Source organism: Haemaphysalis longicornis, unplaced genomic scaffold, assembly GCF_048455015.1.
Source record: "Haemaphysalis longicornis isolate Haplotype H1 unplaced genomic scaffold, Haemaphysalis longicornis Haplotype H1 scaffold_74, whole genome shotgun sequence".
In the NCBI taxonomy this organism is placed as follows: domain Eukaryota; kingdom Metazoa; phylum Arthropoda; class Arachnida; order Ixodida; family Ixodidae; genus Haemaphysalis; species Haemaphysalis longicornis.
In genome coordinates, this window is record NW_027526431.1 from 336,849 (window position 1) to 408,937 (window position 72,089).

The window sequence follows — 72,089 nt, forward strand, 5'->3', positions numbered from 1 at the left end:
CAGGCTAGTGTGGAATTAAATAGCTTTTAATTCCACAATCAGTATTATCTTAAGCGACCCTGAATCACGCCTCCACCGCCGTCCGTCCGTCCGCACCACATACCCACTTAGGGCGATTGGCCAAGAAGAGTTTTTAAGTGCGAAAGCGACCCCACCACATACCCACTTAGGGCGATTGGCCAAGAAGAGTTCCTTCGCATCACCCGTGCATTCGCACTTCCCCATGCTCCCCTTCGGGGAAATGCGGGTGAATTTTTTTCTTGCTGCTACTTCATCACCATCATGTGCCCTCCAACGGTGCAAAGTTGGCATTCCTGCAGTGCGTTCTCGTGTACGGTTGCCACCAGTGAGGCAAAGCTAGCTTCTCTTTAGAAGGCGTTGTTTTTCTGAGCGTCTGGGCGGCATCCATTTTGTCTTTTATGATTTATATTAGCTAGCGCTGTGGAAGCTCCTGAAACACTGTCACAAGGCTTCGCAGCATGGGAATACAGCTTCTTTACTACCACCAACACCGCGTTCCGATTAGCCTAGCGGTATTTTGTGCTGTTATTCTTGGGACAGTGTTTCCACTCAATGCCGAATTTTCATGCTTGCAGCTGCTCTGACATCCACAGCAATGTAGTTTTTACGCGGAGGACAAAGGCAGAACACTGGGACAGGGCTGGTAGTTTGCCAGTAGGTCAAAATACTAATAGTTTTTTCTCCAGGTCAAGGAGATTACTGTCACCTTCAACCCTAATTTTCTCGCTAGCTTGAAATTGTGAAAGCTTGCGCTCCAGTCGTGGAAAGGTGGCGTTGAAGCACTAAGTGTATGATCATGGCTGATAAGGGCCGTAAACTTGGCACGCTCCAGGAGCAATTGTGTTTATTGTCACAACGTATGTGATAAAGCAAAAGCCCAGATGCCCTAACATCACTGAAATCTTGCTGCACAGATTGCCACTTTGTCCGGAGCAGCGTAGCTGAGAAACCGTGGGGTTCTTCCAGTTCTGCACTCAGATTCCCACAGTCGCGAATTGGCGAAAATATCACAAGCTTAGAGTGACATATTACGGGCGAGTGCTCAACAAGTCATTCCGTTTCAAATTTCCTGGCCGTGAGCGATAGGCGTTTGGAGTTCCTGAAAATTATTTCTCTGGGTACCCAAAGCAAGCCTCAAGGTGAATATACGTTTTTGTTTTATAGATCTTGTGTGACCAAAGGAGCAATGACGTTGTGCAAATTCTATCAAATTCCGACATAACTTAGCTAATCCCCTCGGTGAACGTCTACCTTTTAGTCTCCTGCTGAGTTCAAACAGGAGATGGCTAGGCAAGAAGAAAATTTTTTTCCCATAACAAGCAACTCGTGAACTCCGCTTTGAGGGTAGAATCGTTTACTCCTTCGGAACACATGAATGGGTTTGCAGGCGTAGTACAGGAGCGGATTTAGATACAGTAAACGTGTGATACATAAACGCTTTTGGCAGTGAACCCACGCGGCCACGAAGGTGTGTTGTTTTACTTGTAACAGCTGGAGGCAATCTACCTGCCAACTGCTTCTCTTATTGACTACACAGGCTACGTCGTCTCAAAAATATCTCTGCCCTTCCACACAAAATTTCGCCCATATCAGCAAAAACTGAGTGTGGTATTATTTATAAAAAGTGCTATTTACATATATGCATACACAGACATGTATGTAAATGTATAGATACATATGCATGCATGTGCATTTGTGCGTGCGCGCGTGTATCCTAATAGCTTTATGAATACAGCGGTCGCTCAGTAACTGCAGAATGGGATTCCACCAGTTTACCAAATTAAAAAAAGCATAGCGAAGCACCTTAGGGCCTTTTAAATAAAGATGAGCTCTCCTAGAATTGTTATAAAGAAAATAAATTAGAGACATCGTGTCTAGAGAGGCAATCAAACACCCGACCTTCGCAGATTACGTGTCAGACCCTTCAGTAATTCGACTCTCCAGGTGGCTGCAGCTTCTAACATATTTATGTCTACCGTAGAGTTCGGAATGAACGTCTCAACCCGAAACATTGCCCAGCACCGTTTAGGGCGAAATGTTCAATTTACTGAAAGTCACAAAAGGTCGCCCACCCCTAAAATTGGTGGCTTTACCACCGATGAGTGAACAAAGCAAACGCGAATACTCTATTCTTGCGTTGACGCGGTCACTGTTTTGTGCTTTCTGCACTTGACCCGAAAGTCAACCCTTCTCGCATGTTTCATCAACTCCGCAATTTTGGTTGGCGTTGGGGCCAGCTTTTGCACTTTTTAGCGCCTTACCCGAAAGTTCGCCCATGCGAGATTGCTCATTTGGTACCTGTGGTGTTTGGGTGGGCGTTCTTTCGAAACACTGCAGTATATATATATATATATATATAGTCTGAAAAGATAAGATAAAAAGTCACACAGAGCGCGAAAAAAATAAGGTTAGTGGAGACAGAGACAAACCAGAAAGACGTAGAAAATAGAAATAAATGTACTAACGTTTCACGGAGAGGACTCCCTTTCTTCAGATATATATATATATATATATATATATATATATATATATATATATATATATATATATATATATATATATATATATATATATATATATATATATATATATATATATATATATATATATATATAGATCTAATCGAAAGGCGGGGGTTCGGTCCCCACTCTGGGATCGTGTTTTTCTTTCTTTCTCACGTAATTTATAAAAATAAAAATAAAACCTTACTAACCGTAAAAAAATAGTCTAACCATTCCCCCCATTTCCAAACTATATATATATATATATATAACGAATAACTTCACCGGATTTACCTTCGCCTGTCCTCATTCTAAAAAACAAAGTTGAAATTGTGGTTGATAATGTTCGAACAATGGCCTTAGTAGATACGGGAGCAACATGTCTGTGATGAGCGTTGATTTTAAAAACAGGCTTGGACGTAAGGTGATGTTTACGTGGGACAAGGTGGTTACATTTTGTGGTGTGGGTGGTGCGTGGCTGCACCCTCTTGGAGTATGTTCAGTGAATATCTCCTTCGGCGGCCACTTATTCAGAGCAGAGTATACTGTGCTCCCGCGGACTACACATGACATCATCTTGGGAATCGACTTTTTGAAGCAGTGTGGTGCTACGGTTGACTGTAGAAGTGGAGAAATTTTTATAGACGGCACTGCCTTATCTGCGCTTGTTGAAAACCCTGATGGCCTCGAGACCGCTGCATTGGACACATTTTGCGTGTTGGAGGACACCATCATGCCAGCACGATGTGCCCGATGTGTCCCAGTATGGTCCTCAGGAGCCCAAACTCGTGAAATTAACGCTTTAGTGGAGCCCATATCCGAGAATTGTGCCAAGAAAAACATAAAAACATCGTCGTTCCTCGCGCGGTTGTTACCGTTGTCCATGGTCACTCTACGTTGTGTACTGTCAACTACTCCAGTGAGCCCGTCGTGTTGCCAAGAGGTCTCAAACTTGCCCACGAGATTCCGTATGCGCCCCCTTTAATAGCAGTTCTGAACGACGAGTTGAACGCATCCGTTAATACTTGCCCAGTGGACCCCTCCAAGTTCCTACACATGATTAGCGAGTCACTTCAACCAGATGAACGCCGTTCCCTAGCCGATCTTCTGTCCAAGCATGCAAGTGTTTTTGACTTCTGTCACAACAAACGGCATTTTCCAATTCCGCCAAATCGCACTCAGCATTCAATCCTTACTGGGGGAGCAAGACCAATTCGTCAGAAGCCTTACCGTGTTTCCGCGCCAGAGCGACGCCTAATCAACGACCAAGTCCAGGAAATGCTAAGGAATGGCGTAATTCGATAATCATGCAGTCCTTGGGCAGCACCTGTCATACTCGTCAAGAAGAAGGACGGCTCATGGAGATTTTGCGTCGACTATCGATGCCTCAATGCTGTAACTAAGAAAGATGTCTACCCGTTACCCCGAATCGACGACGCCATTGATTGCCTTCATTCAGCTTCCTATTTTTCCTCCGTTGACTTGAGATCAGGATATTGGCAAATTCCCATGGACCCCAATGATAAGGAAAAAACTGCTTTCGTAACGCCTGACAAATTGTTTGAATTCAATGTAATGCCCTTTGGACTTTGCAATGCTCCGGCCACCTTCGAGCGTTTTATGAACAGCGTTTTGCGCAGCCTCAAGTGGGAAATCTGCATGTGCTACCTCGACGATGTTGTAATTTTTGGCCGAACCTTCAGTGAGCACAACAGTCGCTTGGTTACTGTCTTGGACTGGTTGGCAAAGGCTGGTTTAGTCCTAAATTCGAAGAAGTGCCGATTTGGAGATCGCCAAACGCTTGTACTGGGCCTCTTGGTCAATAAGGACGGTGTCAGACCAGACCCACGCAAAATCCAAGCGGTCAGTGATTTCAAACAGCCGCATTCTGTTAAGGAGCTACGAAGTTTTCTTGGCCTGTGTTCCTATTTTGGCCGGTTCATACCTCGATTTGCAGACACAGCCTATCCCTTGACATTCCTCCTGCAGAAAATTGTTCCATTCACGTGGACGTCTGAATGTGATGCCGCGTTTCGCCAGCTCAAGCTCCTTTTGACGTCGGGGCCCATACTTCAACACTTTGACCTCTCGGCTCCTACAGAGGTTCACACCGACGCCAGCGGTATAGGAATAGGGGCCATGCTAATTCAACGCCATGGTCCTAATGAACATTTTATTGCCTACGCCAGTCAGGCACTGAGTAAGTCAGAAAGGAACTACACAGTTACAGAAGAGGAGTGTCTCGCTTTCGTCTTCGCCACGCAGAGATTCCGCTCCTACCTCTATGGACACCCGTTTACCGTCGTAACTGATCACCATTCGCTATGCTGGCTCGTCAACCTTCGGGATCCTTGCTGCCGCCTTGCACGCTGGGCCCTGCGTCTGCAAGAGTATACCTTCACCGTGTCGTACAAGAGCGGCCGCAAGCATGCGGACGCGGACTGCCTTTCTCGCCTGCCACTGGAAACCACGAGCTGTGATGACGACAGTTTCGACGACTGTCTTGCTTCTTTGTCAACACCATTCCCCGATATCTCCACTTTCAAGATAGAACAGCACCGGGACAAGAGTCTGCAGCCCTTCTTCAATTGCGCCCGTGCCGACAAGCGTGATACCCGCTTCTGCGTTCGCGACGGCCTACTATACAAAACGAACTACTCTGCAATTGGTTCCAGCCTTTTCCTTGTGGTACCGCAAAGCCTGCGCAACAGCATTCTAAATTTCATGCATGACAATCTTACGTCTGGCCCTATGGGATTCGCCCGTACACTTCACCGCGCCAAAGAACGTTTTTACTGGCCAAATATGCGCAAAACCACAGAAAAGTATGTTGCCATTTGTATACAATGCCAGCGGCACAAGCTACCCACTGCCGCTCCGGCAGGAAGGCTTCACCCTCTGAATCCGCCCACTGCCCCTTTCGAAAAGGTCGGCATCGATTTACTGGGCCCATTTCCGCGCTCATCGAAGGGTAATCGTTGGATTATCGTGGGTGTGGACTACCTTTCACGTTACTCTGAGACCGCCTTGCTACCATCTGCTACTGCTACGGAAGTGTCTCTGTTCCTGCTCCGGAATATACTTCTTCGTCATGGACCTCCCCGAGTCATCATAAGTGACCGTGGCCGTCAGTTTACAGCGGACGTCGTTGAAGAGCTCCTTCGCGTCTCTCAAGTTGAGTTCCGGCACTCTACCCCGCACCTCCACCAAGCTGTTACGTTCGGGAGGGATTTATTAAGGCAAGAGCGCAGGCACCGAAGGCAGGGAAAAGTCGAGCACCGTTGAGCACGACGCGAGCAGCGGTCCGGCCTCTCCTTCCTCTAGTCCAGAGAGCCCAGCTCCCGCATCGTCTTTCTCCCCTTCAGCTAATCCAATCCACTTGGCCAAGCCAATGTAGCAGAATTGGTTTACCGTTACAATATATATATATATATATATATAGTGGTGCTGGCTACCACCCTCAAGCGTCAGATACAGTTGTAGTAATTATCAATACCCCAGAAAGTGAAGGAGAACACAGTCGCCCAGATAGCCGAATTGGTAAGGCTTTCGAAATCTAATCGAGAAGGCATTCGAGATCTAAAAAACACGCGCCCCACTCTGGGCGCGTGTTTTTCTTTCTTTCTCACGTAATTATTCATAATGAAAACTAATAATGTAACGTCACTAACTGTAAAAAAAGTCTAACCATTCTCCTATGCCTTCTTTGGCGTTGTAGACTGCCAGCATTTTTTTCTGTATATATATATATATATATATATATATATATATATATATATATATAAGCATATATATATTTGTTTGTGTGTGTGTCATTAAAGACCAGCCAGGACCAGTGCATTTATTTGAGAACACGGACTTCTGAAGCGTGCGCAGTTACAGATAATTCTTGTATACAGTTCAACCTGGATATAACAAAGTTGACGAAAATTCGCCATTTCTCGTTACTTGCCCGTTTTCGTTACATGCAAGTTTCGGGTTAAGGCTCGCGTGAATAAAGCTGAAACGAAACCAAAACGCTAAACACCAGTAAGGGTGAACTGACCCTAAAAAACGAATTTTTTCACATTGAAAAAATGCGTGATTTGCGCCTCCTGTTTTCCCACAAACTTAGTCATTTGTCGGCACTCCAAAGAAACCAGGGGCCGAATTCTCAAAAACGACGGGGCGTCGCTTTGAAACGACGAAGTAGCGCCATGCAAATGCATGTATGCTGGGGTTGGAGCCGTCGCTTTGAGGAAGCTGTGCACTCCGTGTGAGGCGCCGAAACGCACTGTGGCAAGGGCGCGAAGCGACAAAGCTGTGCACTAAGTGAAACGATGAGGGGCAGTGGGTGTAACTCCGCGCCCTTCCAGCAGTGCTGTTCGGCGCCTCACACTGAGGGCGCAGCTTCCTTAAAGCGACGGCTCCAACCCCAGCATACATGCATTTGCATGGCGCTACTTCGTCGTTTCAAAGCGACGCCCCGTCGTTTTAGAGCAATGGGCCCCAGGGGCCGAATTCTCTAAAAAACGGGCGTCGCTTTGAAACGACGGGGTAGCGCCATTGAAATGTATGTGTTCTGTGGTTGGGGCCGCCGCTTTGAGGTGGGCAGCGTGAAGATACGCTGCAAGAAAAGCACTGTGGCAAGGACGCGAAGCGACACCCACTGCCCTCTGTCATTTCACTTGTCGCTTCGCGTCCTTGCCACAGTGCTTTTCTTGCAGCTCATCTTCACGCTGCCCACCTCAAAGCGGCGGCCCCAACCACAGAACACATACATTTCAATGGCGCTACCCCGTCGTTTCAAAGCGACGGTCCGCCGTTTTGGAGAATTGGCCCCCAGGTCACTTACCGCTGTATTCCCAAACGTAACTTAAGTATCTCTTTTGCCTTTTGACACTTTTCAGCGCCTTAACCCGTTTCGAGGACCAAGCTTATGCTGAAATTGCGCCTTTTCGCGAACTTGATGTTCTTTGCCGAATTAAAAATTGCTGAGAGGGTCCCAGCTGGGATACTGCACTAGGCGGCGACGTTGTTCTCTCTCGCCGGCCGAGACGCTTCATTTAAACGTGCGAGCTTGTCTTGAAAAGACAACACTTTTGGTTTTCTGGCACCAGAACTTATCACCGACAAACAGACATCCCATATGCCGCAGGAGACGCGCGACTACACGCGGACCGACAGGCTCAGCAGCTAAGTGACACCGCATTCTCACGGGAAACGCTCGGTAGTTTGTGGTGCGGGCGCAGTTCGCTGAATTAGTGCATTTATTCAGCCGATTTTCAAGAAAAAGTGCAAAAAACAATAGCTCATCAGCTTAGCGAATTCGTTATATCAAGTTTAACCGTCTCAACGCCTTCGTTACATAGAGGTCGTACGCACATGGGCTTTTATGGGGGTGGCAACAGGAAATTGAAAAACTTCGTTATATCCGGAAGTCGTTACAAAAAGATTTAGTACATCCAGGGTTAACTGTAATAGCAGTAATGGCTGTCATCCGGACATCCCGATAGTCTCCCTTCTGAAGATTTATAACGTCTCCATTTCACCGCAACTATATTTCACCGACTCGGTAGTTCGTATTCAGACATATTTGCAGTGAAATAGTACTTCACCATTAGTGACAGTATCGTCTTAGCAAAGAGAGAAATAGCTCTATAAAAAAACGCGACACACTTCAAATGGCGAACAATCACATGGCGCTTTCGTCACCCGAACGCAATAGAGGTTTTTTTCTTTTGGGTAACGCTCTAGGCTACCAGTCATAACAGAGACAGCAGTCAGCATGAAAGTGTGGTAACATAACCGGAAATAACAATGACGTCATAGCAATACGACAACCGCTCAGAAGGAAAGAGAGCACTGATAACCAGTTAAACACAGTTCGAGTGACCTTGATTGATTGATTTAGAGTTTAACGCGCCGACGCAACGCAGGCGATGAGGCGCGCCGTAGTGGAGGGCTCCGGAATAATTTTGACCACCTGGGGATCTTTACCGAGCGCCGAAATCTCGTACACACGCGCGTTTTTTCTTTTCGCCTCCATCAGAAATGCGGCCGCCACGGCCGGGAATCGAACCCGCAGCCTCGTGCTCAGCAGCCCAACGCCTTTGCCACTGAGCCACCGCGGCGGGTAGTTCGAATGACCTGTTTTCCTCGAGCCGTGGTTCGATGGTGGACATGTTCTGTATAATGATTACACAAAACACTGCTAAGTAGAATATTGGGCACAAAGGCTACGATTCGCCTTTTTCCCCAGGACGAGTAATGTTCTGCTCTTGTTTTTTTTAAGAATAAGAAGAAAAGAAGAAGAAAGAAAGGTTATTGAAGAGGAAATCCACAACAACATATATATCCAGGCGAGGGCCTCATAGCTTATATTGCACAGGGACCCTCGGTATATCAATACATAGAAAAAATACACTGAATGCAGCCCGACCTAAATTACATAGTAAAAAATCTCAGAGTTACACCTCCAGAGTAAACGTTGCAGCAGAAGAGCAACACGAACCAAGGAATTCATGTTCCCACATTACCAGGGCAGAACCAACTAAAAAAAAGAAGGAACTTTATTGAAAAGAGATATTAAAGAAAAAAGGAAAAGAGAGGAAACAACATTGAAAAGGGAACGCCGAACACAACACACTACATTATAAAGGTCAAGTCACGCTTTTAAGCAAAACAACGACTGGGATTATTCAGAAAAACGCATAGACTAAACCGCGCACCTCACAAAAATTTATAAACAATTTTTGCCATTAGAGACAAAAACTAACGTATTTCAGTGTCGGAGTATTGCAAAACGAATTAAAAATAAACAAAAAAAAAAGATGAAGCAAATTTTGTTGAAATGCGGTGATGCTGAAGGTAGGAATTTTGTTTATTCCACTAACACTACACAACCACAAACATACATGTGCAATTGAACCGACAACATGCAATTGCGCAGCAACTAAAAATAAATAACATGCAAAGTAACACATTTATACTACTAGTATGTAAGAATCAGAGGTAGAAAAGAGTATTTTCAAGATGCCTTTTAAAGGAGTACTGACACGAAATTTTTATGTTACGTTTTTTTCGCTGCTATGCGTACATACCAGCCCACTAATCATAGAATGACAGATTAGACGGTCGAGCGCAGCGTAAACATTCATTTACGGCGTCGTTTATTAGTGCCAGTTTCGGTTTCGACTGAAAAACGCCGAGCGGCCGCCATGACAGCATGTATAACATGACGTCACCATTCTTGCCGTATCGCTGCCTCTCTGGAAGCGCGCGCGAGCGAGCGCACGCGCGCGCCCAGACCGGCCGAGGTTTCCGCCGTCCCCACAGGCCCGGGCAGCATGACGTCAGTCCCAAAACCATGACGTGTACACACGCCCGAGCAGCGCGCGCCAACCACAGCCAGCGCGTCGGCTTCGTCACGGGAGCCCCGACGTCGGCAGTTTGGGGCACGTAGCAGATGATGTCACGTCGGCCCGCTGTGGGCTTTCTCGTGCGGGCGAAGATTAAAATGGATTTTAAATATGTTTCGCTGAACGGTTGCTGTTGAAACTTGCTGGGAGATATCTCCTGATAAAAAGGAAGCGTTTTACATAGTTATCTCAGCTTTGAAATTTCGTGTCAGTACTCCTTTAAATAGGGATAAAAATGAGAGTGATTGACGTTTCTTCGTCAGGCTTTCCAACGAAAAATAGCTGAAAAATGCCGCCTTTTTTTCGTACTTTGTGGGAACTGCTGGAAGCAAATAATTGTAAATCGCAGCATCTACTCAGGTTGTGATTGGTGAGGCGATTTAAAATATTAACGTTGAAAAGAAATTGATGAGTCAGCAGTTTGCACAATCGGCCAGAATTAAGGGAAACCCCCAAGATGGATTCAGTTTATGCCAGGACGAATCCTGGTCCAGGACGAATTTTTTTTCAACTGTGAAGTTTCGGAGAAAGCGGTATAGCTTACCTTTTCAGCCGTATGGCGGCATTTAGGTGGATGTCAAACTTTCCTCCGCTGTATAACAATGTTATATCGCAAGAGCTTGCGAACTGACAAAACGTTATTTTGGACAAGAAGTAGGCTAGCCTTCGAATACTATGAGCTTTTTGTGACTATGCGGATGGCTTGAACGTTAAATGTATGAAATGTGAGAATTACACCTATTACCCCACGCCACAATTCCATATGTCAAATTGTTGCGAATAAAGGCTAGATACAATGATTGAAAAGGGGTTTAATACCATATGCCGATTTTCGTCTAAAGTAATTGAAATGATTGCGAAATTTGAGATGTGTGTTCTTATGAACCGCAAGAAAAATGACAATGTGAAAGATACAAATAGACTTTGTAAACAATTTTATCGCAGGAAAAAGGGGACCCACTACGATTCCGATCTAAAAAATAAGATTTTTCTTTTTAGAGGTTTATAATAAGGTGATTTATGTGGCTCTAATCAATGGCTTTCCTTAAAAACAATGTAGCAATGAAAGAAGGGGCGGGAGGGATTTGTGAGCGCATTATATTGTGTTGTCGTCAGCGTAAAAATCACAATGAGCGGAATAAAGATGATACACGATACCATTAATAAAAATTGTATAAAATAAGGGGCCAATAATTTATTCTTGAGGGACGCCTTGGTTGATTATTTTGGTATGAGGAAAATTTTCGCCATTGTAGACCTTGCCTTCTCTTAAATTAATAGCTCCTGCAAAAAAGAGGGTGCCAGACCCCTTATGCCATGCTGAGCTAGTTTATGAAACAGAATATTTTTAATAGTATTACAGGCGTTCGTGAAGTTTAGAAACGCTGAGCCTACTAGCATGCCGGAGTCTGTTGACTTTTTATTATAGACTATTAGACAGAGAAGTACGAGGTTTGTTTAGATTTAGGAGTAGTGTTCATGTCATGAGACAAACACCTGTTTCCGTACAAAAAGCCTTTTGCTCCCATCAAACTTTGATCGCGTCGTACTCTACAAAAGCCTGCTTTGTTATAACCGTTGATCAGGTGAAAGCAGACTAAGATAATTGACTTCCTTTCATCTCAAAAAGCCTACACCGCAGCTGATGCACCACGAAAAAGAAATGTTGTGAGGGGCGACGTCAACGATTTGCACATAAAAGTTTATCAGCGCGTTTGTATGCAGCGTGTAGATTTGCGCTTTTAGTATTTTAGGTCAATCAGAGTAGCAAATAAATATGCTAGCTATTAAACACGGTGCCCTGAGCGAAATTGACTCTGCATTTTTACGTCGTAGCGAGTAAAATATAATTTGGAGCTGGTCCTTCTTATTACTTTCGTGAAAGTCGGGCGAAGGTGGTGTAATTTGAGCAAACAATGTTAGGCACTTAATAGCGCTCGATACTTCAGACTACTGAATATTACCAATTTTTTAGTAATGTGATCCTCCACATCAAAACTGTTGAAGCACAATCACAAGAAGTTGGTCTTAATTAAAACGACTGAAGCATTTGTGATTTGAAACATTTCATTATAACAATCATGCATATAAAGGGAGAAAATAGAAATGTAAGCGATACCGTACCAGCGCTCTCGGCGATGCTATAAAGGCGTCACAGTCGAGGATGTATACTAGTGAATCGCCATTGCTGTAAACACTGTCCTGCACAGCATAATAACCTATTATGCCTCAAACTTCACCTTAGAAAAGACACAGTCCGGCGGACACGCGCCGAAGATATCACCAGTCCGCTCATTACGACATTTCAGAAAGACTGGTTTTGGCCGCAGAGAGGCGAGATTGAAGTCTGTAGCACAGAGAAAGGAAGAACCGAGTGAAATACGCCGAATAGGTACGGCGACAGACAAACAAACGGAGGCAGTCATGTGACCACCATTCTTTTTTTTTATAAATTCTTCTTCAAGGGGGGACACCGAGTGGAAAGTTTTTGTGCGCTATTGTTTCGAGTTTTTTCTAGCTCTTTGACATGTGGAAGGGGTATGAATAAAGACTAGAGCTGTAGCTTTTTATTTGTACCGGGACATGTTCAAACATAATGCCTAATTACCTAACGGGACAAATATGTCCGTCCTTAGAGGCCTCATCCACAATAAGTCAAAATCAACGAACACTAGTACGCACATATGTATGTATGTATGTATGTATGTATGTATGTATGTATGTATGTATGTATGTATGTATGTATGTATGTATGTATTTGTTTCTGTATTTACGTATGTAGAAAAAAGTAAAACTTTAAAAGTGGTGGGCAAACATGAAAACAAAAACTTTCAACAAGGTGGCGGGCTCTAGAAAAATTTCGGGCGTCTTTGAGAGCCCTTTTTGTCGTATACATTTCTGCCTCCCCTTGAGAACATGTCCTATCCATGTGGTCTGTGCTGTAGGGACGTTGGCAACGCGGCTTGGCAACTATGGTACTGACACCATACAAAAGCTTCCACCGGCTTGATTATCAGGAAATGACAATTCTGCGTTTCTTGTGCGTTTCTTTGTGTGGCTGTTCGGTCAGTTAGATACTACTTTGGTAACTGTGTTAAAAATATTGAGCCTTCCTTGCATACAACTTTTCTTCAGTTTTTTCATTGCTTTATTTATACTTTGTTATTTATTTTAAAAAAGCCCTTGGCACAATGCGACATATGAAGCTGACCTGGATTTGCACAAAGCTCACCCCGAACTGTCCATTAGATCAATACGTATGCCCATGAAGTGCCAGATGCACCAAACATAAATAGTAGGCACTACGGACGATAAAATTCTATATAAATTGCGAGAATGGCCTAGTAATTTGTTAGCAGTCTTACTGTGTCTCAGTTTCGGCAACTGTGATTTTTGTGGGCCCCTTTGAAACGCCTTATCCCCTTGGGCTGTTGTTAGGTTCATTTAATATATACGAACCACCGCAAATTTTCTAGAGAAACCACAAAGGTTTATGTCACGATATATATATATATATATATATATATATATATATATATATATATATATATATATATATATATATATATATATATATATTATATATATTGAATCAGACTGGGAATTGAGGGCCTCGTTGAATGAGGGCCAAAATAAGGGATGCCAGTCAACAATGCATCGGAAAGCAATAGAAACAATGTGGTAGGTCACTGAAACAGGTCAAGATTTTGAGACAGAAATTGGGGAAAAAATGCCGGCATGGTCGTATCCGAACCTACGACCTCCAGAATACGCGTCTGGAGTGATGACGACTACTCTTCCGGCGGAGTTGTTTCCTCTACACTTTCGCTGGTGTTTAGGTTAAGGTATTTTTGTTTCCTGCGCTAGGTGGTGGTAGCCAGCGGTACTCGGACTACTCGGGGTGAAGGGGACCTTTTTTTACACCGGGCCGTGACTCGAGTGTCTGGGAAATGTCGAGACCGATCGACCAGTGTTGAACCCTCTTAAGCTACCTATGGTCCCAAGACTGCCAGAACAGGGGCTCTCGCTATGTATGTAGCATATACATGCATGTGCACATATGCACGCTAAGCACGCTATGGATGTAGGCAAATGCACGCTATGCATGTATCCTTGCAGCACTTCCTTTCAGCATTTAAAAATTCTTCATCCGTCTCAATGACCTACCGCATTCTCCCCTTTGTTTTCCTGGGCATTCCTGACGGCCAGCCCTCATTTCTGTCTTAATTCAACAAGCCCCTCATTTCCCATTCTGAACCGCTACATGCATACCGAGGGCCTCTGCTCTGGCAGTCTTGGTGCCAATGGTAGCTTAAGAGGGTTCAGCGCGTTCAACCGCTCTCAAAATGTCGTAGCACTCTATTCACGGCCCAGGGGCTAAAAGGAGGTACCCTTCACCCCGAGATGTCCGTGTGGTGATGGCTACCGTCCCCAAGTACAGGAAACAAAAATGCCTTAACATAACCACCCTAGAAAGTGGAGGGGAAGCAACCTACCAGTAGCATTGTGGTCATCGCAACAGACAGGTATTCTGGAGGTCGTAGGTTCGGATCCTACCCGACGGGCATTTTTTCATCACTTTCTGACTCAAAAACTTCTGCATCTGTTTCTCTTACCTACCGCATTCCCCCCTTTTGCTTTCCGATGTTTTCTTGACTGCCAACCCTTAATATATAAGGTTAGTAGAGACAGAGACACGAGAAAGACGTAGAAAATACAAATAAGCTTACTGACTATTCAGGTAGAGGACTTCCTTTCTTCAGACTCTGACTCTGAAGAAAGGAAGTCCTCTTCCTGAAACGTCAGTAAACGTATTTCTATTTTCTACGTCTTTCTCGTGTGTCTCTGTCTCTACTAGCTTAGTTTTTCGCGCTCTGTGTGAGTTTTTATTCTTCTGGACTATATATAGATATATATATATATACGGAAAGATAGGGCACCAGTCTAGAACGCCAAAGGAGGCATAGGGGTGTGGTTAGGCTCTTTTCTTTTTCACTACGGTTAATGAAGTAAACATTTTTTTAATATACAGAAGAAAGAAAGAAAGAGAAACACGCGGCCAGAGTGGGGACCGAACCCACGCCTTTCGATCGGGCGTGGGTTGGCCCAGTTGCTCTTGGTGTAGGATCTTCGGACTGGCATCAGTACTTCCTTTTCATCTGTACATTATCATCTTCATTAGCGAACGTGCTCTAGCACTTCGTCCGTATCTCTGTAAATACTCCTCATCATGGTGTGCACTCGCGCGTTCCTCCCTCGGGGCTTCAATTAAACGGTCGCCCCGAACATCGGTCTCTCCATAGAACTTTGTCCTCTCAATACATATATATATATGTTCTTTGCTTTTCTTAAATTGTTAAGTTGAGGAGATTGAATATACCCTTAAGATTTTGTTATGCTTTCCCGCACGTTTATAATTTTGCCTTAATTGATATCGTTTCATTATTATGGCATTTAATTTAGTGTTCTGATCGCTGGGGTAGCTACGTTGGGGCGCATTCTATTATATACCCCAACCGGTACCCTGTATTCCAACCTGGCGCATCGCGTCACGGGTTTCTCAGTTTAATTATTTTTGATTGATTGTAAAGCTACCAACCATTCCCATTTGCAACTCCGCCAGGCGTTAACTTCGCCAATGACGAGTATTTCTTTGATACAAAGTACAGAACTAATCGTGTTGCGGGCAGAGTCTGCTGAGGTACTCGCCAAAGTTCCATTAGCACAAAAAGCAGACGGCAGCTTTACATTTCCCGCCCCCCATACGGGACTTCCGCAGGTATCGCTAACCATGCTATTCGAGGAGGCCCTGCAGACCGTGGGAGACTTCGGCGTGTTCCAGTGGCTCCTCATCATCTACCTGGTGGTGTTCGTGGCCCCGATGCGAGTAATCCCGCTCTTCACGCACATCTTCACGCTGCTGGAGCCGCCTCACTGGTGCCGGCAGCCCGAACTTGAACAGTTCTTGAATCTGACGCGTGAGCAGGCACGCGACATAGGGATTCCCAGAGAGCCCAATGGCGCATGGAGCAAATGCTACATGTACGAATTCAACTGGACAGCACTGCCTCCTTTCAACTGGTCACAAGGACTTCACGAGCCTGGCTTCAACCTTAGCCTCCTCACCGGTGATGCAGAATTGCCCTCCGTGGTGCCCTGTCAGTTTGGCTGGCACTATGACCATTCCAAGATCTACCCCACCATTGTGTCCGAGGTTTGTGTTCCGAGACCAAAATACACTTGGTAGCTTGCGCGTTTTAAGTAAAAAAGAAAGGAGTTCAATGCAAAAAAACATGCTCCAGTTGCCACGTGATTTGCGGGGAACGGGTCATGGTATCTCAAGCAGCCTATTTCATCCTGAACCATAAAACGAAGACAGATTCATAATAACTTGATTAAAGAATATCGAAAGCGTCAAGCCCGTATAAGGCTTCTGTCTGATGTGCTTTTCTAAAGCCTGAGGAAATGACTTGTTGTTACGGTATAATTTTGCAATAAAATCGGTGCATATAATTACAATTCCGTGAAAAAATTACAATCCCGTGCGTACGTGGTAACACAAGCAGTACAACCTCCAATATTGTATGTTTCGTGTGTGCATATATAGCAGAGACATGTACACACGTGCTGAGTACACACGCACATGCACAAGTATCATATGTCCTGTACAAATGAAATGCGAACACGAAAACGTGAAGCAGACACACAAATCGTGCAGTTTTTTCGGAGCAAGTGAAATTGTTGCTTGGGTTTATTACATTAACGAAGATTGAAAATGCGGCCTCCCAAATATACCACCAGGGAGGGAATACTTTATCTCCACTATAATTTTGTTTTAGATTTAGATGCGTGTATTTGGAGCGTCACGTAACATGACCCCCCGGCGGCGAAAGCACCATCCCGGTGTTGGCTAGGAGTCGCTATCGGCAGGCGTCCGGTAGGCCTTGAGGCGAGATACGTGAAGGATGTCCGATGAAGGAGACGCTTGGGATGTGGAGGGCAGTAAAGGAGAAACTTCGTACGTGACATCCGTCACCTGCCGCAGCACCTGATAAGGTCCGGTGTAACGGGGCATCAACTTTGCGGAAAGGCCAACACGGCGAAGAGGCTTCCACAGGAGCACCAGAGAGCCAGGTGGAAAAGACACAGTGCGGTGCTTGTCGTCATAACGGGACTTTTGGGCCACCTGGGAATCACACAACAGCGCGCGAGCGACGTTACGTGCCAGCGCAGCCCGCGTAATGGCGTCGTGTGCGTAGGCTGTCGGTGAAGAAGCTTGAGCAGGCAGTAAAGTGTCCATTGGCAAAGCTGGTTCTCGACCGTACAACAGATAAAACGGGGTGTAGCCGGTGGTATTATGGCATGAAGAGTTATAAGCGAATGTTACGTATGGAAGCACGGCATCCCAGTCTTTGTGGTCAGACGAGACACTCATGGCCAGCATTTCGGTGAGTGTTCGATTAAAGCGTTCGGTCAGACCATTTGCCTGGGGATGGTATGCCGTGGTCAACTTGCGATTTTGCGCTGGCAAAATCGCAAGCATTGACGTATTGCTTGACCGTCTTATAAAGACCAGGCCAGAAGATTCGGTGGCGGGCGCGGGCATAAGTGCGCGCAACACCGAGATGGCCAGCCAAGGGGACGTCGTGAAGCTGTTGGAGGGCATCTAGGCGTAAGTGTTCAGGTACCACAAGGAGGACGTCAGGGCCATCCGAGCGGTAGTTACGACGGTAGAGGACTCCCTCACGGAGGAGGAATGCTCGTAGTGATGGGTCAGATGGGTCACATTGGAGGCGTTCGATTATTGCGCGCAATGAAGAGTCACGGCGTTGCTCTTCGCCCATCTGGAAGAAATCGGATATTGCCAAGAGGTGGGCATCGTCAGCGGTGTCAGCGGTGTCCGGCGTACCGACGGGGTAACGGGATAGACAGTCGGCGTCTTTGTGCAAATATCGAGACTTGTGAACGACGTTGAAGGTGTACTCTTGTAGTCGTAGTGCCCAACGACCAAGCCACCCGGTGGGGTCTTTTAAAGACGATGGCCAGCAGAGCGCATGGTGGTCTGTGACTACGGTGAAATCGCGACCATATAAGTACGGGCGAAATTTGCCGACAGCCCACACCAGCGCAAGGCACTCGCGTTCCGTGATGGAATAGTTGCGTTCTGCGGGGGACAAGAGCCGGCTCGTGAACGCAATCACCCGCTCGTGTCCACACTGGACTTGGGCGAGCACAGCACCTATGCCATGGCCACTGGCGTCAGTGCGCACCTGCGTGGGAGAAGAAGGGTCGAAGTGGCCCAAGATTGGTGAGCTGGTCAGAGTGTCAACGAGGCGAGAAAAGGCTGCGGCTTGCTCAGGGCCCCAAGCAAATGGAGTATCGTTCTTGAGAAGTTCGGTAAGGGGTTTGGCGATTTCGGCGAAATTTCCGACGAAGCGGCGGAAATAGGAGCACAAACCGACAAAACTGCGCACATCTGTTGCTGAGCGTGGAACGGGAAATTTTCGCACAGCTTCAATGTTGTCGGGGTCAGGTTGCAGTCCTTTAGCATCGACCAGATAGCCGAGGATGGTGATTTTCCGTCGTCCAAACTTACATTTGGAAGAGTTAAGTTGAAGTCCGGCTCGGCGAAAAACGGCCAGAACGTCCGACAGTCGCTGGAGGTGGGTCGCAAATGTTGGAGAAAAGACGATAACGTCATCAAGATAGCAAAGGCAAGTCGACCATTTAAAGGCGTGGAGGAGAGAGTCCATCATTCGCTCGAACGTTGCTTGGGCATTACAAAGTCCGAATGGCAATACTTTGAATTGGTAGAGTCCGTCCGGTGTGATAAAAGCCGTCTTTTCACGGTCCTTGTCATCGACAGTGACCTGCCAGTAGCCGGAGCGGAGATCAATGGAAGAAAAGTACGCGGCATTATGAAGGCAATCGAGCGCATCGTCGATTCTTGGAAGGGGATAGACATCCTTTTTTGTGATTTTGTTAACGTGCCAGTAGTCCACGCAGAATCGCCAGGTTCCATCTTTCTTTTTAACCAGGACGACTGGTGACGCCCATGGACTTGAGGACGGCTCAATGATGTCTCTATCAAGCATTTTGTCTACCTCTTTTTGGATAACAAGCCGCTCAGCGTGGGACACACGATACGGCCGTTTGTGCACAGGGCTGGCGTCGCCGGTATTAATACGATGACGGACGATGGATGTCTGGCCCAAAGGACGATCACCGAAATCGAAGATGTCACTGTATGACTCCAATACGCAACGCAGTTCTTGAGCTTGCGTTGGCGTTAGATCAGCTGCAATCATCTTCGAAAGTTCGGCATTCTCCTGCGGAGAAGTCGGGCTGGGTGTTTCAGCATCGATTGGAGGTTCGCCAAAGGTTGCTGCGGAAACTTCGTAATCACAAACCAGCGCCACCGTGGCTAGTGTCATACCGTGCGGAAGAACCTGTGTACAGAAGCTGAAATTCAGGAAGGGCAACGTGACTTCATTGTTGGTAACACTAACAACGGTATGAGGTAGGCTCACGCTGTGCGCAAACAGCACATCAATAATTGGTGACACTACGTAATCACCGTCGAGAACTGGGGATCTGCACGACAGGGGAACATAAGTTATTGCCCTCGGTGCCAAGCGAATCTGCTTTTTGGAGGAAAGCCTCTCGTCGGGCGCGTCATTGGGTGCTGGCAAAATCGGCATCTCGAGGCGAAGGACACCGGTAGAGCAGTCAATGAGGGCGGCGTGCTCAGATAAAAAGTCAAGGCCAAGGATGAGGTCATGCGAGCAACGTCCAAGCACCGTGAACAAAACAGTCGTTTGACGACCAGCTACAGTCACACGAGCAGAGCACATGCCCATAACAACAGGTGTCCCTCCATCAGCGACTCTAACAAGATGTGATGTTGGTGGCGTCATAACTTTTCGTAAACGGCGGCGAAGATGAGCACTCATTACAGATAAATCCGCTCCTGTATCGATGAGGGCACTGACAGGAACACCGTCAACTTCAACGTCCAGTAAATTAGTCCGGGTAGCCGAGGTCAAGAGAGGATTTTCGGGCGTGGTTGGGAATGCAGCATCACCTCCGGGAGCTGCATTACCTAGTTTTCCGAAGGAGGTCGAGCGTAGTCAGTCGTCGGGGATGGGCGGCGAGGCTGTGGTGAGCGGGACTGGCGGCGTTGGGGCGACGGCGAACGGTTGAATCTGGTGGGGGGACGGTTAAAGTTGGTCGGGTTCAGCTCAGGACGGGTAGAGAAGCAGTTCTGGCGGTCATCGGAGTAGCCAAAGGTTGGTCGAGGACTATAGTCGGAGTAACTGTTGCGGAAGAATGAGACCCGGCAGCTGCGACAGTACCGGGCAATGTGGCCAACTCTGGAGCAATGGAAACAATTTGGTTTATCGTCCGGGGTACCCCACTCAGCGGGGTTACGGCGTGGGTAGCGTGGAGGAGGACGTTGGTTGTGGGAAACGGGCGACCTGAACCCTTGTCCGACCGGAGAGCTAAGCGAGCACACAGGGTGAAGGCCCATGTTGGCTATTTGGTCGCGCACAACGGCCTGGATAACGGCAACGGTGTGGAGGTCGTTCCGATCGGGCATATATGGCACCGAAGTAGTAGGGGTCATAGCCTCCAGTTCTCGGCGCACGATTTTGTTTATATCCGACGACGATGGAACGGGATCTTGTAGGCAGGGAAGACGGGCTTGCAGGTTGGCATCTTCACACGAAGAGGTCGCTGCTGTGTGTGGAAGTCGCGCGAAGTTGTGGGCTATTCGGCGTCCTTTGGCCTCCTCGAAGCGCCGACAATCCTTAATGATGGAATCTACAGTGGCACAGTCTTTGCATATAAGAAGGTGGAATGCATCGTCCACAATGCCCTTCAGTATGTGTCCCACCTTGTCGGCCTCCGGCATTGTGCTGTCAGCCTTGGAGCACAGCCAAAACGTCCTGGATGTATGCGACTAATGATTCAGTCGACGTCTGGGCACGCGATGCCAGCTCCTTGCGGGCAGCAACCTGGCGACCAAGAGGCTTTCCGAACACTTCTCGCAGCTTCGTTTTGAAGACTACCCAGCTGGTCAACTCGGTCTCGTTCGTTTGAAACCACTTGCGCGCAGGACTCTCCTCTTTCAGATAAAAGATGACATTCGCGAGCATGATGGTGGAATCCCACCTGTTGTGAGCGCTAACACGCTCGAAAAGGCTGAGCCAGTCGTCCACATCAGTGTCGTCCGCCCCGGTGAATACTCCAGGCACTCGGGAATGAGACACGATGACGAGGGGGGTTGTCGACGCGGTCGCTCCATCACCAGGCATTGTTACGCGAGGAACGGAGCGTCCACTCCGAAGCTCCGTGGTGGGTGGAGTACGCCCGAGCGAGCGGTACGGGATGAGGTGGTGATACCAACTCCGCAACCTCCACCACAATGTTAGGATAAAAATGAGGCGTATTTGCGATGTTCACACAATCTGCGATGGTTGCATGCAGCAGCGCAGAAACGAACAGTTCGCAAGCTGGCCGATCAACCTTCTCCTCTTCTTTCTCGAACCGAGCACCGTCCAGTGTCTCTCGTCGTCTTCGTCGTTTGCGTGTATTTGGAGCGTCAAGTAACAATATATATATATATATATATATATATATATATATATATATATATTTATATATATATATATATATATATATATATATATATATATATATATATATATATATATATATATATAGCGAATCCGAATGGGACATGAGGGGCTCGTTGAAAATACCACAGAAATATAAAAGTTGGAAGTCAAGAAAACCTCGGAAAGCAAAGGGGAGGATGTGGTAGGTCATTGAAACAGATAGAGAATTTGGAAAGAAAGAAAGTGGAGAAAAAATGCCCGCCAAGTGGGATCCAAACTCACGACCTTCAGAATACCGGTCTGGTGCGATAACCACTACGCTACCGGCGGGGCGATTTTCCCCTCCACTTTCAAGGGTGTTTATGTTTAGGTATTTTTTTGTTTCCTGTGCTCGGGGGTTGTAGCCAATGCCACTCGGACTACTCTATCTTTATCTGTTTGACCTACCATGCTCCACATCCTACCACATCCTCCCCTTTGCTTTCCGAGGTTTTTAAATGCAGAGCGTTTCAGTAACTCACGATGTCACCCGTCTTGACATCCGTAGTCGTAGTCCGCATCGCTCCCCGTCGGTCTGGCATTGGATTGGATTCGATTGGATTGGCTTGGATTGGCTTGTATTGGATTGGTTTGTATTTGGATTGTATTGGATTAAAATGGATTGTGTTTGATTGTGTTGTGCGTCGTAGCCGCTCCACGTTGCGCCATAGTCGCGGCAGGGGGTTCACGGCACGTTTCGTTTCACCGTCGTCTTCATCGACAATGTCTACACTGGAAGAGAAGGCGGCGCGGCGGCGTGCTGCGGATGCTGAGCGCAAGCGCCGCAAGCGAGCCGCCGACGCCCAACTTCGCCAGCGAGAAGCCGCAGCCATTCGTGAACGTCGGGCGGCGATGAGGGAGGGGAAACAAGCACAAAAAGAACAGAACTCATGCTGGCGCAGTTTCAGGCAGGGGGCGCGCTAGCACTGCGAAGGCGGGAAATTTGAAATGCGTCGGGTGGTAGCAGTGAGCGGATAACGGCGCTACAGCCCATTATGGCGAATCAGTGCTCTGCATTTCCGACAGTTTTCACGTAGAGTGGAACGGCTGCAACTTTTTTCTTGACTGCCAACTCTTATTTCAGTGGTATATATATATATATATATATATATATATATATATATATATATATATATATATATATATATATATATATATATATATATATATATAGTAAAAAGGGGCGCCATAAAAAACATACCAAGTTTACTTCGAAAACATAACGTTACATCGACGTTTCGGACGGGGACCGTCCTTTATCAAGAGTAATATTTTACAGAATGGAAGTGGTTTATATACAGTTCAAGCACTTGAGGTACCGGGGCGGTGACATACGTTTAAGATTGGAAGCGAGGAGGAAGAGAGAGAAGCGCATTGAAACATGAGAGAAAAAGCCAGCAATAGGGAAGCACAAACTACAAATGCATAAATATGTGAGAGACGGGGATGGAAAGACAGCGGTGGGGACAGGCAAACTAAAAAGAACCGAGAAGACACGACTAACAGAAGCTTAGGAGCGAAGGGACACACATAATTGCGTGGTCGACAGGGATGGCCGACAGGGGCGGCGAGTTGTACCTGCCCGCGGCCATCGCCGGCGAACAATATGCGAGGGGTGTCCTACGTAGGCGTGCTTCGAAGACTCCCGAGCGAGGGGCGCGTGGTTTCGCCGGCTCCCGAAGATGATCCCCCATTCACTTCCCTCCACCACCTCTCCCTAGTCAGCGTCGGCGCCAAAGCCGTAATGTGTCCACGTGTTCGAGAAACCTGGGAAGAAAGAAGGCACCCCCAGTCGCGACTGCGATAAGGGAGCTAAGCTGTCGAGTGAGAGTGATGATGTCTGAGTGCAGAGACAGTCAAAGTAGTCAGTCAACGGAGGGAGAAAAAGAGAGGGATACCGGTGCCACAAATCAAAACAGAAACAGGGCGAAGGTCAAAGGTAATAGACGCGCACACGCGCACACAGGCAATAAAGACGCACAAACGACCAAGTGGCCATGGAAAGAAGGAAAATCGCCAATGGCTTGACCGATTAACCCAAACAACGAAATCAACGGAGTTGCCGATAAAGCAAGCAAAATAAACAGTGACAAGACAGTTTCTTTTGATGCGCGGGTACACTGGGAGAGACAAAACATTATCAATGGTTTTAAGAAGAATGACGTACAGAAACAATTGTGTAGAAATGACGTATAGAAACAATCTTGTATAGAAACAAGAAGAATGATGTGTTGAAACATTCTTACACCATTCTGCGCTTATACATACACACGCGTACACGGTCAAATCCTAAATAACACAATGTTTATACATAATTACAATGAGCACATTTTTCACATCACCACAACCTACCGACTCTTACGTTGTGTGTATCAGTAAAAAAGGCAGCAGATGTGTGCGTTACGAGGACAAAAACGTAAACTTGCCCTCTTGTTCATTTATTCCACCTACAACTGTGTTGAATTTGTGGATTAGAAATGATGCAAACACCTCTCTTTCGTGGTGTGTTCTATACTTCGATTTTAGCACGGTCACCGTGAATTTGTCAAAAGAGTGACGAAGACAAGTAACGTGTTTTGAGACAGGGAGGGCAGACAGCGGTTTGGTGTGTGATGTGTGGTTATTAATTCATACTCGCAGTGGTGTTTCCGTCTGTCTTGGAAGCGCGCGCACGTACAACACCCCTTGCATATTGTTCGCCGGTGATGGCTCCGGGCAGTTGCAACGCGCCGCCCCTGTCGGCCATCCCTGTCGACCACGCAATTATGTGTCTCCCATCGCTCCTAAGCTTCTGTTTGTCGTGTCCTCGCGGGTCATTTTAGTTTGCCTGTCCCTTTGCTGCCTTTCCATCCCCCTCTCTCACATATTTATGCTTTTCTTGTTTGTGCGTCCTTATTCCTGGCTTTTTCTCTCATGTTTCAATGCGCTTTTCTCTCTTCCTGCTCGCTTCCAATCTTAAACGTAAGTCACCGCCCCGGAACCTCAAGTGCTTGAACTGTATATAAACCACTTCCATTCTGTAAAATATTCATCTTGATAAAGGACGGTCCCCGTCCGAAACGTCGATGTAAAGTTATGTTTTCTAAGTAAACTTGTTATGGTTTTTATTGCGCCCCTTTTTACTTTTTAACCTTCAATAGCCTAACTGTTTAGCTTATATATATATATATATATATATATATATATATATATATATATATATATATATATATATATATATATATATATATATATATATATATATATATATATATATATATATATATATTTATATATTTATATATATATATATATATATATATATATATATATATGTATACAGGGTGATTAAAGTTAAGTGGACAGGCTTTTTTTGGTAGGTGCTAACGACCACCTCTACAGTGAGGTTGTGCGCCCAGATGGATACGGAATTGGGGGGCAAATAGGGATGTAGGTGGCTTAAATAACTGAAATTGATTAATTAACTTTTGAGTGGCTACAGTAACCAGGCATGTTTGTATTATAATGTTAGACGCAATCTAATTTCGCCGCCGTTTCATTTTGCAGAATTCTTCTAGAGCGTAGGTACTTTGAGATATCACACGGCAAAGTGTAATTACCGTTCGCATGATTACGCATGCAAGACAGCCTGTACCGGTAGAAAGCTCCTCCCTTTTGTGACGGGCCTGCTGTGTACGGTGTTTAGAATGACAACGGGGTGGAGACATAGGCAAAAGTGATAACAGGCAGCCATTCCGTCTTGGCTGGGGTTATCGCAATCTGCAGTACTCGGAACCGCTATCGAAACGCAGAACAAAAGGGAAGGGCTTTCCGCCGGTCTTTTCTGTCTAGCATGCGTAATCATGCGAGCGGCAATTAAACTTCGCAGTTCGATATTTCGGAGTACTGTTGCGCTAGAAGAATTCTGCCAAAGAAAACTGCGTAGAAACACGATTGCGTCTAACTTTTCAATACAAATATGCCTGGTTACTACAGCCGCTAAAAAGTTAATTAAGCAATATTAGTTAATTAAGCCACCTACATCAGTATTTACCTCCTAATTATGTGTCCCCCTGGCCTCACAACCTCACTGTAGAGGTGGTATTTACGTAAATCTAAGCGCCTAATAATAAAAAAACCTGTCGACCTAACTTTGATCACCCTGTCTATATACTTATATCAGTGTGCCAAAACGGAAAAAAAGCACCGATTCGGTTACGTTTCGTGTTCGGCCACATTCATTTATTTCCAATTGATTTCCGGTTCGAATAAATGATGCCCCGAGACAGTTGGCGATCGGGTTCAGAGCTGAATTATTAGCCAGTAACAAAAAAAGCGTTTTCTAGTTGAAATTCACCATAAACACAAAAGAAAATTTTTCGTATTCAAAATATTACGTTTTTAATAAGTGCAGAAGAATATAAAAGTTCAGTTTACAAACTTCGGCCAGATATTAAGAAAGCCATACCACCCGCTTTTCCATCCAGCCGTTCTGTCGCCCTAGAGACTACATAAAGCCTCCCGGAAGAGAAAAGACTGTTGATTTATTGGTGCCCCTTTTTTCACTTTATTGCACCGTTTGGATGCCAACACGGAGTTAACGCACTACCTATTCTGTTTTAATGATTTCCTGGTTGTGTCACTGCGGATGTTGTGTAGCAGAAAACTGGAAAGTTTGTCCGTGTTTCTCATCTTGTGAAAACAACGTCTTTTAAGCTGTAATGAAGCTGAACGAGTAACAAAAGTCTGTTTTTTTCAAATAAGGCAAGACAGGGCTTCGTTTTCATGGTTCATTTAGCGTCACTAGTGAAGCCATCAGGGAGACGCGGCCGAGAAATAGCGCCGACCACTGGATGCGACAAATTCGTTAACAGGCTGACCACCACGACAACCAAGACAGAAAGTTGCCTGCATCCCTAAAACAAAACAAGTTACAAAAATTCAAGGAAGCTCCCACTAACGAGTAAGACGGGAAGGTAGCGAATTTGTGCGCAACCTTCACGAGCATCACCGGGGTTTAAGTTCATGATTGCAGTCGTTTTATTTCTTCTTGGCAGCAGCAACAACCTTTACTCCATCACTGTTGCTATGATTGTGAGCTTCTTTCATTGTGAGCTTCTTTCACATACATACATACATACATACATACATACGTATGTGCGTACGTACGTACATGTATTTATGTATGTCTGTATGTGTGTATGGATGCATGCAAGTGTATGTAAATATGCCTGTTTCGGTGTGCTGAATACACGTTATTCTCGGTTAAAAGCCAATCGATGTGCTTCCAATTGCCTTACGCTTCCCTAGCGCCTGTTGCCAGGTTCTGACCTTCGTATCTCCAACGAACCTCGTCAGTAGGGTCCATTAAAGGGGCCCTGAAAGGCGTTTTGCGTACACTAAATGAATTAGCGCAATCGTTAGATTGGGTCGTCAACGTCCTCTGTGTCAAGTATTACTCTTTCACGCGCAGCGGAAAGCTCACACTTGTGTTGCAAAGTTTGTCGCCATTTTCTCATCCTTTTCTTCATGCTTTCGGACGCCGCCATCTTCACATGTCTACGTCATCGATTCCCAGATGTTCGTCATGAGCTAGACATCCTGCTATTGAGCGGCTTTCTACGCACTTCCGGCAAAGAGATGAGCCGTCTGCTCAGCGTCGGTTCGCCTGCTGATCTGCCAGCGGAGTGCCGCAGTGCTTGGAAATTTTACGACAAATGAAACAAGTGTAAACAAACGCTTAACCGTTCGTATTGAATGCAACACGGCTATAACACGACATGGATATTCTCTTACCTGAGTACGTTCCATAAAGAAAGCGTTGAAGCCCCGTGGCCCTTCTTTCGTGCAATCGCAGAGAAAGCCCTGAGCCGAATGCCCGGGTTTGACGCATACATTTTATTCAACTTCAAAACAATCCAGAGAGGCGTTTCTAACGAACACAACGTCACAACATGCGTTGCAAGTCTGAACCGCAATTGACAGACGATGGGTTGCCTCCTCCTGCCCGTCGTAAATTCGGCACTCACCTCGCGCGCGGTTTGCGGGGACGAACAGCAAGTCACTTAACACTTGCGCACAAGCCGAGATGGCTTTTAGCCACACACACTGCACATACCCCATGCGAGGTTGAGTCGTACGTCGCTCGAGAAAGATAATCCGGACCATGGGAAGCACTATCCACCCCCAGAAGCACAACGTCGCATTTCGTCGCGAAACAAAGGCGTCCACAACACACACCATCGCCTCCTGTAATGCCAACGTATCTCGCACTTCCCAATGGGAGTGAGTGGTACGCCTGCAGTGCCCACATGTCGCGTGGAGGGGGGGGGGCGAGCTGAACCAGGGTCACGCAACCGTAACTGATTTCTAGAGGGGTTTGTGCCTTGTTGCCAAGGCAACCGATGTTTGAGATTCTCAAAGAAATGGCGCTCGCTCCAGCGCTACAAAGCTCAGAGCCGCGGCGGAGCATGTTTTGCCAACGTTGGCGCTCTTCACCACGCGTCGGCCCAAGCTGAATTGGTCACATGATTGAAGCGTTTTGTGCACGGGTTCTGTATCGGTTTAAAATGTCTTTTTCACATGCCACCGGCAGGAATTACCACCGCCACAGAATAAGACCCGGCACCAGCGGGGCCACATCTGATACGGCGCTTTTTAGATAAACAGTGTCGGTGCATCAAAGGGAACGAGCGCACGATCCTCCCCGTGCGGCTGCGAGATCGCCTCCGATAAAAAGTCACGTGCCGCCGATAGCAACTGCAGCAACGTACACCGCGAAAGGGCAAGGCCAGGCCGGCGCACACATGCGGCCAGATTTTTTGTTCGCTTTTCTATCCTTTAGCAGAGTGTGGGATCCATGGTGTCAACAAAGCTTGCCCGTTGCAGATGGCAGCCTGGGGAGCGCAATAGCAGAAGTACGTCACCGCTGAGGAGCGCAGCATCATGGGAGGGAAGGGTCGTGCGCCGTCAACAGTGAAGAATAAGTTTAAAGGAGGAGGAAACGCGGCGCGACGATAACACGCGGTTTTTGATTTACGATTTTCTCAGCTAATACTCATCGCTTTAAAAGAATTCTGGAGGGAGGAGATTGCTAATAGATTGTTTTATTTGGTTACATGTACATCCATGCATTGGCGGAAAGTTTTTCAGGACCGCTTTAATGGTTAGAAGTCTAAGATATTTCGTTTTTATCATAAAAATATGCATCCAAAAGCTGCAGTTTCTTCGCATCAAGTGGTGACTTTAACGGTAAATAAATTTTTGCTGTCATTTCCATTACTCTTCTTTTTACAGATGGACTGGGTTTGTGGTTATACGTGGAAATCTTACGTCGCCAACTCAGCCTTTTTCGGCTCGATGTCATTTGGAGTGTTGACCTTTGGGGCCATAAGTGATAGGTAAGTTTGCTTCAATCATCGCTTTAACCTTTGCTCTCAATTCAAGTTGGCCTTTTTTCTTCATTATGTGCTGGCAATCAACCGCACTTGCTTTAAGTCTGTAGAATCAGTTTGTTAGAAACTGTATATATACCATTTTATATCCCCAAATTTTAAACAAATACGTCAACGTTTATAGCTCATTATTGGAAAGTATTTTCCGTAAGCTCCGCCAGCCGGTAGGTTTTCTTCATTACGTTCCTGGTCGGAATCTATTAATATAAATCTATTTTTCGAACGTCTTTTTTATTTTTAATGAATAGAACTGTTACTCCTGTAGGTAGGTATGTGGACGACTTGATGCACATAAATATATAAATTAGACATTGCGTCGAACGTAATACTCCGGTGACCATGCCGTCAAAATTACTTATGTTTCCTTATCATAGCCTTACCGCGTCCCGCGATCTCACCGTGGGGTTGAGCGAAACGTGTTTTCTGCATCTTTCCTATGCCACACCACCAAGCTTTATTAATAGAAAAACGTCATAGCCCTGTGGTCACTATTTCAGACTGATCTTGCGTAATCGACAGTGTCCGCAGTCTGATTAGATTGTTCTGGGAGCGAGAAGAAACGTCGCGACATTCGATTCGGTTGCGCTTGTTTCTGCATGTCACTGTGCTGCTTGGTTCTTCGTCCCTTGCAGTGTCTTCTTTTATATGAGAGTGAGATTTCGCTCTAATAAACGTTACTTTCAACAAAAACTTCCTTTGCTCTACACTGGGTGGCATCTCGCGGAGGTGGGGTGTTCGTGAACCCTTTACCCCCGGCAAGTGCCCACGCAAGCCGAACTCGCGCCATCCGCTGACAGCAAGTTCTTCAATGTGAAACGGACTCCTTGCGGAGAAGCTGAAGAAAAGAGATTGGCTGTCGCGCAAGAAGAATGATACAGCCATCATGACTAGAGTGGACCGATCTCCCTTCGCTCTTCAGCAAGTCTATTCGCCGCCATCATTCCATGGGTCGCCTTGGCACGATTCCAATTAATGATGGCAATCGTGAGAAGAATCGAGAGCTTTGAGCCACGCTACCTTCAAATACGGGACGGTGTTAATCACTTTCTGTTATTTGAAGCACTATTGGCTTAATTTTTCATTGTAACTTTGTTTTACTGGTTCATTTCAAGCTTCATCTAACTGTTAAATAATGTTAACATTCTTGACGGGACTTGATGAGCGAACTTTGAAATTCCATACAGCTTCACTGTACGCTTAAAATGCGCTTTTAGAGTCGTTTTAGGTCATTGATGGTTGTTTTGTGTGGGATGCGCTAATTCATTTGTAGTGTAAGTCAAAAAATAGCGCGAGGGCAGAATTTTCAGTTCTGCTCAATTCTGTCTCCTAGGCAGAAATATTTGCGTCCTAGAAACTATCACTGGAGCTTAAGACATAAGGCGTGCGGACATTCTAGACGCTTAACGTACATACGTTAATCCTGTTACAACACTTCCATTTTAAAACGCGTTAATCGCTCACATGCTAGTCAGAATTTATACGTTTCTGCGAATTCCCTTCAGAGGCGGAGTATTTGCAGTACCGGTTAAGACGTACATCTTCAACTCAGAAGTGCATTTTTTCCCTGGACTTCAAATATAATGTGGTTCAGGCACTTCTCTACTTGCTTCAAGCAACCCTAACTTCGCATTGAATTCATTGTACTCAGCGATGACAGTTGTTATCCCGGTAATAAGATCTAGCGAACCTTGTAATAACTGGCTTAGGCTTTTCTTTTGGTCAACAAAGCAACAAGGAACGATCCGCGTGCCTTCAAACAACTCTAAGGCAACACTACACACCACTTATAGTTGCCATTCTGTCTTCTAGCATCCAGTTTTACTCGCAGGCTCACTCTAACCAATAAAATTACCTAAATGCATCTAATGTAATGATAATTTCAACGAATTGTTCTTTCTAATACAACTTGCGAGAGACTTCATGACTTCATTTCCCCACCCTGGACGGCGTCTCTCAACACCCCTTCTTGTTCCACTTTTAAATAACCTTCCCACACGTTTCATTGCTCGACTTTTAAAATAAATATTCCAGTCCTCTTTACTGTTGAGCACAAGGTCACAGGTTCAATTCGCGGCCGTGTCAGCCGCTTTTCTGATGGAGGCGAAAAGCAAAAATGACCGTATGTTGGAGATTTCGGCGCACGTTAAAGATCCCCTGGTGGGTCAAAATTAATTTGGAGTCCTCCGGTACAGCGCCGCTCATAGCCTTTGTAGCGTCGGCACGTTAAACAACACAACAAATCAATCAATCAAGTCCTCTTTACTGGCTTGCCAAGTGCCTCTATGCGGCAAGCTACTTACCTCTTTGATTTTGCCTTTGCACCCTCAATAACACTTACTACAGAAAACTTCTGCCTATCGAAATGATCAATAAATAAAAAACATTGATATGTAGAAATCTCAAAAAGGAATCATTGGAAAAATAACCTGTATAGCCATGTCAGTGTTCTGTCAGTTTCTTAAGAAAAGAGTCCTAATAAAACATTGCAAAGAAACCTGTTGATCATAACCACCACTATCATAATCATAATCATCACCAGCCTATATACTCCGACTGTAGCACAAAGGCCTCTCCCGTGGTTCTCAAACTAGCCCGGTGCTCTGCTAACTGCGAGCAATTCATCCACACAAACTTCTTGATCGCATCTGCCCATCTAACTTTATGCTGCCCCCTGCCACGCTTCCCTTTTCTAGGGATCGCTCCATTACCCTTAATGACCAACTGTTATCTTGCCTTCGCATTACATGCCCTGCCAACACCAATTTCTTCTTCCTAATTTTTACTAATAAGGCCTTAACACGCGTTTCATCTCTGACCCACTCCCCTCTCTTCTTGTCCCTTACCGTTACACCTATCATCTTCCGTTCCATTGCGCGTTGAGTCGTCCTCAATTTAAGCTGAACCCTTGTAGGGAGCTTACAAGTTTCTGCCCCGTAGATGGGTACCGGCGAGATGCAGCTGTTATACACTTTCTTCTTAAGGGACAATGTAGGCTGTCATTCATTATCTGAGATTGCCTTCCAAACGCACTCCACCCCATTCTCATCCTTCTACTTATCTCTGCCTCGTGTTTGGGATCCGGGGTCACAACTTGGCCTAAGTAGATATATTCACTTACTACTTCCACGGCCTCGCCCCCTATCTCAAACCGCTCTGCTCTCCCGAGTTTGTAAAGCATTATTTAGTCTTCTGTATACTAATTTGCAGGCCCACGCTTCAACTCTGCTTGCCCAGTGCGGCAATCATTCTTTGCAGTTGGCTTCCCGAGTTATGTATTAAGGCAACGTCATCAGTAAATCTGAGGTTAATCTTGTATTCCCCATTAACCCTTACGCCCACCTGACCCCAGTCCAATCCGGTGATATAAACCAATTTAATGTGTGCTAACTCGGCTCTTCTTCCAAGCAGTCGTTTTTGACAAGCCACAATATACACGCAAAAATATGTTTTACGAAAGCGTCCTGTGGTTCATACGCATTATATTTTTTGTTGCAGCAGAATAAATTGACGAATTACGGGCTGGGATGAAGCGATACATTTACAAGGTGTCAGCCATCACACCACTGAGCCAAGGCTGGTTGCCTTCCGCTTGTTTTTTTTCTTTTTCTTTTTGTAGGATTGGTCGCCTCCCCGTGATGATCACGATATACATCCTCGCTGGTGTCGGCGCGGTGGTCACCTACTTCACTCAAGATTTTTACGTCTTCCTGGCCACGCGAATCATTGAAGGGGGAGTTCTCCTATCAATCAGCATCATACCATTTGTGTTAGGTAAGTTGGAGCTTTCGCTGTTCCTGTATGGGTTATTATTTCCGCACGCAAGACGTTCCTTACGACCAATCGCGTTATTTAGTCACAATGAGTTCAGTTTAGCGGGAACGCTCAAATTATGGCCCGCGAGTGCCCATTTTATTCATACTCAGAAGGCTTAGTTTTTCAGGAAAAATATACCTAGAACAGGTGGATTTTTAAACTACTAGAGAGGATGAAAAATGCATTTGGGGGCCCCTGCTTCAAAATTTTTGCATACATTGTCTCACTTCTTAACCTCGTGAACACAACTACGGTATGTTCGTGAGAAAAGAACTCCAAGTTTAGTTATTCATTCACAACGTACAACCAGCCTCAAGTAGAGCATCCTTAGCAGGAAAGGGCAACAATCAACATAGTTAAATTACACAACATAAGCAAGGAAGACAAGGCAGAAAAGTCTTGATTATTAAAATCAAAATTCAGAGATATAACCTACCATACAATTTTAGGGGATTGCAAGGGTGCTCATGTCCGTAAAATTGAGTGTTAATAAGGACAAAAAAAATTAACAGAAATACAATCGCACACTATTAGACACTCCAACGTACCATTGTTAACCACGTTACAAGTTATTAGTCGTATGCAACGGTAATAACAATAGGGACCAAGCGCATCTAGGCCGGACGATCAAAAAATAAAATACCACAAGAAAAATAAAACGCACGAACGCGCTGCGTGACAAGGAGTGCTTCACTAAGCAGACGATATGCTAAGAACAAATCTCTAAAATTCAATACGGCAGAATGACTACAAAGCGACGACGGGAGTCACAGTTAACACGACATAATAAACTAAAAACCTATTCACAAACTAAAGGAAGGCTGAAACACCTTTCTCAACCTTTCAACAGCGCAGCCCTTTAGCAATTTGTTGATTCCGGCGTTTCCCAAAAGTCAGTGAAACAATATAAAGAAAAGAAATCACCGGCACCGGCACCACCAGGATTCTAATCTGCGTCTCGTAGAGCGTCAGCCGTCTCACGAACTCGGCTACGACCGTAAGTTAGTACCGCAGAGGCAAACACCTTACTCACCCGGCTGTGATTGTGGGGAGAGGAATCACGCCAGCTGCTCGACAACGAACACGTGTTAGGGTAAAGGTTGCACGTTCGGGTTCCTAGTTTATTTCTGAGCGTTCCGTTTATTCGTTCTTCTTCTTGGATTTTCTTCATGTTCGCCGTTATACCAACCAAGAAAGTGGAATAAGGTCCTTGCAGCAGCCAAGAAACATATCGGCTGCAATTGTCTAATTAAACCGTCGTGATGGTCGTGAAGGTTGCGTATTGCTTCGCTACCTCCAGGACGTACGCGTTAGTGTGACCTTCTTTCATTTTTTTCTCGAAATCTTAAAAGAAACAATACGTAGCCATCAAGCGCGTCCAATATTTTGGTTACAGGGTCACGTAGTACCCTAGCCAATTAACAGGCTGGACGCCACAAGATATCTCTTACACGTTCCACGATGTCGTCTGGAAGCCTCTAGCGTAAACGTATGGTACAACTAAATAGTGAATTGCTTGAAACGCTTGTTGAAAAAATGGTACTCCAGTTTCTTCAAATGTTAGGAGCTCTTTCAGCGCCAATGAAGTGGCTCAATGTGAATAGCCAAAGTTATACCTAGCTTGCAGTGATAACGAAAAAAGACAAATATTTTGGTGACAATTATTATTTTCTCTTTTTTGAGTGCATTTGACTCCCCTTTCAGGAAACGTATCCTTGGAGATATAGGCCAGCTGATTCTCTCACTTTATTTTTCTGATCGTAAGGCCGAAACCCTGCGCACTCTACCATTTTTGTCATTATTTCCATCTTCTGTACGGTTGTCCTATACGTGACATTTGTGAAATCCGAGACTAGGGTAGTGCACTGAATATTCTCCTCTCGTCAAGAAAGAACGCGCAACAGGACCTATTTGTTTCCCGGCATTAGCGGTATATCCCGAAGATGTTTTCGCCTGTTGACTTTAGGTGAACTATCGATGATCTGCCATGGCATCAGGTTCGTTAAAAGAGCCATTATTTAAGCGAAAGTACCAGACACTTTACCGCACCAATCACTCTTCCATGCTACTATGGCTCTGGATAAAGTGGATCTATGCTCGGCCATCGCATCAGGGCATCAAAAAAAGCGCCAACATTTAAGCGGAGGAACAGACTAACACGCCAATCACTCTTTCATGGTACTTTTTCACTGGATAAACTGTGTGATTATGACCTTGCAGCCGTGGAGTACGTTCCTGCGCAGAAGCGCATGCTGGTGCTGAGCGCGTTCCGATTCGCCTACCCTCTCTTGGGCGTCTGCATGCCTTGGGTGGCGTATGCCGTGGGTGACTGGCGCCTGCTCAACGCCATCGTCCTGTTGCCCTGCCTCTTTGGACCGGTAGTCTCTATGTGAGCGGCCTAATTTTATTTTTCTCTTGTCGTTTAAAAGGAAGGAAGCCCACTTTGAATGATCTAACGGCCGTGTTCTACCAAAATATCCAACACCATGCGCGAGAAAAGCTTCCCGCAGCTTCCGTCTTCTGTTTTACGAAGAAAAAAATTAGCCCGAACACAAAATGTGGCTAGTTTTCGGGCAGCCCTTTTGTTCCCGATGTGCGCAAGAAAGTGATCTTCATATAAATGTTGTCATGTAACGGATGAACTGCTTAGAGCAAGAGAAGCTTCGTGATAAAGGCAGGGCTGTGACTAAGCAAAGGGAACGCAAACACGCGAGAAATCTGGAATTGGTGAAGTGGACTAAACCTTTAGCACCCAAAAAAAAACGATTTGTTTCTAGCAATACGACATACTGGACCCTCTGGGGATCTAGCGGGGGACCACCAAATTGCGAAAAATGGAAGGGGCTGCCCCAAGACACCGGTGCCTCAGGGGTTTTTTGCCGGTGAAAACTTCGCCTGCGCACTAAGATTAGGTTCACGGTCAGTACTCCTCAAAAACAAAAACCGATAAAATTTCCCCACCGTATCAAGTAGCCATGCTTTAATCCTCGAACTTGAAAGCTATCAAGGGCCGCTGAATAAGCCTCACTGCGTAGTGTCGCATGGACGTAGATTTCGCGCACTCAATACTGCCACAATATATTTGTGCTGCTAAAAATATGTGGCTTAGCTATTTTTGACTCACCGGTTTTCTTGACAGCTTCATACCCGAGTCTACAAGGTGGCTTCTGGGGAAAGGAAGGACTGAGAGGGCGAAGAAAATTTTGTTACGTATCGCCCGAGTCAACAGAAAGCAAGTGGAGAGCTCGGCCCTGGATTCCATTGAGGTATGTGAAGATGTTTATTGGATGTTTATAAAGAAGCGATAACTTAAACTGTGGTTGCTTCCCCTGTCATAGGAATCGGTAAAACACGAAAGTGAAATGTGCAGCGAAATTTGCAGAGAAAGGAGCATGATTTGCGGGTTGGCGGCTGTCTTGTTAGTGTGCTTGGTGAGCGAAGTCCCGCTGGCGGGTCGTTTCGGCAAAGCTCCGACCACTTCGGTTCTGCTCCATAGCGTTTACTGCAGACGGTTGCGTTGCGACGAGTTCAGCTTGTGGAACGTGAGAGGCAGAGTACGTAGGTTGGACCGCAAACGCGGGAAGGCGTTCCGCTCCCCTCTGGCGTTTCCCTTCGCACGAAATCAGTCACGACGCAGCTGACACAGCTTACGCTGCCCGATCGAGGCGCCAACTGTCGGCGGTCGTTAGCGTCATTATGCACTACTTCGCTTCAAGCCTTCTAGACGGCAGCACCATCCCTGTCAATGAAACTTGTTCTGACGTTTCTTCTTGGTTCGTTGTACTGGCGTCATTTCCATGACGGATATACCTCAGTGAAATCTTCGTGCATTCCGGCATTAAACACTTTCATGTTGAAAAGGAAACCGATTGGTGTTGAACCTTTAGCGGGTAGGAATAACAGCGATAGTCTAGAGTAGAGTCGGCAACGTTCGGCACGTGGGAGGCATATCTAGCCCCCTCTGGGGCTATTTTTATGCTGCCCCGGCACGACCGCAGAACAGGCCGTCTCCTTCCCCCTCAATCAGTCCCTTACCATCTCAAGAAGGGTTTGTAGACGGGCTAGCTGGTTCATTTCATGAATTTAACAGCACTAATAAAGGACAGCGGGAAGCCCTACAAGCACGGACCGACGTTACTCTTCAATTTGGGCCGTCTTAGCTATTTTAAATTTCTCCTATCTGATGGCCGACATGGCAGTTTTGACCTCCAATTGGGTTAGACGGGAAAAAAGAAGGACTGCTTCCAGTTAGCATTCTCCCCCATCTGCACACTTAGTCAGATAACGTCTTCACTCTCTTTCTTCTTCTTCGTACAGGTATAAAGAGATCAAATTTCAACAGCAAAAAAATAACACGGACCTCCGAAACTTGAACAAAGCGCGCAACCACTGCACTAAACCCGCACGTGGGGTGTTGGTGGGTGAAAATGCGGCATAGTATCAAGCTAACACGCCAGAAATGGCGACAAATACGTCAATTTCTAGACGTATTTCAGAACTTTTCATGAGAACAAACCCTTTTACTTAGAAAGTTTCTTAAATACGGCGCAGCATACTGCCAGAATGTCTAGAACTTTCTAAAATTTCTAAATTGTGGCGGGGATAAGGCTTGCTTATCATGCAGTCCTTAAGCAATGCAGCTGGAATGCCTTTGTTGAACCGAGGAAGCATTATCCTCCTTCTGTACAGTATTGACCATTCGCCGATTTTTCTCGTTTCACCTGGAAAGTGACCCCCCCTGTTGGTCGCCGGGCGCACGCGGCATCGGCTTAATGCAACCAGGGCCTCCTCTTGAAAATGTTGTTGACCCCTAGACTAGAGGATTACGCTGCCTGCAAATCAGTCAGTCATTTCAAATGATACCACAGCCCTTATAGAAACATTAATACAGTAGGAAGGTTAATTTATGAGAAGCTATTATTTCAAGCTGTACTTGGTTCCTGTTTTTGTCGCGTGGCCCCAGCTACACTTTAGGTAAACTGTACACCGTATGATGTGTTGAAATGTTTCTGGCTCCTTGAACCACATGGGGAAGCACATACGGACAAATGCCATTCACAGGAAATAATTCGGAGACCACGGACAAACCCTTCCCCAACGCCAGATTTTAGGCGATACACTGCGGTGCTTTCATGTCAAAGCGGTTGAATTTATTCTATCTGTGTTGCATCGCAGACAATCGTCGCTAGCGACGTCACCTTTCAGGCGTACTTTACTTGTTTAGGCACCTTTCCATCTCCGTGACGACTCCTGAAAAAGCCTTGGCCAACGCTTTCTGGTGCCACAATGACATTTCCAGGTGGATGCTGGTCGCAAGCAGGCCTGGAACGCCGGCTTCCATATGACTATAATGAAAGAAGATTCAGCGACATTATAACAAAGCGAAGCTGTCTATGGCTCACTGATGGCGTCAGGAGCGCGGGAAAATTCACTACAGGAAAGCAGACTTTACACGAGCGCCTTAAGAAAAACTCTTCCAGTGACCGCAATTGCACCTGCAGGTCCCTCGTGTTATCAGGCCGATGTCTATCCACCTGCGCCATTCCGATATGATCGAAGCAGCTTCGATTTTAAGGCGAAGCTTTCTGCGCCTCGCTGGTGGCGACTATTCACACCAAGACGGACTGCTGGAAAGCCAACTTTGTCTTCATCGTCATCTTCATTAGAGCACGTGGAAAAGTTGGCTTTGGTGCAAGGCGTCCTTGCGTAAGGCGCAGGAGCACATAATCGTGCATCGCAGCCATCACCGGCTGCCACCATCAGAAGACGACAACAAACGAATCCATCGTGAGATTCGACTTTTATTTGACACGGTTTGCGGCAAAAAGGCTCCGCCTTTCATCCATATTCGCCGCCGTTAAGCGAAGGGGCTCCGACTTTTGTTATAAAATACAAAATTGAAAGCCATCACTTACGTATTTAGGATGAATTATGAATTAGAACACAAACGTACGCCTCTGTGAAGTTTCCCGCGGTTTATGCACGTTGTTCAGAGTGAAAGAGTGACATTGAATGCCGTCCCGTCTCGCCGAGCGGGAGAACGCGAGTGGGCGTAATTGGTTGCTCCAAGAGCTGTGGAGTAAGGAGAATAAAAACCCTCGCGTTAGCCCATTCCGGAAACTTGGAACGTTCTGCCTAACTAAACTTAGATGTACGTTGAGGAAACATGCCCCATTCATACGAGGAGATCGTGCAGCGGGAGTGCTCAGAGGCTCCCTTGTCAAGTTATGCATCACGCATGGCATTTGATCCGACCAAGTAATTGCAAACGCCGTTCTGAATGCACTGACACTTTAGGAAGTACTGCTTTGCTATTAAAGTTTATCGGAGATTCCTAGTATTCACTTACGTTGGGCAAGAAAATACTGGCTTGAAGTTTTAATGGCAGCGTAATGCTTGTGTTACCACACAAGCAATTTAACTTGTTAGGTAAAAAGGAGTATGGTACACTGCACTAAACAAACATTTGCTAGATAGAACATTCGTATCTGTGTAAATACGACTTTGTCAGACGTATAGGCTGGTCCAACAGAAATAAAGCGTTTATGAGAATACCGTCTTATTCATTGCCCTGAGATGCATGTCGGCACCATTGACTTATGCTTATGGTATTGTTAAGAGGGGGCCTTGATGAAGTGCCTTAGTTACTGCGTTTAAGCACCAATCACTGGTGCCTTACAGCACCCGACCTTTTTAGTAAAGATCACGTAAAATCAAGGGAAACCGACCTTAGAAAAAAATGGCCATCATTATGCTTAAAAATTTGTAGCTAAAGTAAGGTTGACAAATCACAATTTTCAACAGCGATTGTGCACTTCATGTTACGAAGTGACGTGAAGTGCAGCGATTTTTTATTTCAGACACCTGAAAAAACAACAAGAATGACGAGGGAGATGTTAGGAAAGTAAAAGTCATAATAAACGCACATAACAAACATCACAGAAGCGGTTGTCTTTGGGAAAGGCCGAAAAGGCAAACAAATTTCCTTCAAAGCGACATCCTCCGCCCCCCGCCCTCACCCCACCCCCTCCCCCCGCCTGTCTGTTTTTAACAAACAACTCAGCCGCAACATGACAAAGTACAAGCTTTTCGTGCGTAGATGGCTCGAACAGAAAACATATGAAATCCATGCGATACAAACTCGAGGCAACACATGCGTAGATGGATATTGTAGTACTTAACAATTGGCACTGCAGCTATACAACAGAACTCAAACTAGATACACAGAGATATATTAAACAGTAATATTGGGGCATATCTACATCATAAAGAACTTGTTCACTGTAGCTTCAACAAATAAACGTCAATTTATTTTCCAAAGATTGTACGAAAAGAGAAGACGGCATCAATGTAAGAATAGCAGGGTGTTGTTCGAAAAGTCAGGAATTATATAGGTTGTCTTTCCCGGCCCCTAGTTTGTGCGGATTCGTTCTTTGTTGCAGCTGGCGTTATGTCGATTGTATTCGTGGCTCTTTGATGCGTATTGTTCCGTGAAGGCGTCAAAAGTATTTTTTAACTCTTGATAAAAGAACAATGCCATTTCTTGTTTATGATGTTTTGAATGGTCAGTATGCTATGCTTGTGGAAAACGCAGGCAGCGTGGATTATGGTGAACCATTTTCTTCAAAGCGTATTACTTTCTTTTGAAGTACAAGTAGCAGTGGCGTAGCCAGAATTAATTTTCAGTGAGCGTTATACCTCACGGGTAAAAAAGTTTGCGAAGCTAGTTTGCGCCAACACAATACCTTATTTTGTTTTTCTTATCTTCCTCTCGTTTTTGCATTGAAATTTATCAACGAAGAGCGTAGAAACCATGGGCGGAAAAAAGGCCTAAAGGAAGGGGGATGCGCTTTTATGAAGTTTGGGGGGCGTTCTGACAACGGAACACCGCCCCTCCTCCCCCCACAAACCTGGCTACGCCATTGACTAGGATATTAACTAAATTTACTTCGCCAGTTGTTTCCCTCACAAGCGAACAATAGGTGACGTAAAGGTGTATTAACCCGTAATACACATCTTTTGTTTCAACTACGCGAGCAGAAGTCGCTTTAGTTTATAGATGACGTCAATAGAGCGTTATACATCGGTACAAATTCCATTTTTATGAGGTTACCAATTTAAATTTTCGCGGAACGTGGTCAAGAAATTTGTTTAAAGTGACTTGTTCGATGGTCGTACCACGAAATGGGAAAGAGATTTGTTGGCTTAAATTTTTATTCTTGGGGTGAAAAACGACAAACTTAGTTTTATTTGTGTTCAATGAAAGCTGGTTTGCTTATAGCCATTTCGGTAATTCTTCAAGCAAGACATTTTTTTATTGTTTGGAGTGGAGCAAGATCGGTTCCAAAGAAGGATATGTTCCTGTCATCGGCGTGTCAGACTACGTTTAGCGTGGAGGAAGCATGTACGTGGTCGTTTATGTACAGCAAGATTAATAGCGGACCGATTATAGATCCACGTGGTACTCCAAAATTGAATTTCCCTGGTTTAGATATTGCGTGCTTGATTTCTGTGCATTGAAAACGGTTGTATAGGTAGCATTATACTTGCAAACACACCTAATCCCATTCTTATATGATTTTGGCAGTATAATGTAATGCTTTTTGGAGAAAAAGCTATCGTAATAATATTAAGACCCTCTTTGTGAATATGTTTTGTCAGTGTTGTCAAGTATTTTATATTTAAAGTTGAACAGAGCTAACTCAGTAGATTTTTCTTTGCAGAAACCATACTGTTGCTTTGATATGAGGCTGTCTGTATTACAAAAATTCTAGGTTCTAATATTAATTGTCCATCGTATAACTTTTGAAATTGCTGGAAGAACCGAGATGTGCGTGTATTATTTATATCATTGCAATGTCACTGTTACATGACGAACACCCTGCAATTTTTCAGTTTTTCGGGTAACACATCTGTACTCATTAAGAGGTTGCAAATGAGTGATAGCAGTTGGCAAACTAATTAAACTAATGCCTTTATAGGCTCTACTTTTATTTCATCTACCCCGAAGCTTCACTGTTTTTTATCTGTTTTATTACACTGAATACCTCGGATGGAGATAGGTATATGGAATTCTTTTTACTCATTTTGTTGTATGATTTAGGATCAGTAGTTCCATTCGCTTTGGAAGGTGCACCTGATACCAAGAAGTGCTCAGAGAACTGATCTGCAAGAACAGTTCCTTTGAATATTAGGCCATGCATCTCTAGCCCTAAAATTTCTCTGTTTTGGTTTTTCGTCTTTAAGGTACTCAGATTAGTCCAGGATTTTTTTTTTGGGGGGGGGGTGTGAGGGTGGATAATTACGCTAGCAAATCTCTTTCTATTGTATGAAAAATGGTTTTTAATTATAGTATGTTAGTTTACACGTATTGCTTAATTCTATTAGGTGATTCAGGATTTTTGTTTGCACAAATAATGCAAACACCCCGTCGCTTTCCCTGATCCTTCTCAGAAATGTGTCGTCAAATCATGCCTTCCTAGCGTTTTTACATTTATTGGTTTGTAAAAGAGGAAATGCCACTTTGCAGAGCTCTTTCACTTAGTAATAAAGAATTCGTGGCAATCCGTGGCGTTCTCCATATTGAGGAAATCAAGCCAATCTACGTTTTCAGTTATTCTCTTGAAGCACAGCAATTTTTGTCGTCATTCATTGATCTGCGCACAACGCGTGTCGCAACTCTGTTTTGTTTAGGTGGTTCAGAACGATGTTCAAAAAATAAAAATCGCAAGTGGCCACTAAGGCCTGAAATTAGCACACCACCTTCTAATTGTTAGTTTGGCAATTCATGAAGCACAGATCCAGCTGGGTCATAGACGTGCGGGCAATGCGTGTTGGGGCGGTAATGACGTTTTCATAGCCACATGGAAGAAATACAAGCAGTTTTTGCTTGGAAGGTTTCAAGGACAGCGAGGATGTCTTTAGGTCACCAGCAACGACGACTGGTTTGTCGCTGAGCTGGTTACAGTAGGGTAGCAAATCTTCAAGAAATTTCAAAAAGGTTGCTTTGATACCTGAGGGAAGCCTGTAGATAACTGCGACCCCTGAGATGGGCACACTTATTAACCGTGACTCGTAGGCGTAAGTTACAACTGAATATTCTGGAACTACGCGAAACCGTATAAAGTTTCGCATGTAAGCTGACACGCCCGCTCCTTTGGCTACTTCGGCACGACGTCGCAAACCTTCGAATACCAGGTCTCGGAGAAGACCAGTATTCAAATTCATGGAGAACTTTGCTAAGGAATACTTCGACTGAATTTAGTTTGTTGTTTAGGCTTTCCGCATCGAAATGAAGCAAGGAAGTCTGCTGCTTATCCCGTAATGCTTTTCTGCTATTTATGCAGTGCGTCATGGAGTCTCAGTCGTGGTTAGTGTCCGGAGTGGTGTCACCTATTATTGCGGAAGTGTTTAGTTGGACACACATCGAACCCTGTTCTCTTCATGGTATCATTTTATCCGGTGTAGGTAGTTGAATGTGTTTATTCGTATCTCTTCCCGGGAGGCCTCTGGGAATAATGTCTTACATTGCTGTGTCAAGTGATCAGGTATTCTTCTTCCTTTGCTTTAGTCCTCATTTTCCAAATTAAGGCCTTATTCCAGGCCGTCAGCTTTTTAGTAAAGAAGATCTCGCTGTTTGCCTGTTTCAGTTTCCGTTTCTTTTCAAGCCAAGCTTCTATGAAAAACATACAGCAAGAGGGGCAGCCTTAACAGTTCCGGTTTCATTTGGTTTTGACGAAAGCCGATATAAGGCTTCAATATCTATTTCGGAAAGCTGCGAAAGGGCGAGTTCTGCGGCCAAAACGTAGTTCTTGTGGAGCCAATTTTGGTTGGTGTGCCGGGGCAACCCATGCCATTCCGAGTTCATCCTTCGGCTAGAGTACTCCAAATCCTTGACTTGTTCTCTGAGCTGTTCGAGCTCCTGTTCTTTAACTATAGCCTCAAGTCCTTCCACACGCATTCTTAAGCCGAATATATCCGCATTTTTTAGTTTCATCGGAGCAACTGCTTCGTCCGACTTTATTTTACATTTCCTGCATCGAATTTTCAATGGCATGAGCTGTCTACTTGATAATTTCTAACGCATCAACATTCGATCTCGTTCAAAGGAGCGTTGAAAGTTTGCGGTGGATTTGAAAATATCATTTGGGATGCTTATTTTCGGTTCAGTGCCTGATTTCCTAGCCACCAAGATCAGTGGAGTTTGTGTACAGGCTTCACACTTCCAGGATTTGTATCAGCGTCAGATTTCATTTTGCACGTCTTGTCCTTTACCGCGCAGAAGTGTAATTCACAATCAGTGCATATTAAGTATGCACCACTGGCGAGTTCTTGCTCGCAAGCACGACAGTAATTTACGTTGCAAAACTCACAAAATGCGCTTAGCAGTAGTTTTATCCGATTTAGCTCGAAAAAATTCGTTCGTAGTTGAAGAACCGACCTGCAACGACAAAAGAGTGCGGCGCAGTCGTGTTGAATGCAACTAAGCGGTGCCACTGCTACTGGGTGTTTATCAGGCTGTCGGCGATAGGGCTGGCTTATATGAAGGACCTGGTTGTGACGTAGGCAGCCACCTAGTCTAGGCTGTCGATCCTTCCTCCCAGCTACATCGCAGCGTGACGTGCAGCGATGAAACAGAAAGAGGGTGTTGCCCAGTCGCCTGCAACAGCAAAAATGCGCTGCTCGGTCGTCGTGGATGGAACCAGTTCCGGTGCCGCGGGGCGTCTGTGCAAGGCTGTTAACTTCGGTTGCTGGTGTAGCAAAAGTATGAACACGTTGAATAAGAGTTGTGGCCGATTCAGAGCACACTTTGGCACATTTCGAAAAGGATATTTTGACAATCAGCGTGAACTGCGAAAGACACGACAGAAAACCTAAATTGTGGTCCTCTACCACTTGCGCACTACATTACAAAGCCAAGGTACAAAGCTTACATTACAAAGCCTTGGCTTTGTAATGTAGTGCGCAAGTGGTAAGATGAAACGCTCGCAACGCCGGTGTTCTTGGTTATAGTAACAACACAAAATTACGACACGAAAAAAAGCTTCAATAAAAGTCTGTGCAAAGTAAACAAAATTGAAAAATGAAAACATTCATAACTTATGCGAATTTTATACGCAGCTACCTAACAAGGGCGATCCATCGAAGCGGTCGTCAACCTGGGACGTTTTCCGATTCCCCAGTCTCCGGAGGAGCTTTCTGATCACCCTCTTCCTCTGGTAAGAGGAGCAGTTTTATAATATTCATCGTGTTCCTGTGAAGTAATAAATCATGTGATGCCTTGTAATAAAGCGAATAAACCTGCATTTTACGATGTCTTTTTTTTTGTAAATATATGGTTTTATCTGGCCTAAACGTTAGCAAATATATACAGGAACAAGAGGTATAACGCTGTACTTGTAACGGCTGAAAAGAACCAGATGTGCACCCGGGGCAGTTTCCGATGCTTTAGAAGGACAAGATGTGAAGCTAAATTCAAATGCGTATAAAAAAGGTACTATTGATAAGTCGTAACATGAAGCGGCATGTATATTTTCACACAAACATGCGTCTAGAGACGTGCAATTGTAATAGAAACAAATTTTGTAAACCGATTCTATCATCTATGTGACGTCTTCTAAACTTTGGGGGCTTTTTTACTAGTCAGAAATTGTCGACATCTAAATCTGACTCAGTTTCTGCCAATGTGGGCCATGTTCTCAGGCTGTCGTCGTGGTACATAACTGTACCCGCTTTCGCACTCCGCTTTACAACTTTTGGAGTGTAGCCGGCCATCGCTGCTGCCATAAAGCAAACGTTTGTGTTGGGAGCTGGAAAACGAACTTAGGGAGTAATACACGTAAGAACACGAGGCGCTCGCGCCTATGCGAATCCCGGGACATTGTACGACCTGCAAGGGAATTGATAAAGAACAAGATCCAGTGCCACGGCTCTGCTCAGAACCTTATTAATGGCTGTCTTTTCTCTAGCTAATAATGGGGTAGCCCTGTTGACACGCCATCTTCGTTCTTTACGCTGACATCTTCCCGCCCGCACAGATGTTCTTGACCCCACATACTCAAAACGAAACGCCCTTGCGGTGGAACCAGTTTCACAAAAAATGAAATAACGATTTTTTCTGCGGTGTATTTGGATTTTGTTGCGCGGGTCACTCGAACCCCGTTAGCCCCGTCCTTCTCCGATGATGCTTCGAGTCCCTCCTAATTGTTGTTTTGTTAGGGCAGGCAACAATGGTTTACAAAACTGAGTTCAAACTAAAGTGTGACTCCGTTGACCTATCCTGGTCGACGAGCTTCACTACATCTGTGTAACATGGCTTTTGCATGTCTCTGTCGTTTTCGTGGCAGAGCTCGCCTAAGAACTATATTTTCCAATTTTTTTGGCCAGAGTGACTTGGCCCGTGGTCTGGTAAACTCTGAAGTTGCGGCTCTCCTCTTTAGCTTTACCGTTCCATTTGTTTTAATAAAATGCCGCATATTGCCATTCTTGCGCCGTGCTAGTCTGTGTTTTTATGTCACTATTTGTGATCAGAGCCGTTTTAACAGACTGTTGTTCATGTTCCCCCTTATGAAGTTAAAATCAGAGTTTATGCTCTCTACTTTGTGGGTATTTGCAATACCACCGATTCGACAGCTCAGGGCATGGGGAAGGGTTAGAGTTTCCTCCTGACAATGGGGCGATTTCTGCTGGTGTTTTCTTCATTACAAGTGATTTGCCTTAGTAACTAGATGCCATAGCACGGACAGATAGAGAGCTAGCCCAGGCGGATTTACTTTGTTTTGACGGGTGCGATGAGGAGCGGTTGCAGAGGGTCTGCGTCAAAGATTTTTCTTGGTGACTTTCTGAGTGATCATCTCTGTACAGCTCAAGGTCACGTTTGACACCATTTCGCTAGGAATCAACTTCGCGGGTAAAACTACGTATAAGTACTTGTCTGACTCGGCACAGTCTCTTTCATCACCTTCCAAGTCTCGGGTATCTCGCACCTCTCTGTCAAGCTTAATTACGTAGCCTCTTATTCTGGGTACAGGGCTCAAGACGGGTTTTAAGCGTACTTACCGTATTGTCGAATTCAATGATTTCCCGATGAAATTTGTTGTTTTGGCGAGTACAGATACCTCTTGCTGAAGAGTGTCCCTCGGCATTTTCAGTTGGTGCATGACATCACTTTCCTAGGTAGAGTAAATTATTAATGGTGAGGGCGTTCTTGCCGCGGAGCTGCTGCTGGAGACCTCCGGGCTCCATCTGGTCGATGCGATGCGCCGTACAGCCAGCTTGGCGGGCGCCATCCAAGAGCAAGGCCTCGGGGATCACGGTTTCAGGGTTTATCAGGCCTGGCGTTTCCTGAAGTCGCTTTCCGCCGTCATGTGGATTTTACTGACCAATTCCTCCCTTGCTTCGGCCCCAACATATCTAGTAACATAACCTGGCGCCGTGCCTTTGCTGAGAACATCAGGTTTTTACTGAGGCCTTTTTGCAAATTATCAGAATTCTGGCTTCCACAGAAAAGACTCGAACTCGGGCAATTCGAAGCCTCGACTCGTCATGATTTCTGTTGCAGATAACGACGAAAATGGCCTGATTCATTGGAAATCCACATAATTACGTAGAGAGAGAAGAGCGATTATTAAGAGACGTAAGATTGCGTTCTAGATGGGCAATTTAACTTGAAAATATTCAGGTGAAAATTTAATCAGTGTTATCAGCTAATCAAGCAACCCGTAGAAAACTTGTTTAATTTGTACGTCACTTTTTTATATATTTTTGTATTTTCTTCTGCATTATCTGAACTGGAATATTTCCGCGCGTTAGGTCTATGTATTGCAGCAGGCGCAAATAATACACTGGTTTCAGTATTGAGATTCAATACTCTTGCTGATCACAGATTCCGCAGATCAATCGCTTGCTGTGATGTCCTAGTTTTTCGCGTAAAGCTTCTTCCTGGAGTATCAAGAGAGCATGATAGTTTGCACCAAGACGTAGTACCCCAAACAAATATACAATTCGGGAATTCGTAACGTGTAAACACATATTATATAGCCAAATTTACAAAACAAAAGAACTACAGTTGCGAATATGTTGTGTAATTGCTTCAGGTACATTTGTGGCAATAAAGGTCTACTTTCGCGCCACTTCGCTTTGCTGTCTTCAGGTTGATGTCGTGCCTGACGTACTCGGCGGGGCAGCTGTACGCGGCCACGGCAACCGACGACCCATTCGTGATGACGTCGACAACGAACGCTGTGGACATCCTTGCCACGGGTCTCGCGCTTCCCCTGGCGGACAAGTGGGGACGCCGGCCAAGCATGGTCTGCGCTTACGCACTCGCCGCTCTCTGCTATCTCGGTGTTGCGGGATTCATCGGTAGGGCCAGCTCTGCTAAACTAGTACTATATTTTTTTCTTGATTACCGTTTGTCTCAAACAAAAAACTAGGGGACAGTAATTTCATACCATTCGCCACCTTTGCGATAACACAATTTTAAAATCTCTTCAGCTAGTACTAGTACTACTAATACTAGTACTACTAGTACTAGTACTACTCTCACTAGTACTACTCTGTAGTACTACTACTACTACTACTCTCACCAGCTTACGGCGTGAAGCTGTTTATATGTAGATATACCTTCAAACGTATTTGCCTGAAGCCTTTCCTGTGCCGCTATTTGAGTTTACCGAAACTAAATAGGTATCTATGAGCAATTACATTGCTGCATTTTACGTAACCGCGGTCTTGTCTTGTAAATTTTACATCGTTACGACGTACGAATAGCGTTTGATACGGAAAGGATGCCGGCTATCGTCCGCTACCGCATCATGAGTGAACCAAGAAACATGTTGTACCGCTCCCAGATAAATCGACTGATAATCTGACAATATCTAAACAACACCATCGCAGATATGGTGTCACGTACGTGAACGTTGACACAAACGGTGGGGTGGAATCATCGCTGATCTGGCGGGTGCGTATGCAACACCCACAAAACTACGCCAACGACTAATTAAGGCGTTCGTACGGAAGAATGCGCACTAGGGCACTCGATGTCAGGCTAAGGAACGTTGATGATGACTGCGTCATCCGCGGCGTCCAAGGGTACTTGAAACATTAAGCGAACGTCCGCCAGAAAGGTTGCGTCCGCACCATGGACAGGCGCCGAGTAGACGCCGCGCACTACAAACTTCAACGACGGGATGCCAAACATCATCTCAGAGGCGGAGGACGGTTTTGGATTCAAATTTTATGACTCGCCCTAAGCAAGACGTTTCTGTGATTTTTACGACCGTATACGTTTCAATGCAATATTGGGTTACGTCTGTAAGAGAAAATACCGGCTGTTGCCTTCAATAGGTCTCTACGATGCACCCTAATCGAGGTAGTCGATTAGGGTGCCGTTCTCCCAAAACCATACTACACTTAGCGATTCAGTTCATTCTGTTTTCTCAAACATCGAACTTTTCAATCCAGACGATGCATCCACAAAGAAGGGATGTTGCGAAGACCGTCCGCCTACAGATTCACAACCTATTCCCTGAAGGCGGAGCGTTGGGTGTTTCAAGTTGCCGTCAGGCCAGGCCCTATTATCGTGCATGACGCGAAGAAATGTAACCACGTTGCACACAAGTCGGCTATTAGGGCTTTATCGACATGGTTTAGGCTTAATTAGCTGTTAGAAGGACGGACTGCATTCTAATAACATGCACACAGGTCAAACTCCAGTGCATTACACCTTGCTCGGAGCGTTATTCTGTTTGACTGCTGTTTGACGTTCTCCCGCCGCGGTATCTCGGTGGCAAAGGCGTTGCGCTGGTGAGCCCAAGACCGCGAGTTGGATTCCCCGCCGTTGGGGCAGCATTTTTGATGGAGGCGAGCAGCCAGAACTCCCGTGCGTCTAGATATCGGCGCACGTTAAAGATCTGCAGGTGGTCTAAATTATTCCAGAGCACCCCCCTCCCCCAGACGCAGCTTCGGCGCGTCAAACACCAAAAATCAATCAATCTTTGACATTTACCGTACATTAGTTTTTTCCAAGCGCAAATTTTCTCCAACAAACTCTTTTATTACCAGAAACGTCCGTAATCACTGATTTGATAATAATAGAAGTGTCTCTATAAGCTCACTTTCGTAACATACTAAAGCATAACATAACCACGTAGGTTAAATGAACGTTCCGCGTCGGATAAAAGCTGCTCATAAACATCCTGAAGAAGCATTTTCTTCGAAGGTGTTTCAGCGGAACATATTACCTCTTCAAACGCTATGTTTCTTTCACTTCGCATTCAAAACACTGTGCACCATCATCAGTGCAGCAGAGTGCCAAGGCAGTGCCGTTCGTTGAGACTTACAAATGCGGATTGAGGCTATACTACACCAAGGTTTTTAATGGTTAGGTTTCGAACACCATGATGACGGAATGAATAATGCGTGAGCCTACGTAATACATGTCACCTACCAATGGACACGTGCAAGCGAGGAGAAATAGGGTTAAACGTCAACAACGCTCATTCAATGCCAACAGTAAGCAATAGACAGCAATTTGCGAAGAGAAAGTCACATACTGAACAAAATAAATACACGCTAACTGAGGCAAAAGAAAGGCGGATGATATCAGACCGAACTAATTGTACGGAAAGGTCAGGAAGTATGCGCAACAAGCGAGTACGACTTTATTAAGCGCCATCTCCCTGACAAATTCCCCTAAGTGCGTATAAGCCATATCCACCGGTACCACCATATCAACCTTATCACCATTTGAGCCTCGCCATAAGCCGTATTCCCCGGTTTTGCCATAAATGGTACTGAAGCAATGAGTTAAGAACAATAGCCATGCTGGGCTCACTGGAAGCGCGCCTTGAAGGTTCTGTAGCACGGACGAATACAAGCCACGAAAGAAAGAGATGATGGAGAAGGTTAAAAGCCTGCTCCGCATAGTAAATACAACCAAAACAACATCTAGCCAGAAACAAGGTTACAGAACCATATACGAAGCGAATGCCTGCTTCAGAGCACGCTGTCAGTGTACTGTCTGCGCTGCTCCTTGACGATTGTGCAGCTTTTAGGCCGTATTTGTGTGGCTCGTTGGGTTTTGTATGGTTGTCGGCGCTTCCTGTTATTCACATGTGGTCGGGGATATTAGTACTGACTTAAAGTGTCACTTTTCTCCTTTGCAGTAGTCTGAATCCAATATTTCCGCCTTTGCGAGACACGAAGAAACATAATGGCTTTAGCTTCATGCGCTCTTTGGTCGCTGAAAGAAGTTTTACTCGAACGTAGACTGTTTAAATCCCGCCTCAGCCATTTAGGTCTGCATATTTCAGCACGCAACTCCGGTTAGCATATATCATAGATCCAACACCTAAAAGCTACAAACTGTTTCTACCATTTCTTCACAAGCGAGCATTCTGCAACATTTTCGGCCAAGTCGCTAGTAAATATCTACCGTTCGCTCTGCAAGTCTCCAAAAATAACTTAAAATACGCTTTAAGCTTTCCTTCCTAAAATGCCCGTAGTAAGAGATGCATGTGCTTAAAGCGCAGTTCTGGATGCATGGGAGTTTGAATGTTTTATTTTACGAACTTGGATATACTCCAGCGTAAGTGTAAGAGTTTTTATTCTAATATTGGTGCTAATAGCCGGAGACATCCAAGGTTCTTCATCGACGTAGTTTCACTCAAGCACGTTAGTTGAGCCTTGTGAAAGATGCCTGTTGCACGCGGCCTGCTATATTCAGGTATCTCCACTTTTTCTTTCAGGGAAATCAGTGGCCATCTTCACGATTCTCATGATTGGCCGCTTTGCACTTACCACTGCGTACAACGTAGGATACCTGTACGCAGCGGAGATATACCCTACTGAGATCCGTTCACAAGCTCTTTCTATGCGTCAAGCTTTTGGGTCTCTTGGAAAGTTCCTCAGCTCGCAGGTCGTCCAGCTGGTAAGTGTTCCCTCTTTTAGGGTACAACTATTTCCCCCACCAGCGGGTTCTGATAAAGCAGTATTAGACCGACGTACTTCGTTTGCAAAGTCACGTTGGCTCACACTCCTCGTTTCGATGCTAACTCACAAGGTAAAAATCTACGGTTCCCGTCCCACAAATGACACACAAAATATCCTGACATTTCTCAATGAAGATTTTTTTCATTCATTCATTGGCACGCAATGCTAGCAAAGGCTTAGAGAATAGAAACCGCGTAAGTGAGTTCAAAGAAATTTCAGGAAAGTTTTAGTAGGAGACCAAGCAGGGACTTTCAGAATCCGAGACTGACTGCACCTTCAATGCCATTACAGCTCGACGAATAAACGTGCGGAAAGGTGGACCCAGTGACTTCACTGTTGCCTTTTAGCTAGAAATGCGTGTTGGAAACATTAACTGTAGCATTTCTGAATAGATTGAGCATGCCAAATAGAGTACGCCAGTTAAGCGACAAATCAAGTATGTTGCCTCCTACTACCTTTTGGCTTGGTGAGAACAACGTGTATGAAAAAAAAACCAGAAGGAAAGTTAGAGGATGTGAGTATATTAAGATGACGCATACTACAATCCGATTCTCAGGCTGCTGAAATGCGACACCATAAATTGTGCTTAGGCATTCTCGGAAATTAATTTTTTGTTTCCAACGCGAGTTTGCTTAAACATTTAGCTCATCAGAAGCCCCGTGCTGATAAGATATCCTGGCTATGGGGTTCTCCCCACCGAAATTATATTCTGGCCATGACATTCTCTTTCCTCCGTGATTACAGTGCCGAAGCCCACGATGTTCTTCTTGAACGCAAAGAAAAAGCAGCGTGGTGTGCATAACTTATTCGTAATTTGCACCACGAAACTTGTCACCCCAAGGCTTTTGTTTGCTCTAAGCGATTCGTTTTCGGCACCATTGGGTGCGGGGAACTTTATGCGCCTGGCGTGTCGTCAGAGCTCGTCCATGGTCACGGTTAGCCACCGTGGTGAAGCGACGTCACACATTCAAAGAGACGTTTCAAAGATTACCGCTTCTCCTGGCTGTGATCAAAGCTGGGTTCCTCGCGTAACGAAGCCAATGGCAATCCAACGGCGCCACATAGACACACGTTCTTTATATGCAAAGTGATGGGGGGGATCTCTCGCGCGGCTACGTTGGCATTGAGGCTGCCGCTGCTAGGCCGCAAATAAGTACACAACGACGTAAAATAAGGAAAAACCATGAATTACAGAATTATTTACCCCCCAAACCTTGGAAAAAATCCAGTGTGTCTTTAAACGCCATTTCAAGAGCTGCGGCCCCCTCTTTTGACTACAACGCCAGGCTGATAGTGATACTAGTCAAGAGAGAGGGCTACTGCCCTTTTGGCGAATCATTTTTCTGGACATGACAGCTTTCAAGCTGAGTGCAACGGCTTCAATTTTTTACCGATTTTGTGCAGGGTGGAAAGCCAATCTGGTAACTTACAATTCCGCCATTTTTACCTGTTCAAAAATGGCACCATGATATTTACGTTTAGTTTTACAGTAATCACTGCACGTTATTTGCATTCTACAGCATTCAGCTTAGTATGCAATAAATTATTTCAGCACTTCACAAATATTTTCTAGACTTCAATTCTCACCCGGTTAAAAAAAGCAACGGTGCGATGTCACTCGTCGGCCGTGCGACATTATTACCCACAGCGCTCCGCTTAAATATGTCTGTACTTTGCCTGGGTGTAACTGCTGTTTGCATTTTTTTTGTGCCCTCTGGCTAAATCACTCTGAAATGTAAATTTTTTTTAGTTCTGTCTTGTAACGCGCCTATTCTAATTCCATGTGACAGCCAGTTGTCTTTACAGTGTCGAAAAAAACTATAGCCTAGAATCTACAAAAAAATACTCTGCACTTCTGTCTTCTTTGACATGCAATCTGGTACACAATAAAACTTCCGCGCTGCATAGATATTGGCGGTCATATATTTATGCATTGCATCTGTTTTAGCGCTAGCGTGAAGAAAACAATATTATGTGCAGGGCTGGTTGCGTGAGAAAGGTTCAATGCTGAATGTAAGATCCACCCGAAAAGAAAAAAAAACTTAAAAGTTGCATATAAAGTCGACTCCCGTTAATACAAAGTTCTTCGGGACCCCACAACATTTCCAATGAATCGAACGTCCAATTAAGCAACCAGCGCAAGAGCCGTACCCTCATTCGTCCACAACACGCTTACCTTCTAGATTTTATTCAGAATACCGACCTTCGCCTCCAAGTCAAGTCTACGACATCGGTTGCATGATAGATGAGACTAGCCCCTAAGATCCATGCCTGAAGCGTCCGTAAAATAAACTGCTCAAACGGCGCTCTGCGCAACAATGTAGGTTCACGCGCTCTGAGAAATGCCTCAGGAAGCGCGAGCCTTCGCTGCATAAAACTGCCGTCTAGTAGCTGTGGCGCTGCCCCAGTGGCGATGACGCCAACATAAGCAGAGAACGATAGTTGTTCTCGCGCTTGAAAATTTGAATTTTATTGGGTAGTAACGGTCCCCTCGGTGGTTTGTATTAAGGAATAACTTCTAGTTAACCGTAAAGGTGGGTTTCAGATTCAAAGTATCGTGCGTTTTCTTCCATTGGATTGCATGTAATATTTACGGGAGCTGCGTATCACACGTAAGAAACCAAAAATTCCAGTAAAGCGAATTTTATTTATGGACGCTCGACTGAGTTCTCCATGACAGCTGTCATACAATAAATTCAAGAGCCGCAGACTGGCAGTACATGACTAGCACAACAGTAACGAAACATTAGACATGGATATCATCTTTACTTTCACTCTTCCGCAACTCGTAGTGAAGTCTTTCTCTGTGGATGTGTTTCCCTGGACAGTCTTTCTACGGCCGCTTCCTGCCACTGTTTGTGCTGGGAGGCCTGTCCTGTGCATCCGCACTGATCACGTTCCCGCTGCCGGAGACAAACAACCAGAGGCTCCCTGAGACACTGGAAGAAGGCGAGGCGATGCGGGACCTGCCGAAGCCTTGGTGTGCCTGTTTGGCTGAAAAGAAGAAAACGGGCAGAGAGCGCCGGGGAACGGACTCTCGAGGAAGAAGCCAATCCACAATATCGGCGGCTACCATAGACAGTGTCAGCCCGCACTAGAGAGGGAAACTAATATGCTGGTTTTGCCTGTCGTAAAATTTTCGTATTGTCCCATTTTATTGTGATTACGGTTGTAATGGCGATGCGAGAGATATTCTAATTGTGCCTTATTTAGAGAAATATTGTAGCAAAAGAAGTAACTCCGAACAGTTACGTCCCTCTGTGCCGTCTGAGATAACCTTTGTCTGTATTCCCTGAGCCAGCGGGTGGAGCTCAGACAAAGGTGGGTTTTATTAGTTCTATATTGTGTAACATGCAGGGAGATATTTATATTCTCCGTAGATGGATACTTTATACAGCTTTTCGTAGCCTTTTTCTAGGTGTTAAAGAGAATTATGTATGGTCACTGAATGTATTGGAATGGTTAACTCTAAACACCTCATCTGGACTCATAACCGGGATAGACTTAAAATATGAGTTTACGGCACCCTCTCACCTGCGCCCAGTCACTTTTTCATCGCAATGCACAACAAAATACTTAGAAGATGCTTCTCCTAGCATTTTTCGTATGCCATTGACTCCCCTTGTAAACTGGGCCATTGATCAGTGGCTTATTTTATCATGGTCCACTAAAACCTTCCTCGTCTTCTTCAAGGCATGCCGAATGTCGGGGCCGACCACAGACATTCTAAATTTCCCAGACATAGTACTTGAACAGGAACACCCAGTATTTCCGAATTGTGTACATGTATAAAGTTCTGTGAATTCTGTCTAAAGAATATCTACTTCGGCACTATTTGGCATTTTCAAAGGAACAGTTTCATTGCCAAACATACGAAACAGATTTTTTTTTATAAAAATCCCTAACGATCTCACTACGCGGCAGATAAGTCAAGTAAGCCAATTTCGGTTGAGTGACCGCACCTTTTTCATGCTTTAACTCAGTGGAAACTGGTGCTTTTCCAAGCCTCCATCAGAGTTGTTCTGCCAACAAATATTTCAGATTTCTGTGAAAAAAAAATCAAAACTGAAAAGCGTTAACGAAATCAACAACCCCCAGATTTGTGGTTGATGATTTTTAAGCACTGTAGGTATTTCGATCCCCCAGTAGGAGCGTTGACCTCCCCTTGCCCTACATGGCTCCCTTCATAAAAATTCCGGTTTAAAGAATGTAAACAATGTGTTTGTGTTTCATTTCGAAATCGCGTGACAAAGCCTTTGTTAGTATTTTTGAGACTGTAAAAACCCAGGACTACAAAATCATGCATTGTGTTACGCTTTGTAAAAAAACTTTTTTCCCGAAAGCATGCCTGTGTTGCCATTATGTTATTCAACACACGTGCAAAATGAGGTGCTACAATAAAATTTATTCTTCCCCTATCTTGCTGCCGATGGTTAGATTAGAAAAACAGATGTGCTGTGCGAATGCCAATGTACTCAAAGCTATTTCTTATGCATTATCTCAAACACAGGCATCAGACAGTGAAACAATATATAATACCACACTTCACCGCACAAATAAGTGTTTAAAGCCAGATTTTTCTTAGAAAGCAGTTGTTCTTTCTGCATGGCAGTGGTTGGCCCCAAGATATACTTTAAGAACGGCAGCAAAATTACAATTTGGGAGCACTATTTTTGTATTTCATTAAGAGCATACGGGGTAAAGGCACGGTGTATAAACGTTAAAACTGGACGACTCGCACACACAGGTTCTTTTCGGGGGAATTCATAATCTGTAAGGGTGACCGCTAAAAATACGCACGCCGCTGACTTCGTGAGTAAAGCCAGGTGAGCTGCGGGGGGCCGTATTTCTGATGTCGGCATTAATGTTTGCGGTAAAAAATACTGGTGCCGTCTTGTCCTGGATGTTGTAACCAGGAATGAAAAACGTTGGTGCTTACAAGGTGAGATGAGAAGTTGTTATATTGCTATTTCCTTGCTTCTGCACTCAAGTAAAGTGCGGTCAGAGCGACGTCCGCAACCCCACAGTTAGCTCCCGCTACTCACGTGCAACCCCCACCGCCATGACAATTAGTTCAGCCTTTGTTTTTGGTTGGCAGTGAGAAAACCGGGCCGATTGCCTGAGGCAGGTTTTGAGAGATAGAGGGGGGGGACACTATATTGAGCGTTATGTGGTCTAAGAGCCTCTAGTGTCCCCCAGCTTGTGCCGTGCGGTGACTTCGGTAGCTCTGTTCATCACGGCGGTTTGCGTCTCTGGATATGAGCTCTTCACCACATCCTACCACTTCTCTTCACAAGAAATATACGGAAATTGGTTCTTAGGGCATCCCCACATGATCTCAGAAAGGGTTCAGGTATAGTGAAGGCTGATGGCTGATAGTGATTGGGGAAGGTGTCTGTAGAAAGTGCCATGCGTGTTCTTGGGAATGGTCGATTTGGGTATGGGCGCGGGGGTGGGGGGTATCTACGGTGGGAGAGGCAGTGATAGTAATTTTATTGTACGTGACTTGTCGGTCTCTGGCAGATCTGACCCCGTAGAGGGAACGTGACTGACCCCGGCTGAGATCTTACGCCCTTAAGCAGTGTTTCAGTCAGCCTCATTTTCCTCGAGACCAGCGCGTGTCAGAGTCCAGATAAGCTCTACTCTGGAATTGTGTAAATTTTGTTTCAGAATTTGGAAGGCCACCGTCGACATTAGGCCGCTATTGAAATTTCTAATGTCCATTGCGAGTGAAAGTCTAGTTAAAACGCGCGCAGGGGCTGCAAGGGGCTGCCGAACGTGGAGGCGAGCGCAAATTGATGGTGGTGTACAAAACCCACGCCGGAGCGACACCACAGCAGCAGAAGCAGCACCGCTCCAGGAAAGTCGATATATAAAAGAAAGAGAGCTCCGCCTTGACAGTCCCTATTTGTGATGTTAACGGCTGGCTTCACGCTGTCGTAGTAGCATCATTATATTTGAAAAACACGATTAGGTATGTTCGTTGATTTCAGAGTCTCAGCGTTACCACTGCATCGCCTGTAATAAAAAACCCTACCTTTCACCTAACGGGGACCACCACATATTGCCTAAAGTGACCCTGCAACACTTTTCCAACTTTTTCAACTTTTTCCTAAATCTTGGGTTCCTTCAGAACGTAGTCAACAAACACATCCGGTAATTAGAATATGGGGTTACTTAGTTACTCAGCAACAATTACTGCTCTATGCTCATCAGAAATGTTGGGAACTTGCTGAAAAGATATTTTTGTTCTCGTTCCCGAACTTTAGCCTTTTTTCAGCGCCTTAATTACGTCATCACAGCAATGTAGCGGCTATTGGTACCTCCTTGCAGTTGCACCAATAAACGCATTCGATAGCCACGTTCGATAGCGCAACTAACCTTGGATATTCAAAGCAAAAGCTTGGCCTAGTCTGGTGGCGTCTTGGTTTCGCTTGGTTAACCTATGATGTAGCTGTATTGCCGACCACAGCTCAAAGCCTTTCGCGCCCGTACAACGGTCACAGGAGGAGGCCGTGACTCAATTTCATTCACGGCGAACGTGGCGCACGACGAGTCACATAGCACGAGACCACCCAGCGACGCATGCATTCGATGCTGACGGTTTTGTCGGCCGCTGATCAGCTGATCGGCCGTAACCGTCACGGCCGCCGCCTCTTATGATTCAGCAGAACGACGGTAAACGGGGCCTTGTGCGCCGCACCGGAAGTGGGCCTGGTGAATCACGTGATGCGCTTCCAAGGGTGTTTCGCAGGGTGTGTTCGTCTGCTCAAAAGGTGAATTACCGCATCCGCGGCGAAGCCGCTGGAGGAAAGTAATAAAGCTTTTCTTTAAAAAAGCCACAAAACAGGGCATAAGTGGAAGGGGATAGTTCTGCCACTCCGCGCTGTTGATAACTGTAGCTTTGACGATGCTTTTAGAGGGGGAGAAAGGGCAAAATCGTTTACCGGAACTGTAGCAGAGTCCCATTAATGTCTATGATGACATGACAACTGGGGCCTAATTCTCTAAAAAACGGGCGTCGCTTTGAAACGACGGGGTAGCGCCATGCAAATTCATGTGTTCTGGGGTTGGGGCCGTCGCTTTTACTTTCCCTCATGGAGGGTGAGCCGCAGAAAAGCGCTGTGGCAAGGGTGGCAAGGGCGCGAAGCGACAAGTGAAACGACGGGGGGCAGTGGGTGTCGCTTCGCGCCCTTGCCACAGCGCTTTTCTGCGGCTCACCCTCCATGAGGGAAAGTAAAAGCGACGGCCCCAACCCCAGAACACATGCATTTGCATGGCGCTACCCCGTCGTTTCAAAGCGACGGCCGTTTTTTAGAGAATTTGGCCCCTGGTAGAAGGGTGCTATTCCAGAAGGCCCGAGACTGAGCGAAACGCGGCAGACACGAGCTCTAGCCACGCCCACGTAACGTGAGGATAATATTTCGAGGCGGAGTTTAAGGACCTTAAAAATGTGATTCATGCTATTTGCGAATTATTGAGGGGACGTAATCGTTCCAGGACAGCGCGCTCCAATTGGGCGTGACTAGGTCATGGCACATTTTTCAGTGCTTTCTCTCGCTCCACTCCTGTGCTGGGGTGTCTACTACGGCAAGAAAACCCAACCAACTTACTTTACCACGCTTTTTTTATTTTATTAAAGTTTATTTTATTACAAAGTTTACCTATTTTTTTTCAGGCGTTCTTATGTGATTTGTTTGGAATTTTTCGTCCTAAAAAGGAGTTTCTGCCCATTTCTTCCGCCGGTGGCAGACAGTGCAATCACGTGACTAAGGCCGACTGGCAAACACAAGTAATTGAAACGCGCCACATGCAAAATATTTGCTGCTTGGTGTTACGTCATCGATACCCTCCGCCAGTTTTCGGCGGCCTGTTTTGGGTGATGTTTGTGCAACCGCTGTTGCGCTTCACACGAAAGTGTGCCGATACTTATAACAACTTCTTTACTGATATATTGTACTTGCGTCATTTCGCTTGCTTTAATTTCGTTGCCTTTTCGCACGAATAACTACGACCGGCTTCTTTTCCGCTATACGGTGTAAGCGTCAGTTTCTAATCTTTCACTTCATAGTGGAATACGTCAGCAAGGAGACTGGCACCCACCACGGCCTCCCTAGAATCGGGTTCTGCACGGCTGGTGTAGTTGCACACCTGTCGTTTTCACGTGCCATCATGTTCACGTGTGACGTGGCACGCAGTATTCTACAAATTTTACTTTGCCAATTCATAGCGTTGTGAAGAGAGCGAGAGAGAGGGAGAGAGCGAATAACTGTAATGAAGACCAGCGATGTCAGCCGAGCCGTCGTGCTGGCTTGCTTCGCTAGATGAGAGAAGAAAAACAAAAAGAAAAAACGAGAAATAATTGTGAAAACGGAAAGGTGTCATTTGATGCGCCCAAAAATTTCAATCACAAAACTCTGTCCAGTTCTGTGCTCCGAAGAAACTCCAAAAGAGCTTCGATTGCACGTGCAGCCTGACTGGAACCCGATCATGAACCCAAAAGTGCCTTCAGCTCAAGTCCGCACCAAGCTGTCTGCACAAAGGTAATATGAGTTTCTGTCTGTGCACGGTGTACTTCGGACGCACGCATATGACATGATGGACGTCTTCTCGTGAGTCACATCTGGAACAAGGAAATGAAGATGCCAGCTGAATTTTGTACAGGTAATGTCCCGTGTAGGTTACATTCAAGCGCAGCCTATGCAGAATGGCTTCCTCGCGCTTGCTAAGTCCAGGTGGCATTATGAAGGTGCACTTGGGGTCAATCTCATGAAGAGGTGCGTATTGCTGCCTTGCATCAGTCCAGATAGACATCTGCGCATTCCATGCGGTTGATGAGGCGAGTATTGCCGCATCCTTTCTCGTGAATGGGATCGGCACAGCTTCAGGGCAGAGTCTGCGGGCAGATGAGGCGGCTTTGCAGGCTGCGTCGTTGGCGGCAACTCCGCAGTGGGCAGGAAGCCACTGCAGACCTACGCTGGGTCCCCTTGGTATTGCTTGTAAGCGCAAGAGATTGATTTCCCAAGTCAGCTGTTCATTTAGAAGCGACTTCAAGCTTTCGAGTGCTGACCTGGAGTTTGTCAATACAGCCCATTGATTGGCCGGCTGCTTTAGAATATGCTGAAATGCAGCGCGCAGCCCAGCCAGCTCAGTAGCTGTCGTCGAGGGCTTGTGGCTCAATAGGGCGCAGATGGTAGTGAGCGACAAAGGGATCGAGATCATTATTACGACGATGTAGCCGTCATTGAGGCATCAGTGTACACATGAGTGTGGCCTTTGTATTGGCTGCCATGGCCTTTACAAAGCGGGACGTCTCAAACTACCAGTTAACGGCCGCATGCGTACCGATACCGTATGTCACCCATCACATGTTTTTGGGCATTACCATCGACCGCCATCTGACATGGATGCCTCACATCCGAACCCTAAAAGAGAAGTTAACGTCATTCGTGCACATCTTCGGCATGCTTTCCAACAGCACTGATGGATGTAGCGTCAACTCTCTTTTACTGCTATACGACGCCCTCTGCAAAGGCTTACTTCGCTATAGCCTCCTAGCTCTGGCTTCTCTTTCCAAAGGGAATTCTAAAATACTAGAAGGGTTGCAGGCCCGAATACTGAGGATATTTCTAGGTGTCCCGAAGACCACCTCCACAATAGGAACCATGACAGAGAGCAGACGGCTTCCGCCCACTGCTTTGCAGGCAATGGAACAACTTCGCACGTGCCTGCGCGTTGTGGCAAGGCAACATGGGCATCCTCTTGCTACCGCCTGTGCTTCTGAAGTGCAGCACGCTAGGCCCTCCCAGTGTCAGCCTTCAGCCGCTTCTCCTCACCCTCCATAGCGTTGTAAATTTTGACAACTGGGCCCACTAGCTCCTAGAAGCTCCCAAATGTGGGCAAATCACCCAAGTAGGCATGTGCTACGAAGAAAGAAATAGCATCCACTGCAACCTTTCAAATTTGTTTGCATTATTTCGGTTTGCTCCTCACCGATCTTCTTCGACTAAGCTCTCTACAGTTGCTTTTTTATTTAGGCTAATCCCCTCACCCTCCTCTTTTTCTTCGCTCTCTTTCTGCACACGCTCACCCTCTTTCTGGCGTCACCCTGTTAGTTTAGGTCTCAACTTTCCCCTTAATAAAATTAACATGCGCTGCTTCCTGCCAGACGACGACGACGCTGGGCAAAGCCGATAAAATGCGTAGAGATCGTCTCCAATAGTAGATACGCGCTGTTGATTGTTTTCTGTCCTGCCAGTAACGTTTCCGCAAGAATGTTGCGACACGCAACGCCCCAAGCAAAATTGTCTGCCGCGCTGACGATAAATGAAACGGGCGGTCATGCAACGCTTCGTTAAAACTGTTTTGCGGGCAGACGATAACCGAAGCGCTCGCTCCAGCTGCAAACGGATAACGCATGGTAGAACGTGCTGAAGCCATGTCCGGTGAACCACCTTAAAAAAGGCAAAAAACGTGTCTTATTGTGCACATATCTGCATACTGTCGACTTGTAGCCGTCGCATCTGCGGTTGATTTCAATGCTTCCGTGGAAGGTGCCCGTCGCGTAAAATCGCACTGCACATAGCACTTGCTGTTCGGCTGTCATGGAGCGAAAGCCCCCTCAAAGTCGTCGCAAATGGGACGGTAAAGAGACGGTCGCCACAGCGAATGCGCAATACTTTTTAAGAGACTGAAACGAGCTTGAATTTCATCCTCCGCCACCGCTAAACAAAAAGATCTGTCGGGATAGATATATGCCCGTCAACATTGAACAACTCCGCAGCCGCCGCCGTAACGAGCCTCGAGAGTTCAACTCGGCCGCGCAATATCGGTCCCGAGTTTCCTCTGAGTTTTCGCGTCAATCCAACACACCTAGCCCATTCGTGGGCGCGGCATAGCGAGCGAAGCCCCACCCAACCTTCGCAGTGACTTCGCCGGTGGGGTAGTGTCAGAGCTTCGAACTCACTTCTATTTGATGCTCCAGAAACAAAGCTCATCAGCGAAGAATGAACGAAGTCCCTAGGCCACTGTCAGTCACATTATTCCACAATCGCGTAGATGTTCGGTTCGAACGAAGAGTTCGCTTTAATTCGTACGATAGGAGCGGCCAAGACGACAAGATTTTTTCATGGCCGCTGTTTTCATACACAGTAAACCCAATCGATGACAGATGACTCGATTTCAACGTATGAAACGCACTCCTTAATGTTCAAACACGCTCGTGAAACGCTACATTGGGGCGATTTCTGATACTACGCCCGTCGTAAACAGTCTGCCACATTTGACAGAACCAGGAGAAAGGCGCGTTTCTTTGAATGATTGAACGACTTTATTTTGAAATAGGCCTGAGGCACTGGGGCGTTATTGGAAGATGAGGTAAGGGGAGTCGAAAGTCTCAATGAAAATCTCATTTACGCTATTAAACACAAATTGTCCGTTTGCATGCCCTACTAGGGCTGTACGACCGTTCTACACTGCTTTGTAAAGACCACTGGCAAGTGAATAAATTCCTACGCCTTCGAGAAGAGTAGCATTTGAACGCAGGTGCTCCAGGTGCTCCCCATTCGTACGTGGTGGTGGAAAATTGGCTACCAGCTGTTTTTCGGCCGCTTTAGAATGACGGACAAGACCATATTAGGCGAAGCAAGGTAGGGACGATATTAGCGGCACCGCAGAAATTGCACGTAGGTGCGAATGAAAGGGATGTGCTGCCGTTGTACCATTTGCGAACAATGTCCGGAGTGTAGGCGGTGTCCGCGCATGCCTTGTTATTAAGATTTCGCGCTGCCGAGAAAGGGATATCGAAGCAGGGAGAAAGCCTGGGGGGTATCTTCTTGGAGTCGCCGTTGACTTTGTTACCGCAGTTGTCGTCTTTTTTGATACCAGGGTAAAGATGTGGGTGAAGTTTCGTCAGCGGGCGTGGTAGCCAGGGGAGGAGTCGAAAGAAGGCACTCCCTAAAAGCTTTGTGTGCTTGCTGGTTTCCAGTCGCTCCAGCTGAGTGACAAGGTGTCCAAGCCAGACCAATATTAATGCCTTTTCCGCGGAAGGATTGAACTGTGCTTATAATGTGGTTGGCGGTGAGAATATGGGCATAAGCCTTGTTGAGTTCCTGGAGTGCAACGTGTTATTCGGTAATGATGCGGTAATGGTGATATTCGGGTTGCTGGGAGGTCTGAATTTGTTGGAGTGCTCCAAGAATGGCAACTAGCTCGACATCGTGAGTAAGGCCGTACGTTTTGCGGATCTAGCGAGATCCATTGAGGGTTGCGTCTTCGGGGCAAGTCCAGGCTATTGCTGCGCTCATGCTGCTAATAGCCGCATCTGTAAAGATGTCTAACTTATCGGGGTCTTTGTCGCGGGCCAACTCGGCAATTTACTGCTCCCGTACTGTTCTGCGACGTCGCTCTATGGGGCGGTGACGAAGTATGCCGAGTGCCGGGCGTTCTCATGGCGGAAGAGCAGGCGGCATATTGGAGATATCTGGGCGGCTGATTTGGTGGTCCCATTGTTCCGCGGTCCTTGCAAGCCCAATAGCCGGATGGTGTTATTCTGGGACATAAGTTTAGCGTTGCCCATGTCAAGTCTTAACTGGTAGCATCTGGAAACAGCGCAACACGAACGAGTACGGAAGAAGTAGACCAGACGAGCGCTGACTCGCAACTGGATTTTATTTCATTGAAAGCGCATAATTTATCACTTTCGGCTTCAAAGGAAAGGAAAAGAAAAAGGAGAAAAAAAAACCCAACAGCAACCCTAGCGGGCACACTCTCGCCCCCGTGCAGCTGGTACAAATGATAACCGCTGGGGTAAACACAATGTCAAAAGACGCGGAATAATTTCCAGCCAAGCAATCACGTATCATAGCACGTGCTAGATAAGAAGCCATATTTCTTTTCATAAAGTGTGATGGACGGTTTACTGACGCATGCGTCCCCCAACCTCCGGATGTGGAACGCTTCGATTATTTCCGGGCAGGTCTGCTTAACATGACTAGAGAGAACATCCGGAAATTATTCCGCGTCTTTTGAAATTGTGTTTACCCCAGCGGTTATCATTTGTAGCAGCTGCACGGGGGCGAGAGTGTGCCCGCTAGGGTTGCTTTTGGGTGTTTTCTCACCTTGAAGGCAAAAGGGATAAATTATGCGCTTTCAATGAAATAAAAACCAGTTGGGAGTCAGCGCTCGTCTTGTCTACTTATTCCGTCCTCGTTTGTGTTGCGCTGTTTCCAGATGTCACCTTACCAACTCGCCGAGCTTTCCACCCTTAACTGGTAAACCGGATTCGTGGCCTTGCGGCCATCGACGCTGAGAAATTCTATCTTGGTTGGGCACAATTGCAAGTTCAGGGCTGTCAGGGATCTCTCAAGGCGGAACACAGCTGCTTGAAGTTCCGTTTGCATGTGCTCAGCGTCTGCATAGTCCACTGCTTCTGTCCACACCACGACGTCATCGGCATAGATAGCAAAGCGAGCGGACGTGTCTTGTTAGAGGGATCTGACCGCTCTGTTCCTAGCCAGGTTGAAAAGCATTGGCCCAGTATGGAACCCTGCCCTGCGGTACCCCTTTGCAGAGGAAGAATGTGCGTGGGGTTCATATATCTTCTTTGCTCGAGAGCCGAATTGGGCGGTGTTCAAGAAAGTTGCGTATCCAGGTTTGCGCTCGTTGAATGGGGAAGGCCAGTGCGAGCTCCTTGAGTATCCCTTCTCGGCTAACGTTATCAAACGCTTTCTGCATGTCTACTGCCAGGAGGTAATCTGGTGTGAGCTTTCGTGAGGTCCGATTTATAACTCTTAGTAACAACCATAGGTAGTCCTGAGTTCCGAAATTGGGCCAGAAACCAGTTTGTGCCGGATGAAACCACGCTGTTTGTTCTAGGTGATATTGCATTCGGTTGTTGATTAAGCACTGTATCAGTTTACATATCGTCGGTGTTAGTGCGATCGGTCACAAATTTTCCGGTCGGCGGGAGTCTTTACCTGATTTGGGGATGGGGTGAATGATCGTAAGCTTCAGGTGATCCTCTACTTGGCCTTGCTCCCAGGAAGAGTTTATCAGTTTGAGAAGCGCCTCATGTCCCTCAGCGGGAAGATTACGGAGGTCTTGCCACGCAACCCCGTCATGGCCAATGGCCGAGCGAACTTTGCCTTGTCCCAGAGCCACCTGGAGCTCGCCCATTGTGAAGGGTTCGTGAAGTGACTCCTGTGGGTTGTGGACTGAGAGGCAGGGTAGACAGGACAGTTGTGCCTTATTGCACGTGGCGTGGGGGAAGAACGTGTAGATAATTTTGTCCTCGACAGCGTAGGGATCTGCCTGTAACATCAACTCGTCAACCATAGGAAGTTTTGATTTTGTCTGGCCCGCCAAGCTTCGAAAAATGCTCCACAGATCGGCAAGACCTTTCTCTTGTCCCAGGCGGTGACAGAGATTGTGCCATTTCTCTTTTTGAAGCGTTCTTTCGGAGGCATTAACAACTTTATAATGTTTCTTCAGACCTATTAGATCCCAGTGCCGTTTTTTGCCAGTGCGGTACCGCTCAGTAAGGCGCTCGGCGGTTCGAAGGAGGCGGGTCACGTGAGCGACAGGAACCTCTACATCGACTGTGCTTGTAACAGTTTCAAAAGCCATACTCCTCGCATACGTGACATTGCGTACAAAGTCGAGTAGAGCAGGGTCCTCTTCCACGCGAAAGTTATCTCGGAAAGTGTACGAATTGAGGGGTTTAAGCGTGGTCCGTTGGCGCATCTTCTTAATGTTGATGTGAAGAAAAATGGGTAATGATCACTGACCCATGTCGTGTTCAGTGGTTGCCATCGCTTGATAGATCGTGGGGTTGAAAAGGTAAGGTCTGGCGTGGTATCAGTTTGATTGCAGTTTAGGCCTACCCGCGTCGGGTGAAATGGATCGTAGCGAAGGATAAGGTTGCTGAATTCGAGGGCATTCTCAAGGTTCTTACCTCTGATGTCCGCGTGGGAGTAACCCCAAAGTCTGCTGCGTGCATTGAAGTCCCCTCCAACCACAATGTTGCCGTCTATCCGGAGAGACGTGATGTGCGAGATCCAGTCATAGGTATCTCTGTAACCAGTGCTCCACTGCGGGCGATAATGCACAGAAACTAGAAGCAGACGCCGGTTACCAGGTGGTTCTATGCATACTATTATAACCTCCCTATAGGCGTTGCTGGCCTGGTCTCATATAGTCCTTGCGAACTAAAATAGCTGCTTGTCTTTCAATGACTGGAGAGTGCCTCCCTGCATGCTCAATGGCGGGATCCATAAAGGTAGTATAATTTTGGAGTTTACATGACCCCGTGTTTCCTGTAACAGGATGGCTATGGGACTGTGGGTACTTATCTGGTGCTTTAGAAGGGAACCGTTCTGTTAAAAACTGCGGTAGTTTCATTGTACAATGAGTCTATTGGCATCGCGTCGTAGGCGGAAGTCAGTGCTGGGAATACTAGTTCTGACGCTTTGTCTCCTCGGGAGTGACGGTTTCAATAAATGAGCGGAGCTAATCGGCTAGTTGTTGAATGTCGGTCGTTAGCGTGTGTACGTGCCCTTGTAACTCATGAATCCCTTTGAATGATTTTTGTAGTTGCTCGGAGGCCTCGAACTTCAAATGCGCGTTCTGTTGTGCCAGCATGTGTTTCGTAACCCATTTGTGCGTGTTGTACGAAGGTTGCTACGGCAAATTTTTTTTCTTCACTCGAGACTGGCTTCGGCGCGCTGGCGGTGGAGCCGGAGAGGTATATTGGGGTCGCTACTGTGTTCGGGGTTGACTGAGTTCCGAGCGGAGTTGCTGCAGCTCGGCATGGAGTTCTTGAAGTTCGTGTTCAAGACTGTTGTTCTCTTTCATGATAGTATTTATTGTTCGAGTTGATGGAGGAAAAGGGTCATCCTTTTGTTGGGTGTGGACCAGGTCGGCCCAAGAGATCCCATCTTTGGGCTTCGATGTGTTCTTGTTCATTTTTGACGTTTTCTTCTTTGTGGCATCTTGATCTAGGTCGGCCGATTTCCCCATGCGGCTAGGGTATACTGAACTAACTGCGAGGTGATCGGGCTCCTTGCACGCCGCACAGAAGGGGTTGTTATCGCACTCTTCTTCTGTGGCATGTGGGCGGCCACAGTTTCGGTAGTCACTCGAGGCAGGACAGAATTTCGCCATGTGGCCCAGTGTATGGCAGTTGAAACATACTATCCTCTTTAATTTGTATTCCGCTACTCTCACCAGTTCCATGTAATACTTCACAACTCGTGGGAGTACGGCAGAGTTGAAGGTGATAATGGCGCGGTCCGACTTCCCTATCTTCTGAACTTGTAGTAATTCGGCCTGTTCGCAACGCAGCCAATTGAAGATGGTGTTGTTACTTTCAGCCGAGCCAACCAGTATAACTCAGCGAATCGTGTCTTTTTAGTCCACTTGGTCGGCCGTCACCTCTATGGTTTCAAGCCGTCCGTTGAGCCGGTACGTGAGGTGGTCAGTTCTGGAAAGCCTAGCAGCATTTTCGGCATCGTAGAAGGTGATGTGGGCGCTATTAGCGGCGCGGTCATACCTAATAACAGCCATTTCAGCAAGTTCGGCATTGGGAGAGCTAGAGCCAATGGCGTTAGCTATGGCTTGTCTGAGGATACTTCGTACTTTCATCTTAGCCAGTGGTCTCAACTGCAGTGACAAACGAGTCCGACTTACCCTTTCGGTTTTGGTGATCTCGTTCTTCTTGGTAGGCAAGACGCGATGCCATTCACCGCCGTTGTCTTCGTTCATCAGCTGATCACGCTCGGCGTCTTCATCCTGGGAAGCGTCGTAGCGGCCAGCTGGGCTGGAGCGGGCGCTCGGTGGCACTTCATGAGCTTTGTGGCTGTTCATGTTAGTCTGCTGGATTTCGTCCACGTTCATATCACAAAGTGGCGGCGCGGATCCTTTGGCCACACTTGCAGTTGCGCCGGCAGCTGCGTCGGCAGCGGCAGCCGCCGCCGCTCATTCCGAAGCACGCCGTCGGTTCGTTAGGCTTAACTGTCTTTTGATATCTGCGTTGATCGATTTACGGGCACAAAAAGTCCGGTGGGGCCGAATGGTCATCCGGGGTGGTCAGCACATGGTAAAGAAACTGTCTCACCACTTACGGTGTCAGCGAAACGACGTTCCAGAACTGTGGAACAGTATTCGAGACGTTATGCGAGGCACGACCGCATAGTTCGGCCCCCTAGCGGCGTCCTCCCGTTCCTTTCGCTTCAGTGAACTCTTTCGCTTACTTGGTTTGGGCTTGCGCTGAGCTGCACTGGAGCCACTCTGGCAAGCGAACCTAATACCCTCCTACTAAAAAATAAATCCGAGTTTAGAGCGCTTACTTACGCTATCTTAAATTTAGTTTTCAATTTTTTGCGCGATTGCAAACGATGGATGACACAACGCGGGCAACATAAAAGCATTTTACAATGTTTCAGGATGTCACCGCCGAGAACACTCACGCAACACAACGCCGCATAGCCTTATTGGGAAGCGGCAGAACCGCTTTCGCAATTGCCTAAATACAGAAAACCTTTAACGAATTGTGCCACATTGTAAAACGACCAACCAGAGGAACAGCGTAATTTAAAGACGAAGCGATAAGGCTCATGCGGGCACAAATTATCATACAGCCTGCGTGCCGCAAAATCAGGCCGGGTTCAAAAATATTGCTCGAACTGTCGTAATAACTTTAAAGAATGACGTCATTTCACGTCTCAGCCAACCGAACTGCGTGACACACCGTTTTTTCACGTCCATAAATCACATGGCTTTGGCGTCAGTACTCTGAACACAGCCTTACCTCATAGAGGTTTTTAGTAAGTATACTAGAGAAGAAACTGCACCTTTAAATCCATGTCGTCGTGGGCAGTTATAGGAAGACCCCCGCTTCTGGCTTCGGCTTGGCATGACAAATGGATTCTTCATCGTTTTTTATTTGCTTTCTTTACTATGCATTAACACGTCTACGAGCTACGAGGCAGCCGAAATGCTCGCTACTCTGTGGTAGCCGTGAGCAGCTGCTCACGGCTACCACAGCAACTGCGTTCTCGGCAAAAGAGCAGGCAGTGCGTGATTTTACTGAACGTTCCTAAAGCCGGAGTCAAAGAAACGTATGACCGAGCCGGTAATCTAGCGCCGCGACAGTTGTAGCTGACGAAAAAAACAAACCAAATGTATTTCAATGAAAACATGTACTTCGACCACCACGCGCTGAGTTGGATCGCACATTCGAAGGACACCTATGACCATCTTGGGCGAAGGACCCTATGCCTGGAGAGTTTGAAGTGACCATCGCTTACAAACCGGGCAGAAAACATTCGGAGGCAGACTGCCTATCACGCGCCCCTGTCTACGTGCCCCACACGACTCCACCGAAGGTCGCTGGGTTCTTCGGAATCGTGACGCAAAGCGACCGAGCCGCCCAGCAGCGAGTCGACCCGGAGTTGGGCGGCATGATTCACTACCTCGAAGGGCGCACCGTCACCCGGCCAAAGACATTTAAGCGTAACTCTGCTGTACTCTGCCTGCAAAATTCGGTGCTAGAGGAAACCTTTGAGGACACAACGAGAACGAAGTACCTTCTCGTTATCCCCATCTACCTCCACGACAAAGTTGTGGAAGCGTGCCATGGCGAACCGACATTAGGGCACCTCGGGACGGCGTGCACGCACAAATTAAGGCAAGATACTACTTGCCCCGTCTTATATACGACGTCACCCAATACGGCCGGATCTGCGCGACTGCCATAGACGGACAACGCGCCCGACGTGACCCGCCGGACTACTGCAGCCCATCGCCGCCCCATCGAGGCCCTTCCAAAAGATCGGAATGAACCATCTGGGCTCGTTCCCCACGCCACGAGCCGTGAACGAGGGAATTGTCGTAGCGACAGACTACATGACGCGCTACTCAGAAACAGCCGCTCTTCCGAGGGGAACTGCTGAACAAGTTGAAAAATTCTTCACTCACCAAGTTGTGCTGCGACATCCCGTGAAGTCATAATCTCTTTCTGCGGGATGGCATTAACTGCAGAGCTTACACAAGACGTCCTGCGCTACAGCAGCACGGATAATCAAAATACAGCGGTGTATCACCCATAGACGAACAAACTGTTAAAAGCTGAATGTTAAAAAATCTGCTCTCTTGAGGATAACCAGGAAAAAGCATGTATCTGAATTCGTTTACGTTATAAATAACTCTCCACTTCCGGTAGTGACTGAACACAAATATCTAGGTTTAACTTTAACACAAGATTTTAGATGGGATATTCACAATAGCCATGTCACATCAGCTGCATTAAAACGACTGTTTTTCCTTCGTAGAAGTCTCGGTTCTGCACCACATGAAACGAATCTTCTCGCCTACAAAGCATTCGTCAGACCAGTCTTAGAACATGCAAACGTCGCGTGGTTTCCCTTTACAAACAATCTCAGAAATGCCCTAGAACGAATACAACGAAAAGCGATAAGATTTGTTTATAACAAGTACAAAATAATAGACTCACCCACAGAACTTTTAAAAAAAGCAGGTCTCTTAACAATAGAAAACCGCGCTATACTGGCACGTCAGAAATTCCTGTATCAATTAATTCACGAACAGCTAAACATAGACAGTTCAAAGTACATGTCAAACGCAGAAACAAGACCAACACGACAAAAGCAATCACAGACACTGAATGAATATCAGTGCCGTACTGACTGTCTGAAATATTCTTTTTTTCCAATAGCAATTAGTGAGTGGAATAATTTGCCAATCAGTATAACAGCCAATCATTGGAAACGTTTTCATCCCTGCTTGAATTTTACGTATTGTCTTTAGAATGACAAACTGAGTTTTTTTTTGTACACTGTTTGAAGTGCTCACTATTGTTTTTTCAGTACTAGTTGGTATTGATGTCCTATGGTATTGATGTAGTTATAATTGTAGTGATGTAGTCATAAAATGTATTGCAGTCGGTTTTGTATCTCTCGCATTGCAATATTTCAGTGAGTATCCTTTGTATAAATCTTGCACTTCCACAACGTATGTGCCCTTCCTGCAATAATCCCTAATTGGGATTGGCAGTATGTGTAAATAAATAAATAAATAAATAAATAAATAAATAAATAAATAAATAAATAAATAAATAAATAAATAAATAAATAAATAAATAAATAAATAAATAAATAAATAAATAAATAAATAAACTAAACGCCTGAACAAGACGATCTGGGATATGCTGTTGATGTAAGTCGACGCCAAACATGACATGGGACCAAATTC

The 72,089-nt window shown here is 45.9% G+C and overlaps 1 protein-coding gene across 1 annotated transcript; it reads left to right on the forward strand.

Annotated features, from left to right (window-relative positions):
• The first annotated feature begins 913 nt into the window (after positions 1 to 913).
• LOC144148051 (beta-alanine transporter-like) lies at positions 914 to 56,240 on the forward strand. Its single transcript, XM_077679649.1, has 10 exons — positions 914 to 1,160; positions 15,702 to 16,136; positions 28,858 to 28,961; positions 32,632 to 32,786; positions 35,049 to 35,217; positions 35,968 to 36,094; positions 44,949 to 45,046; positions 47,980 to 48,191; positions 51,578 to 51,759; positions 54,650 to 56,240. The coding sequence occupies exons 2-10, from the start codon at positions 15,714 to 15,716 to the stop codon at positions 54,917 to 54,919; spliced, it is 1,740 nt and encodes a 579-aa protein (XP_077535775.1). The 5' UTR covers positions 914 to 1,160; positions 15,702 to 15,713; the 3' UTR covers positions 54,920 to 56,240.
• The last annotated feature ends 15,849 nt before the right edge of the window (positions 56,241 to 72,089 follow it).

Excerpts from the sequence above, each read along its gene's own strand:
- LOC144148051 (XM_077679649.1), top strand. The coding sequence starts at position 15,714 with ATGCTATTCGAGGAGGCCCTGCAGACCGTGGGAGACTTCGGCGTGTTC. Across the intron at positions 28,962-32,631 it reads TTTGGGGCCATAAGTGATAG|GATTGGTCGCCTCCCCGTGA; the intron begins GTAAGTTTGCTT and ends TTCTTTTTGTAG. Across the intron at positions 35,218-35,967 it reads TTTGGACCGGTAGTCTCTAT|CTTCATACCCGAGTCTACAA; the intron begins GTGAGCGGCCTA and ends TTTTCTTGACAG.